Source organism: Triticum aestivum, chromosome 5D (assembly GCF_018294505.1).
Source record: "Triticum aestivum cultivar Chinese Spring chromosome 5D, IWGSC CS RefSeq v2.1, whole genome shotgun sequence".
Classification (NCBI taxonomy): domain Eukaryota; kingdom Viridiplantae; phylum Streptophyta; class Magnoliopsida; order Poales; family Poaceae; genus Triticum; species Triticum aestivum.
In genome coordinates this window covers 447011607-447083695 of record NC_057808.1, presented here as the reverse complement: position 1 = coordinate 447083695, position 72089 = coordinate 447011607, and the positions used below count along the sequence as shown (strand labels likewise).

General features: G+C 45.5%; 3 protein-coding genes across 3 annotated transcripts; 1 reads left to right on the top strand and 2 right to left on the bottom strand.

Moving 5' to 3' along the window:
- The first annotated feature begins 21686 nt into the window (after nt 1-21686).
- LOC123125429 (E3 ubiquitin-protein ligase WAV3-like) lies at nt 21687-24286 on the top strand. The gene has a single exon (XM_044545922.1). It carries the CDS (start codon nt 23317-23319, stop codon nt 24274-24276), a length of 960 nt encoding a protein of 319 aa, XP_044401857.1. The 5' UTR covers nt 21687-23316; the 3' UTR covers nt 24277-24286.
- Nucleotides 24287-28328: 4042 nt separating this feature from the next.
- On the bottom strand, nt 28329-31583 carry LOC123122594 (BTB/POZ domain-containing protein At2g46260). Its single transcript, XM_044542817.1, has 5 exons — nt 31293-31583; nt 29826-29944; nt 29683-29746; nt 28993-29272; nt 28329-28869 (listed from the first exon to the last, which is right to left on the bottom strand). The coding sequence occupies exons 1-5, from the start codon at nt 31441-31443 to the stop codon at nt 28647-28649; spliced, it is 837 nt and encodes a 278-aa protein (XP_044398752.1). The 5' UTR covers nt 31444-31583; the 3' UTR covers nt 28329-28646.
- Nucleotides 31584-36820: 5237 nt separating this feature from the next.
- Nucleotides 36821-40561, bottom strand: LOC123122593 (BTB/POZ domain-containing protein POB1). The gene is made up of 5 exons (XM_044542816.1): nt 40263-40561; nt 38775-38893; nt 38635-38698; nt 37847-38126; nt 36821-37733 (listed from the first exon to the last, which is right to left on the bottom strand). The coding sequence occupies exons 1-5, from the start codon at nt 40441-40443 to the stop codon at nt 37112-37114; spliced, it is 1266 nt and encodes a 421-aa protein (XP_044398751.1). The 5' UTR covers nt 40444-40561; the 3' UTR covers nt 36821-37111.
- Nucleotides 40562-72089: the final 31528 nt, after the last annotated feature.

The following is a 72089-nucleotide window of genomic DNA, read 5'->3' as shown; positions in this document are numbered from 1 at the left end:
CTCATGCACATATTTGAAATTGTGAACATTTTTTAAATTCGTGAACACTTTCGCAATTTTTTGAATTTATGAATTTATAAGTTAGAAATAGTTTTTGAATTTTCAGGATATTTTTCTATTCATGAACATTTTTGAATTCGCAAAACATCAAAATTTATGAATCCACAAACATTTTATGATTTATTAAATATTTTATTTGAAAATTCTCACTTTTCTAATTTTTAGAACTTTTTTTAAGCCCCAAATTATTTAAAGTAGAAAAAAAGAAAAACAGAAAAGAAAAATATTTAAAAACAGGCCGCCGAGACATGGGCCTGCCCAAACGGGCGTGCTGCGTCTTCTCTCAACGCGTAGAGCACGGTATAGAAGGTCTCTACTACATGGGCCGGCCCAGGCAAGGGATTCCTCTATGTTTTTTTTTATCATGACATTGGTGGGTAATATTTTGCAACATTAGGAACAATTTTCTTGATGTACCGCTAGAAGCAATAGGCCCTTTAGTATTACTAGCACTACATCTTTTCTCTAGCACTAGCAAGATGCGAGTGCATTGCACGAAACATCAAGATGCATTTTTTTATAAAACACCTGTTGTGATTGACCCATGCGGGAGTAATCCATGTGTAAAAACTAATGATATCTCGAGAAAGAGGAGAAATAAGGTGAGGAGGAGTGGGGCGTGGTGGCGATTGGTGGTCGGACTGAGCGGGGGCATGGGGATGGATGATGCCTGCATCGGCCACCATGCCAAATTGTTCCAGAGGCTTTCTTTTTTAATTGCTCAACAATGAGGTTGTGGGAGATAAGGATGAACGAGGGAAGGCCTTATCTGCAAATGTGGACAGAGGTGTGGGTATCTTTTTGTAAAATTGCCATACTTTACTTTTTATCCGTCAGATATAAATTGGACGGTCTATATTGCAAAATGGCAGGCACACCATCATCACCAACTCGGATTTTTATAAGAGTAGAGATACATATGTTTATATTTAAATGTTTTTATTTACTAACCATCATTTGTATGTATAGTAGTTTTAACACACAAATATTTGAACATAATTTTATTACTTATGTTTTATAAATATCTTAAATATTTTTATTACTTATGTTTTACCAAATATTTTACATATAATACACAAATTTATATTTAAATGTTTTTATTTACTAACCATCAGGTGTATGTATAATATTTTTAACACACAAATATTTGAACATAACTTTATTACTTGTGTCTTACAAATATCTTGAAAAAAATAGCGCGCCTAAAATGGGCCGCAATACATCACCCACTCACTAACAGGTGGGGTCATATACATGGATACGCGTACTATGAGTGTCTCTGCATGCTTGAGTCAAGTTAGGTGATCATAAAACCGATGCAAAAAAAGGTGACGACAAAACTGTATTTTGAAAATTTTAGCATCAAACTGACATGCGACGCAAGTTCTATACTTCCAGATGATATTACCACTATGAAATAAGTATGTTATAAAAATATATTCATAATGTATTTACTCGTATTGTAGGTGTTGACATTTCTCATAAACCTAGTCAAATTTATAAATAGAAATGTGCGGATGCCGGTGGATATTATGGACTGTGTCGGGGATATACCCCGCGGTATGACCCGGCCGGAAGTATGATCCGGCCGGACTTGGCATTTCACCGATAACCCGGCGGAGAACTAGCGACTCATGGATATGGCGGCTCATTGGTCAGACAGCTCATGAACCAGACGACTCATGGATGGCCCCGACGGCGGGTCAGATAGAAGACTTGGCCCAAGGCCCAGAAGGCCAGCTCATGGTATGGTGGGCCGGCTTAAGAGGAAAGCGTAAGGAATATTCCCTTACAAAGGAAGCAAGACTAGAACTCCACTTGTAATTGAGTAATCCTAATCCTACTAGGACTGGTCATGTAACCCGCCCCTTCAACTTATATAAGGAGGGGCAGGGCACCCCAAAGAGGGGAGAAAAAAGAAACAATCGTTAAGGCTAGACACAACAAAGGGGAGCCGGCTTATGCGGCGTCTCCCCCATGAGCATAATGAGACCTAGCCACAAACAGCATGTAGGGCTTTTACCGGATGATGTTTCCCGGGGCCCGAAGCTGTCTAAATCCTTGTCTTGTGTGTTGCGTCTCTCGTCCCGATCAACCCATCTCAAGTTACGACATAGATGCGTTGGCCTCGCGACTAAGTCCTCACACTAAGGACATCTGCCGTGACAATTCCACGACAGTTGGCGCCCATCGTGGGGCGTGCGCACGGTGGTGTTGAGTTCTTGAAGGGATCTCATCTAGGGTTTCGAGAAGTTCGCAAGTTTTCGGATGAGAAGGAGCCGGTTTGGAAATTCATCAATTCAGTGGGTTTCTGTTACGGACGCACGAGTCAAACAGCAGCAGTCACATGCGCTTTGTCGAATCGTTTTCTGTCATGGAGGCAATAGGAACTTTTTCCGCAGATTTAAAAACAAATCCGGCGACTTATGTTTCTGATTGGAACATGTAACACTGATCAGCCAAGTACCAAAGCCGAAGCATGCAGAATAATTGGAAAATTATGCCTGCATATCGTCTAAACGGCAGCATAAGGAGAGGAGTCAAGCAAGTCAATGCAAGTTTCGTAACAGGGGCACGTATACGTCCAAAGTCCCAAGCATGCATACTGGTACAGCCAAGCAGTGTACACACGCACGTCCTCCAGGGCAAGTCAAATCAAAGAGGGAAAGGAACAAGCCAAGTACATCCACTCAACGTGGAAATCAAAAAGAAGGAAAGGAAGAGGATAGCTATTATACCGGTTTGGACACTTGATTGGATGAGAGTTGGGAAGCCAAGTCAACTACGACCCGGACTCTGCTGTCGCAACTGCACATTGCTGGCCTGTTTTCCGACTGAGCCGGTCTCCGTTGGCAAGCGGCCACTCCGTCCTCAAGTCGGCCTCTGCTAGTGCCTCGCCTGTAAATTGCGTCAGCACGCTTCGCCAACTGCCGCGCTGACCCAACTCTGCCTCGGGTTCTACCCCCAAATCACCATAGTCTCCGTGATGACTCACATCTGTCGCTGCGACTCACCTATCGGGACACCTCCGCGGTCTCGGTCTCTGTTGTAGCTGCGGCTACGCCTCGACCCGCCCAGTTGGCCTTGGCCGTCGATCCGCCGCTTCACTTGTCCGCGGAGCCGCCGTGCCGTTCTAAGCAGCCGGTGTGTTTTTTGGCCACGGCCCACGGCCCTGCCTTCACAAGCCGCCGCAATGTTGTTTCACGACCGGCATTGTTCTGAGTCGCCGCGTGTCCATTGCAAGCTGGCCCACCGTCACTGCACGATACTATGAGGTGCTACCCTTCCTATATATTTTATTAGCACAATTTTTTTCCAAGAACAATTACTCTGGGCTCTGGTATTTTTTCGCAGGACCATTATTTATTACAAAGGTGTCGCAAAGGAGCGCGTGCCAATATTATTGCACTAGGGCTTGTCCGTGCCATACTGCTGGAGGGATACGTGAGCAAGTCGCCGCCCCCCGCTTCATCAACACACGGGACTGACTCGTCGTTCGTGCCCGCGGCCGGCTCACCCATGTCCGTGACGTTTTTCCAACACCGCTGGCGACTCACCCATCCGCACCGGTTTACAACGCCGCGACCAACTTGTCTGTCCAACAAAAAATACCAGGTGCTATCCTTTCTATGTATTTTATCAGCACATATTAAATCATTTGAGAAACAATTACTCTGGCCTGTAATATTTTTATGCAGGACGGCTATTAAAAAAAGGGTGGTATTACACCGCGGAGGCATGTTTGGTTGTGCCGCGCAGCTTCATGGACACGCGTATTGCGGTCCGGTTTACATCAACGCGTCGGCCGACTCGCCCGTCCGCACCACCTTACAACGACACGGACGACTCGCCCGTCCGCCCTCGCCGTCGGTTCATGCGTCTGCACCGGTTTACAACGCGGAGGACAACTTGCTCGTCCGCACCGGCTTACAACGCCGCGGCCGGCTCATCTGTCTGCTCCCGCGGCCGACTCGGCCATGATTGATTTCAGCTTCACCGTGATGATCATCAACTCCGCGGTGGATAATTTCTGGCCTGACATATCAGGTGAAATCAATCCAGTAAATTTTTATATATTGTTTTCTTTAAAAAAGAGCAATTACTCTGGCTTGCGATGTTTTTGATGTAGGACAATTGTTCACTACATCAACACGACGTGGTTGACTCGCCCATCCGCGCGGCTTACCGCGCCGGCGATTGACTCGCCCGACCACACCGGTTTACAACGTCGTGACCAACTCATCTGTCTGTACCACCTCTAATGCTACGGTTGTTTTTTACCGTCTGTCTCTCGCGGCCTGGTCTATATCAACATACAGGGCCACACCCGTCTGCGTGAGCTGATTATTGAGTATGAGCAAGTCACTGCTTGGGAAGCCCGGTTTTTCTTCTAACAAAATTGGAGGCAAATTATCATGTATTATCAGCCGCCGTCTGCACTGGATGGTTCAAATGGGCAGGCGCACAAGTCGCCGCCACTACAGTTTGGTTAACTTCAAATAGCCAGTTAGAAGGGACCATTGGCCGAGTTGCTGACACGGCTCATACAGGATCATTTATAACCCGCCGCAGTCACCTCAACCTTCTGTGGATTCACATCGCGCTATCAACACCAATGATATACACCTTATGCTATGGTCAATATGGAGAATCTCAAAGCCAACTCCTCGAGTCGTCTTGAGACTCGGGGGCTACAATGATATGACTCGGCAGCATTGGTCGGTTTCAATGCATTCAAGAACTCCGGGTCATTGGAGGAAAAAATAACCCGGTCCCGGAGGCTACCGCCATATTGGTGAAAATTTAAAGGCCGTCAGAAAATTTCCGGCTTAAAAAGAATGATTCCGGTTTAGATCCGGATCAAGAGACTTGACATCTCCCACAAAGCACTGAAACTCTTAATATCCGGTTTAAAATCCGGTTCAAATGAAATTTATCTGCCACAAAGCTTTGAAGCTTTCAAATCCGGTTCAAAATCCGGTTCAAGGTAAATTTGTCTATCACCAAGCTTTGAAACTCTCAATATCCGGTTTAAGAATTTCCGGTTCAAAAAGAATTTATCTCTCGCAAAGTTCGAGTTCTCAGGAAAAATTAAAGGGACCAAAGAGAGTCTGTTACAAAGCACAACTCAAACATAGGTACCCTGCTTTAATGACCATTGGGAGCTGATCGTATTCGAATTTTTTTTTGAAAAAAAACCCCTATATTAATTAATTAATAATGTTATTACAATCATTCATTACAAAATTCGCCACACAGGGCGGAACACTATTAAGAAGAATCCCATCAGATTTATTTATAAAGCTAAACTTCGCAATTTCGTGCGCCACCTTGGCCTGCCGATTAATTTTTGCAATTTTAAAATTCTTGAGTATCGTCAATATACTCAAGGCTTCTTTCTTCAGATCAACGAGCGGAGACCTGTCAAGATTCTCATTTGCAAGGAAAGAACGGACAAAAGCACAATCAGTCTCCAAAATAATGGATTGGTGAAGAGTATGTTGGAAATATGCCCTAGAGGCAATAACAAATTGGTTATTATTATATTTCCATGTTCATGATAATCGTTTATTATCCATGCTAGAATTGTATTGATAGGAAACTCAGATACATGTGTGGATACATAGACAACACCATGTCCCTAGTAAGCCTCTAGTTGACTAGCTCGTTGATCAATAGATGGTTACGGTTTCCTGACCATGGACATTGGATGTCGTTGATAACGGGATCACATCATTAGGAGAATGATGTGATGGACGAGACCCAATCCTAAGCCTAGCACAAGATCGTGTAGTTTGTTTGCTCAGAGCTTTTCTAATGTCAAGTATCAGTTCCTTAGACCATGAGATTGTGCAACTCCCGGATACCGTAGGAATGCTTTGGGTGTACCAAACGTCACAACGTAACTGGGTGGCTATAAAGGTGCACTACAGGTATCTCCGAAAGTGTCTGTTGGGTTGGCACGAATCGAGACTGGGATTTGTCACTCCGTGTAAACGGAGAGGTATCTCTGGGCCCACTCGGTAGGACATCATCATAATGTGCACTATGTGACCAAGGAGTTGATCACGGGATGATGTGAGTTACAGAACGAGTAAAGAGACTTGCCGGTAACGAGATTGAACAAGGTATCGGGATACCGACGATCGAATCTCGGGCAAGTAACATACCGATAGACAAAGGGAATTGTATACGGGATTGATTGAATCCCCGACATCGTGGTTCATCCGATGAGATCATCATGGAACATGTGGGAGCCAACATGGGTATCCAGATCCCGCTGTTGGTTATTGACCGGAGAACGTCTCGGTCATGTCTGCATGGTTCCCGAACCCGTAGGGTCTACACACTTAAGGTTCGATGACGCTAGGGTTATAGGGAAAGTTTGTACGTGGTTACCGAATGTTGTTCGGAGTCCCGGATGAGATCCCGGACGTCACGAGGAGTTCCGGAATGGTCCGGAGGTAAAGATTTATATATGGGAAGTCCTGTTTTGGTCACCGGAAAAGTTTCAGGTGATATCGGTAATGTACCGGGACCACCGGGAGGGTCCCGGGGGTCCAACAAGTGGGGCCACCAGCCCCAGAAGGCTGCGTGGGCCAAGTGTGGGAGGGGACCAGCCCCAAGTGGGCTGGTGCGCCCCCCCCCCCACCAAGGCCCAAGGCGCATGGGAGAGTGGGAGGGGGCAAACCCTAGGTCCAGATGGGCCTTAGGGCCCATCTAGTGGGGCGCCCCCCCCTCTCCTCCCCTTGGCCGCCCCCCTTGATGGGATCTAGGGCTGGCCGCCTCCTCTTGGGGTGGGAACCCTAGAGGGGGGCGCAGCCCCCTCCCCCCCTATATATAGTTGAGGTTTGGGCTGCCCAAGACACACGAGAACGTCTCTCTTTCGGCGCAGCCCTACCCCTCTCCCTCCTCCTCCTCTCCCGCGGTGCTTGGCGAAGCCCTGCGGGATTGCCACGCTCCTCCATCACCACCACGCCGTCGTGCTGCTGCTAGATGGAGTCTTCCCCAACCTCTCCCTCTCTCCTTGCTGGATCAAGGCGTGGGAGACGTCACCGGGCTGCATGTGTGTTGAACGCGGAGGCACCGTTCTTCAGTGCTTAGATCGGAACCAACCGCGATCTGAATTGCTACGAGTACGACTCCCTCATCCGCGTTCTTGCAACGCTTCCGCATCGCGATCTACAAGGGTATGTAGATGCACTCCCCTTCCCCTCGTTGCTAGATTACTCCATAGATTGATCTTGGTGATACGTAGAAAATTTTAAATTTCTGCTACGTTCCCCAACAGAGTAATACCTATATAAAGGCCTGCCAGACAAGCACGTAGCTCGGCTTCGTTCACGCTGCAACACTGACCCAGAAAGTCCCACGAAGAAATAATAACTTCACCAGATGAGTTCCTAACAACCACCGCCACACTGGCCGCACTAATACTCTCCACATAGCTGGCATCAACATTGATCTTGATATAATCATCTGGAGGAGGCTTCCATCCCACCTGTTCTTGTGATGTTGCGAAATCTGGTGTAGCACCTCCCATTTTCCCTTTACCTTTGTTACTAGTAACAACCTCAACAGAGTTGTGACTGGACGTAAAAGAAGACCAATAGTTTACCACAAAAATTGCAGATGCAGCAATGGATTCCTTCCCTTTCCCAAAAATTAAATCATTTCTCAGGTGCCATGCTCGCCAGAACAGAAACAAAACTTGCTCTCTCTGTTGCAAGCTCAAAAAATCCAATAAAATCAATAGCCAATCTGGTCCCGGGAATTTGAACCACTCTTCATCAGGAATATTCCACGATTCTCTCAAGGCCAGTCGCAGTGCACGAGCCTTAGGACAAATAACTAGGGCATGAAATGTGCTTTCCTCTTCTACTCCACAAATGGAGCACATACCTGAAGTAATCTGATGGTGCTTAACTCTATTGGTCTGGACCGCCAAGCTATCGGTCGCGGCCCTCCAAGCAAAAATCCTTATCTTTTGAGGGATATTAGCCTTCCAAATTAAATTCCAGAGTCTTCTTTCTCCGCATGGATAGCCACTAGATTGACCCAATTTATCTTGGCTATCCTTCAACTTAAGTGCTAAATTTAGCATAACCCTTTTGGTGTGACCCTGATCGTATTTGAATCAGAGTCGTTAAATATTCTCAAGATCATTAGGGGGCTTCCTGTTCAAACATAGGTCGTATTCGAACCAAAGAGAACATAGCTGTCGGTACCCTCTTGATCGGCACACTGCCGAGCTCGCTAAGGGGCTTCTTGATCGTATTCGAATCATAGCTCAACCCCTTTTGGGAACCGACTTTGATCGTATTCGAATCAGAGTCGTTAAAAAAACTCTCAAGATCATTAGGGGGCTTCCTGTTCAAACATAGGTCGTATTCGAACCAAAGAGAACATAGCTGTCGGTACCCTCTTGATTGGCGCAATGCCAAAGCCACTGGGGGCTACATGATCGTATTCGAATCCTAGCTTAACCCCTTTGGAATGGTTTACTGATCGTATTCGAATCAGAAGCCTCAATTTTTCTTTCTATTTGGCTTAAGTTTTTTGAAAGCGATCTTTGATTTTGTCTTAAGACCCTTTTTGTTCATATCTGAAGCATATATGTGGCTTCGATTAACCCGGCTTGACTTTGGATGATAAGTCGCCATCATATGACAATCATAAATATTTGGAAGTCTTGATTTCTAAAGATTGGGTTATCACCCTTACTGCACAGGTCATGTAAACCGGCAGTACAAATTCAATATCACAGTGGTTATATGTGAGATATTATGACCCGCCCTGCGGTAAACCGCCAAGAGATCTTGTGATCTACTTGTGTGCAGGATAAGACTATATTTGGGTGGTTACCCGCCCTGGCTTTTGACGTTAAGTCGCCAGGGCATATGTTGTTTAAACTCTGTGCAGGATTTACAGAGCTATGACGTACATAAATGATTAAGTTCAAGACCATCATCAAAGATTGAAATTGGTGTCTCAAAAGGGTTATCAATTCTTGATTTTCTCAAAGGCTATAAGCCGCGGGTTATAAAAATTCTGGATTACAATGGAGGCGTATTAAATTGCCATCGGCCAAGAGCCGCCGGGTATTTAAACTCCGGATTTACTTATCAACAGATGATGTATTCAAAGTCGCTTTGGCACAATGGCTATTATTTTATCAATGGATATGATTTATTCTACAATGGAAGGAATAGTCCCGAGTCGCTGCAGGCTTACGACCCGGCACTTGGGGGCTACATTATTCAAATTGATATTACATCGAATATGCAAGTCCCATGTTACTGCCAGCATGTACCATGGCACTTGGGGGCTAATGCAAAGTCATTTTTTGCTCAACTTATTGAAGACCCGACTCATCACATTCTAAATGAGCCGCCCTTGGGGGGCTACCAATTGCTCCTGTCGAAAATTCAAGGTGCAAAAGCCTTAATCCATTATATTGAAAGATCCACTACTCAGTTGGTAGAGTGCAAAGCTCTTAACCTTGTGGACGTGGGTTCAAGCCCCATGGTGGAGATTACATCATATGCTGTTATTATCAATGAATCATATACAAAGTCCCAGCTCGGTAATATCTTACTGACCCGGCCCTTGGGGGCTACACGTTGCTGGTTAAGTTTACATGATCATATTTACAAAGTCCCTGCTCATTATTGCATAATGACCCGGCCCTTGGGGGCTACACTGGTTGAAGTTTTCATGAGCATAAGGCAATTACAAGTCCCAGGTTGCTGCAAGCATGACAACCCGGCACTTGGGGGCTACAGGTGATATGCGTATAAGGGAGAAAAAATCTTCAAATTCTCAGTTTGGAGCAGACCAGATTAACCCGGTGTCTGCAACAATCATAACCCGACATCATTTATTTATAACCCGGCAATTTTGGCAATCATAAGCCGGCTGAATATCAGTTGAATATTTCAAGACCAATATTTTTGTTAAGTCAGAGCTTTGAAGGCTGACTCAAATGGATTATTTCTTATAATATTTCTTTACAAGAGCCAATGTCAGCAAATGGATTATGAAGCTGGCCTATTGACCCGGATATTCCAGGAGAAAATGTCAAGGACTTAAGGATGATCAGGTGCCGGCTTACAAGAATATTTAACCCGGAGCACAACTTGTCAAATTTGTTCTTGTGTTTATGTTGCAGGATCAGTTTAACATGGATAAATCCAAATTAAACTGGGGGCTAATGTCGGGGATATACCCCGTGGTATAACCCGGCCGGAAGTATGATCCGGCCGGACTTGGCATTTCACCGATGACCCGGCGGAGAACTAGCGACTCATGGGTGTGGCGGCTCATTGGTCAGACAGCTCATGAACCAGACGACTCATGGATGGCCCCGACGGCGGGTCAGATAGAAGACTTGGCCCAAGGCCCAGAAGGCCAGCTCATGGTATGGTGGGCCGGCTTAAGAGGAAAGCGTAAGGAATATTCCCTTACAAAGGAAGCAAGACTAGGACTCCACTTGTAATTGAGTAATCCTAATCCTACTAGGACTGGTCATGTAACCCGTCCCTTCAACTTATATAAGGAGGGGCAGGGCACCCCAAAGAGGGGAGAAAAAAGAAACAATCGTTAAGGCTAGACACAACAAAGGGGAGCCGGCTTATGCGGCGTCTCCCCCATGAGCATAATGAGACCTAGCCTCAAACAGTATGTAGGGCTTTTACCGGATGATGTTTCCCGGGGCCCGAAGCTGTCTAAATCCTTGTCTTGTGTGTTGCGTCTCTCGTCCCGATCAACCCCTCTCAAGCTACCACATAGATGTGTTGGCCTCGCGACTAAGTCCTCACACTAAGGACATCTGCCGTGACAATTCCACGACGGACTGTGAAGTTAATCCAGTCGCCTGAACTGAACAGATCGCTGCATGTGATGATGGTTAACGAAATTAAGTGTTTTTTTTTACATAGGGATGTTACTATTGCTCACATTAGTAGGAACCAGAACACTGTTAGTCATTATGTAGCTTTTTTTAGACAAAGTCACTATGGAGCAGACTTGGGAAGGGTTCGCAACAGCCTTTGTCTAGAAGGAGTGCAATTTGACCCCGGCGGCTCTACCAGGATCCCTAGTGCTGTACTGACGCCACCGTCGCATAGAACGACGACAACAACTGAAGCTATGAAAGGGTTAGTGTGGAATTACCGGGGGATTGGCGGTTCCTGAACGGTTCGTGACCTTTGTGTCCCTCAATCAAGTGCACGATCCTCAGTTTATCTTCCTATGTGAAACTAGACAGGCTAAAGATAGAGTTCGGCGTCTGCGCAACCGGCTTGGTCTGAAAGGTTTTGAGGGTGTCAGTAGTGAAGGGCTTAGTGGTGGGCTGGCTCTCTTTTGGGATGAGCACTTGCATGTCGAGATAAAAGAGACTACTCACAGATACATTGACGCACATATTGGTACTGCTCCGGGTAATGTGACATGGCGCTTAACTTGTGTTTATGGTGAACCCAGGGTGGAGAATAGACACCTTATGTGGGACAAATTGCGGGAGCTTAAAGAAAAGTCAGACCTACCATGGACCATTGTGGGTGACTTCAATGAGGCCGTCTGGCAGTTCGAGCACTTCTCTTTAACCCCCCGCGCTGAGAGACAGATGGAGTCCTTTCGTGAAGCTCTGGATGATTGCGCACTCACTGATCTCGGATTCAGTGGTGTTCCCTTCACTTATGATAACAAACGCGCCGGTAGGAAGAACGTAAGAGTACGACTCGATCGAGCAGTGGCGAATGATGCTTGGCGGGATATTTTTCCGGATGCCTCAGTGGAACATATTGTTACATCTTGCTCTGACCATTGTCTCCTTCTAGTCAGGCTGCAGGCTGAACAATTGAAACAGAACAAGAGAAGGTGCAGGCAGTATGAGCTCTTTTGGGAGAGAGCATCAGACCTACCCGAGGTCATTGAACAGGCATGGGCTGCTGCTGGCGATAAAAGTGATCTGGAGGCTATCCAAAGCTGTCTCGGAAATGTCATGAAATCATTGCAAAACTGGAGCAGCCGTAAATTTGGTAATATCTTAAAGCATTTACAGGAGGTACGCACTGAATTGGAAGGGATGTTAAATAGTGGAGCTGATAGCACAGAGGTACGCAGGGTGTCGGATAAATTGAATGAACTACTATACAAAGAAGAGATGTTATGGCTCCAAAGGTCCCGAATTAATTGGCTCAGGGAAGGTGATCGGAATACCAAATTTTTCCATCGGAAAGCCATATGGCGAGCCAAGAAAAATAAAATTTCAAAGCTGCAAGCAAATGGGAATTGGATATTTTCATCCGCCGAGCTGGAGTCTATGGCTACTGCTTACTTCCAAAACCTCTTTACCCGCGACCCCAACCTTAATCCGGAGGAAATAGTTGCACTCTTCGAGTCCAAGGTATCGGTGGAGATGAATGAAAGGTTGTGCAAGGAGTTCACTGCCAGTGAGATCTCAGATGCCTTGTTTGAAATTGGGCCCTTAAAGGCACCTGGCATGGATGGCTTTCCCGCCAGGTTCTATCAATGGAACTGGGGCATTATGAAAGAGGAAGTTATTTTGGCAGTGAAGCTTTTCTTTGCTACAGGGGAGATGCCGGCTAATATTAATCACACTGCCATTGTCCTTATACCCAAAGTGGATGTACCTACAACACTCAGAGACTTCAGACCGATTAGCCTTTGCACGGTGTTGTATAAAGTGATAGCCAAGTGCTTAGCAAATAGACTAAGGCCCATGCTGGGAGAGATTATATCCATCAACCAGAGTGCGTTCGTCCCCGGGAGGTTGATCACGGACAACGCACTAGTGGCTTTTGAGTGCTTCCACTTCATTGAGCAAAATAAAAATCCAGAGAAGAACTTTTGTGCGTATAAGATCGACCTCTCGAAGGCGTACGACCGTGTTGACTGGGGTTTCTTGGAGAATGCGATGAAAGGCCTAGGTTTCGATCACCGATGGATCAAGTGGATCATGTCATGTGTGACCTCGGTGAGTTACTCTGTCAAATTTAATGGAACCTTGCTGGATTCGTTCCTCCCCACCCGTGGTTTGCGCCAAGGAGACCCCCTCTCGCCCTTTTTGTTCCTATTTGTGGCAGATGGATTATCAACACTTCTCCAAAGAGAGATAAATAACAATCATACTGTGCCACTAAAAGTATGCCGCAATGCCCCTGGAATATCACATTTGCTCTTTGCCGATGACACACTCCTATTCTTCAAGGCAGAGGTGGATCAAGCTGTACGCGTGCAGCAAGTTATCAATTCTTATGCTCAAGGGACGGGTCAGCTTGTTAACTTTGATAAGTGCTCTCTCATGTTTGGAAAATCTTGCCCGGTTGATACTCAGGAAGGAATTAAAACGCTGTTGCAGGTTACCCAAGTGGAGTTCGAACCTAAGTACCTAGGCTTGCCCACGCCGGAGGGGAGAATGACTCGGGGTAAATTCCAAAGCATACAAGAGAAAATGGTGAAGAGAATTGTGCAATGGGGGGAGGGCTCTCAGGGAGGGAAAGAAGTGCTAATTAAGGCAGTCGCCCAAGCGCTTCCGACTTTTCTAATGGGCGTCTTTAAGCTCCCTGACGGCTTATGCGAGGATTTAACAAAAATGATACACAACTTCTGGTGGGGGCGGCACAGGGACAACGCCGTACTCACTGGGTGTCGTGGGACATTATGCTCAGGCCCAAGTCACATGGTGGCATCAGATTTCGGGACATGAAGCTTTTTAATCAAGTGTTGCTTGCCAAGCAGGCATGGAGGCTAATTGAGAACCCCCAAAGCTTATGTGCACAAGTGCTCAAGGCAAAGTACTACCCCAATGGGTTCCTGGTCGACACCGTCTTCACCGATAATGCCTCCTCAACATGGCAAGCAGTGGAGTATGGGCTGGAGCTATTAAAAAAAGGTATTATTTGGCGTATTGGTAATGGCTCGCAGGTCCGCATATGGCGAGATCCTTGGCTCCCTCGCGATCAGTCTCGACGGCCGATCACCCCGAAGCGTCGTTGTCGCCTAAAGTGGGTCTCTGAACTGCTCAACCTTGATGGTCCGTGGAATATAAATCTTCTCCGGCAGCATTTCTATCAGCCAGACATTGATTGCATCCTTCAGATCAAGGCTTCAAGCAGATTAGACTCCGACTTCCTTGCTTGGCACCCGGACAAACGTGGCTGCTTTTCGGTACGTAGCGCCTACTACCTTAGTCTGCAGGAACAGATGGCAAAGCAGGACAACGGCGCCTCAAGCGGCCAGCCGGACGGACGACGTTCGGTGTGGAACCTGATATGGAAAAACGGGGCACCAGCCAAAGTACGTATCTTTGCATGGCAAGCTGCCCAAGAGGCCCTAGCTACACAAGCTACCAAGACGCACAGACACATTGAACTGGACTCAACATGCTTGCTGTGTGGCCAGGCAAAGGAGGATGTGCACCATGCTAGGAGGATGTGCACCATGCTCTTGTCATATGTCCTCATGCAGCGGTGCTTTGGGAGGCTATGAGAGAGCATTAGGCACTACCGACCCCAGCCGACCTGCGCGACGCTGAGCCAGATTGGTTATTACGTCTGCTTGATAAACTGCCGGATGTACAGAAGCTTGCTTCCTTGATGATCATGTGGAGGATTTGGTATGCAAGAAATGAGATCACACATCATAAACCCCCAGTCCCGATCGAGGCCTCGCGCCGGTTCCTATCGAGTTATATCAATTCCCTACTTGCAATACAACAACATCCCGAGGTGGACTTGACAAAGGGCAAGCAGGTGATCGATTACTCGGGAAGCATGTCAAAGAAAACACATGAAATAATAGCCACACCTCAATGGAAGGCCCCTAATGTGAACTATGCTAAACTGAATGTTGGCGGTGCTTTTCTGAAGGAGGATGGTACAGCCGGGGCTGGGATGATTTTGCGTGATCATGAAGGCGCAGTCATCTTCGCCGCGACGCGGGTGCTCTTTAATTGTGGGAGCCCTCTAGAAGCGGAGATGGCAGCTATGGACGAGGGGCTTCGGCTTGCTCTCCATTGGTCCAGCTTGCCGTTGGTTGTTGAAACGGATTGCGCCGAATTGTTGAAGCTGGTGCAATCTAATGATATGGAGCGATCGAGGTATGCGAACCAGATTAGTGAGATCAGAAGGATTCTGACTCATGAAAGGAACATTAGTCTAGCTAAAATTAGCAGGTATGCAAATGTACGAGTCACACCCTTGCTTGTATGGGGCGCTCGCAACAGCGCACTGCCTGTTGGCTTCGAAACTCCCCAATCGAAATAGCTAGCATCGTCATATCTGAATGTAATCACTATGGTTGATGAATGAAAAGTTCCTTTCCCGCAAAAAAAAAAAAAAGCTGCCTTTGGCCGTGTGGAGGATCGCACAGCTGTGTGGGTGCGATCTGGGCCTGCGGATGTTCCTATGTTGTAGGTTCCTTGAGCAATGAAATCCCTTTCACCCTGAAAAAAAAACTGTGCAGGCCATATAGGTATGGAAAACATCCTACATTTCTGGAAAGAAATAATATATTTTGGGATGTCCCTGCATGCATGGAGCAAGTTACGTTATAGGAGATTTTCCTTCCATATACTCCGGCAGTTGGGCTAGGCACAGGCCGATTCAAATCCATCTAGCCAACGAAATCGACCGAACCCTAGTTAGCACATCGATGTCGCACACCAAGGTTCCGCCGCCGCCGGCGGCCCCGGCTGCCGCGTACTACCAAGACGACGAGCCGGTGGAGGAGAAGAAACCCCTGGCAAACAACGGCCGGGGGTTGGTCCTCAAGACTCACTGCGACTTCCTGGCCATCGGAAGGGGCGCGTTCAGGGACAGGTTCGCGGTGCTCGTCCATGCCAGGGCGCCCGCCAACGTGGCGCGCGCGCCGCTCGACCTCGTCACCGTGCTCGACGTCAGCGGCAGCATGAAGGGCCAAAGAGAATGGACTTTCGACACCCGGGTGTCTAGGCACCCGGTTATCACCAGTGTTCGTCCACAAAACAGCTGCTCGAGATCTGGACCAAGGCTCTGTACAAAGTTGTATTAGCAGGTCTAGTATGCGGGAGACAAAGAAAACTAAGCCTAGCTGCTCGCACTGTTCATTGTAGGGCTGAATCCACTGCGCCTTTCTACATCCGGATTGACACCCATCGGCCTGCTCGGTGATAAATCTAGAGGCCACTGAGGCTTTCAGCATGTCACATGCATCGATGTGACTACACATCTTTCGCTCATTGGGACCGTAATTTTTGACAGCGCGTGGCGTGTGGCCGTTTTAACAACAGGTGAGCAAGAATCTTTCTGCTGCAGGCCGAGCAGGCTTGTGCCTTGCAACCGTGTGCATGCAAGGGTTCATGCATGTGCCCAATACATACAGTATTTGGTAACATGTGAGGTACAGAATACAGATTACTTCTATCCGGATGGCTCAGATGTGCATGTGCCCGTTACATGGATGGTAATGTGCCGGGTACAGATTAATTCTTTTTTTTGGATAGGATACAGATTACTTTCGGCTTAGCTATGCATCTAATAGAAAGGCCCCATTACTGGACATGGAATTTCTTAGCACTCGGCTGAACAGTAAAAACAACAAATATTAGAAAAACAAAATTTCTGAAAATTTTAGTAAGAAACATTGACAAAAGTTTTCAACCCTTGCAAAATTTTATCGTGAAATAATTTGTAGAAGCACTGGCTAAAAAAACAAAATCGATGCTCTAAAAATGTCATTTCCAATATCAGTTTAGAGTGATGATTTTTTTTTGCCATAGCTTCTACAATTGTCATTTCACGACGAAATTTTTGCAAGCGTTGAAAACTTTTTCAATGTTTGTCACTAAAAAATTTATACTTCTAAAAAATATTTTTTTTATTTTTCAATACATGTACCAGGTACAATCAGCACATAGTAATTGGACTTGCTATATTCGGGGCGAGTGGTTCAAGAAAAAAAATCATTACATATTTACCGGAAATGAATGTGTGTGTCAAACATGGAACCCGATGAATGAACACGGACCACTCCCATTGTGCTCGCTCATATGTCGCGAACATAATCATCTCCTTCCTTGAGATCGGGATGAGCACACAACTTGTAATGGTGCCATGAGATTGATGTCTTACGGCGGTATAGTGAGTATCATCGCAGTCGTTAGAGTTGTTATTCATCATGCGTACGAAAGCCGCGTAGGACTCGGCACCCCTGGCTACTTCTCCTTCGGCCCCGTGCTTAAAATTACACCCCCGCGGACCCCACACATACATTAGGGCATACTTGTACGTTGTACATGAGGGCATACTTGTACGTGGTATATTCAGGCATACTTGTACCTGGTACATTTTGACGCCGGCGATGAAGAACATGTGGGTGGAGGGAATTGGCGGCAATGAAGGAAGCTCCCACCACTCGGTTAGGGTGACGAGTGATGGAAATGGGGATTTCCACCTCGAAATCAATCACAACTAACACAAAACAAAATTATATTTTCTGTTTATTTCAATTGCAAAGGTTCTACTTTTGAACAATCGACAACTATGTTTTAGAATAATCGATAAACTTTTCACGTGACAACACGGCAATTAGGTAGAACTAAACTAATAAGTACGGCAAAACACCAAATAAACTAGATTTTACAATAACGGACAACCATCACAGTTGCCAGAGCTGTTACTCATCATGTGTTTGATAGCCGTGCAGGACTCTGGCACCCCCAGCCGCTTCTCCCCCGACCCCGCACTTAAGGCCCATGCTTAAAAGCGTACGCCCCCCCCCCCCCCCCGACCCGACACATTCATTAATACAAACTTTATCTCCATCTATTTTCTCTATTGTCAGTTCCGTCATTCCAACACCCCGGCCGCCCTGCCCTTACTTGAACGGGATCCGGGACGCTTCTCATCGTCCGCCGATTCAGACCACTGCTCCATCCACTGCAAACGTACCATTCGCCCATACGGTAGTCACCATGCTCGACAAGTGCTCGCTGGATTGCCCATGCTAAATTTTGTTGTCCATTCCTCTTTGAAACAATGGATTCAGATATGAAGTAAATATAGAAGCACTATGTCGAGTCGTCCAACGACTCCTCCTGCAAGGAGGAGAGGACTACTCGGATGAGATGCACTATGCTGGGCAGTAATATTGGTAGTTACCCATAACTTGTACCTGTTACATTCACCCATCACAAACATATATGTACCTGGTACAATCAACAACACACATTAATTGGACTTGTACATTTGGTCACCCCAGGGATACTATCGTACCTGGTATATTAAGTACTGTATACTTGTAACTGATATATTCAAGCATACATGTACCTGGTACATTAAATGGTCAACTATGTACTTGTACGTAGTACACTGATGAATAATTGTACCTGGCACATTTAGGCGACCCCACAAAACAACACCCAACATAATAATAGTACTCACATCATCAATAAAAAATGGAAAAGATTTTTTTTCTACGAGCATCGAGCAACACATGCGTCCGCGGTACCTTCTTCGGACACTTCCCCGAGAACATTCACGAGCTTCTCGCATCCGTTCACGTCGAACACGGACAACTCCCATTGTGCACCCACATATGTCGCCAACACAAGCTTGTCTCCTTCCCTAACATCAGGATGAGAACCCAACTTGGAATGGTGCGATGAGATTGATGCTTTTGTAGCGATAGTGAGTACATTAACCCATCACAAACATACATGTACCTAGTTAGCGCACAATAATTGGACTTGGTACACTCGGCCGCCACAAGGCTACTCTTGTACCTGGTACATTAAGTGGACAATGCATACTTGTACCTGATACATTCAGGCATACTTGACCTGGTACATTAAGTAAACAACCGTTTGTACCTGGTAGATTGTATCATACATGTACCTGATACATTGAGTGCACAATCATATAATTGTACCTGATACATTTAGTCGTATATGTACCTGGTACATTGAATGGACAACTATATACTTGTACTTGGTATAATCAGGCATACTTGAACTTGGTACAATCAACCATAAAAATGAACGCGCCCAAGGGTGGCTGGGAGGCTGGCGTGTGGGCCCGTGCAGTGACGAAGCTAGCAGTGGATTACGCCTGGGGCCTAGCATGAGAGATGAACTTTCATGATTTTATGTACTTTCTAAGGAATTACAAAGGGTATTGTTTCCAGGTCTAGGGCTATAGCCATAGTTTCCCTAGGCCTGTCCCCGCCACTAAGCTCGTGGGCGGATGACGAGATGACGCTTAGGACTCCATATAGAGTAGCCAAAAACTTGTACTAACCTGCACTATGGAAGCCAACAGTGTACTAACCTGGACTATGGAAGCCAAAAACTCTTTGTACCATGCACATGATATCGCTTTTTTTGCAGTTCATCATACACCAATACCTAGTACTGCCGGGCGTAGGTATAGGTAGGCGGAGTGCACTTGGTCCACATAATATGTGAGGTACATTTGTTGGAAATATGCCCTAGAGGCAATAATAAATAGGTTATTATTATATTTCCTTGTTCATGATAATCGTTTATTATCCATGCTAGAATTGTATTGGTAGGAAACTCAGATACATGTGTGGATACATAGACAACACCATGTCCCTAGTAAGCCTCTAGTTGACTAGCTCGTTGATCAATAGATGGTTACGGTTTCCTGACCATGGACATTGGATGTCGTTGATAACGGGATCACATCATTAGAAGAATGATGTGATGGACAAGACCCAATCCTAAGCCTAGCACAAGATCGTGTAGTTCGTTTGCTCAGAGCTTTTCTAATGTCAAGTATCATTTCCTTAGACCATGAGATTGTGCAACTCCCGGATACCGTAAGAATGCTTTAGATGTACCAAATGTCACAACGTAACTGGGTGACTATAAAGGTGCACTACAGGTATCTCTGAAAGTGTCTGTTGGGTTGGCACGAATCGAGACTGGGATTTGTCACTCCATGTAAACGGAGAGGTATCTCTGGGCCCACTCGGTAGGACATCATCATATGTGCACAATGTGACCAAGGAGTTGATCACGGGATGATGTGAGTTACGGAACGAGTAAAGAGACTTGCCGGTAACGAGATTGAACAAGGTATCGAGATACCGACGATCGAATCTCGGGCAAGTAGCATACCGATAGACAAAGGGAATTGAATACGGGATTGATTGAATCCCCGACATCGTGGTTCATCCGATGAGATCATCGTGGAACATGTGGGAGCCAACATGGGTATCCAGATCCCGCTGTTGGTTATTGACCGGAGAATGTCTCGGTCATGTCTGCATGGTTCCCGAACCCGTAGGGTCTACACACTTAAGGTTCGATGACGCTAGGGTTATAGGGAAAGTTTGTACGTGGTTACCGAATGTTGTTCGGAGTCCCGGATGAGATCCCGGACATCACGAGGAGTTCCGGAATGGTCCGGAGGTAAAGATTTATATATGGGAAGTCCTGTTTTGGTCACCGGAAAAGTTTCGGGTGATATCGGTAATGTATCGGGACCACCGGGAGGGTCCCGGGGGTCCATCAAGTGGGGCCACCAGCCCCAGAAGGCTGCGTGGGCCAAGTGTGGGAGGGGACCAGCCCCAGGTGGGCTGGTGCGCCCCCCACCAAGGCCCAAGGCGCATGGGAGAGTGGGAGGGGGCAAACCCTAGGTCCAGATGGGCCTTAAGGCCCACCCTAGTGGCGCCCCCCCTCTCCCCCCTCTTGGCCGCCACCCTAGATGGGATTGGGGCTGCCGCCACCCCTGGGGAGGGAACCCTAGGTGGGGGCGCAGCCCTCCCTCTCCCCCTATATATAGTGGAGGCAAAGGGGCAGCCCAACACACGAGAACCTCTCTCTCTCTTCGCGCAGCCCTACCCCTCTCCCTCCTCCTCCTCTCCCGCGGTGCTTGGCGAAGCCCTGCGGGATGGCCACGCTCCTCCATCACCACCACGTCGTCGTGCTGCTGCTGGATGGAGTCTTCCCCAACCTCTCCCTCTCTCCTTGCTGGATCAAGGCATGGGAGACGTCACCGGGCTGCACGTGTGTTGAACGCGGAGGCGCCGTGGTTCGGCGCTTAGATCGGATTCAACCGCGATCTGAATCGCTACGAGTACGACTCCCTCATCCGCGTTCTTGCAACGCTTCCGCATCGCGATCTACAAGGGTATGTAGATGCACTCCCCTTCCCCTCGTTGCTAGATTACTCCATAGATTGATCTTGGTGATGCGTAGAAAATTTTGAATTTCTGCTACGTTTCCCAACAACATTTACTTCCAACATGTTCCGGGCACACCATGAGGTACATCTACTTGCAAGTTGTTCCGGGTACACCTTGAGGTACATCTTGCAAGGTATTCCAGGCACACCATTGGACCATGACAGTAGTTAAAACATGTTCTACTGGTAGCGTTTTTTCTAAGGGTCCGTGGCATTATGTGCCTATCATTCAGTGGCGAAGCCACGTTATGCCTGTGCTGTCGGTTGACAACACAGGATTTTCGTAGGTCGTTGAACCCCAGGTACGCATACCACGCTGGTGAACGAACAAAAAATGGAATTTGACTGCACGTCTACACTGACCCATCTATCATCCTTTTTTCTTCTCTTGTGAAACAGACCCATCTATCATCTACTATCTATTTGGGTAACAAGTGGTTGGGCCATATAGAAGTCCAAAATCACTTACCTGAACGAACCGGATCGGTTGATCCCGAAATCACGCGATCTCCTTCAACTTCTCCAACTACTGCATTCTCTTGAATGGCCGTGGACAACCGCCGCACTGCAATGTCTTCCCGTCCGTCGCCTCGCCCGGAGCTGGCGATCTCTGATCTGGCCGTGAGACGTGAGGAACCGCGACCTCTGGCCGTCCGGCGAGCCGCGAACAACCCACCCGCAACCGCACATGTATTATCTATCGTGTTGATCAATACTCCTATACTAGTCGGCACTCTGTATCCGATCCAACACCAGGGCAAGGCCTCCACTTTTCCATTTTTATTTGTAAGTTTTGTCTGCCAACACTGTGATATTCTTCCTTATGTATCACTTTTTTTCTGTAGCAATATTAGGGAGTAAGCTATTGTTTTTATTTATAAATAAGAATTGCATTCTTCATAATAAAATATATCAAGTCTGATCTGCAGAACTGAATAGGCGACAAATTTTTCTATCATTGTCTCAATAGTAACTTATGTTGAAACCGGTGTATTCCACTCTAGTACCATGCCATCATGTGTACAGATCAAAATATGCATGATCACAAAGGACTGCTACCATAAATATGTCCGCAATAAAGTATGGCATTTTCTGTTCTTGTTTCATTTTGTACAAAAAAAATCATTGGAAAAGCTTGACATCACAAGGTTTTCATCCTGGCCCCGCCACTGCTATCATTAACAAACATTGGTGCAGACATAAATAAATTGAAGGATCATGTAGAGTTGTTGTCCGCTTCCATGTTAATCTTTCCTATTTTGAATCGTGAACCTTGTACAGATGCGTCTTAACATATCTATTTTTATTATCTACTAAAAGAAAAATACACACCTAAAAAAGGAAAATACAGGTCAAATATAGAGAAATATTCTAGAAATTCCCACATTAATCAGAAACATCCGACTCTTAATGTGACAGATCAATTAAATATAACCGTTAGATCTATAATTACTTTTAAGCTTGGTGGACCCATATTTTTAGCACGTTTTTTTTTTTGCAGTATTTTTAGCACGTGGTGATTCATCAGAGATGTGAACTGTGGAAAGTTTATTTAAAAAAGACAATGTACCCTAGATAATACCCTTGGTCTCCGTACCAGAACCAAAGACGAACTCCAGGTTTTCTTTAGACTAACTCCACGTCAAAGCTTATGACCGCTTACTTTATGGGCCATGGCGTTTTTTCATTTGTTTATGCAAGACGTGATGGGGTGGGTAACTTGATGTAAAAAGAAAGTTAAACAATTTTGGGCATGGGGAACCCTGCCAGCTGCGTCACTGCACCGCCCTATGATGGCCCGCCTGGCCTCCTGCCAGGCCTACCGCGGTGACACCCTGCATGCATACTGTTTCCAAAAGCCTAGGGCCTGCCCTGTATGTCTCAGTGCTTAATTAACCTGACACCGCATGTGGTCTGCTGCTGGCTATGACACTGCACGAATCTTCAGATCGAGGAACGGCTTGGATAAGGGGGTGTCGGGGAACCCGGGTGCCATCGCACCTTTTCGAAGGGCCAAAAGCCGGCGCTGCTGAAACAGGCCATGGCCTTCGTCGTCGATCAACTCGGCCCCGCCGATCGCCTCTCCGTCGTGTCCTTCTCGGGTCGGGCGGCCCGCTTGACCTGCCTCGCGCGCATGTCGGACGCGGGCAAGGCCTCGGCGAAGCTCGCGGTGGACTCCCTTGTTGTTGAGTCGGGCACCAACATCGGCGAGGGCCTCCGTGTGGGCGCCCAGGTGCTCGTCGGCCGCCGGCACAAGAACTCCGTCGCCAGCATGATCCTTCTCTCCGACGGCCAGGACTCGCGCCTCAGGGCAAAGAGGTACATGGACCTTGTGCCGCCTTTGTTCGTGCTCGCTGGTAGCCGGCCCGGGCCGATCCACACGTTCGGCTTCGGCGCCAACCACGACGTCGCGGCATTGCACACCATCGCGCAGGCCACGGGCGGCACCTTCTCCTTCGTCGGGAACCAGGCGGCGATCCAGGACTCGTTCGCGCAGTGCATCGGCGGGCTCCTGTCGGTCGCCGTGCAGGAGGCGCGCATCGCCGTCACGTGCCTGCACCGAGGCGTGCACGTCCAGGAAGTCAAGTCGGGCTGCTACGGCAACCACGTGGACGCCGAGGGCCGCGCCGCCTCCATCGACGTCGGAGAGCTCTACGAGGACGAGGAGAGGCGCTTCTTGGTGCTGGTGTACGTGTCGAGAGCCCGACCTGCGGAGTCGGTCACCCGCCTGATCAAGGTGACCTGCGGCTACAAGGACGCCGCGACAGGGCAGGCCGCAAACGCCGCCGCACCCGCGGCGGTGATCCAGAGGCCGCTGGAGCTGACCGACATGTCGCCTCCGTGCATGGAGGTGGAGCGGGAGCGCGTCCGCCTTGCCACGGCCCAAGACATCGCGGCCGCACGGGAGGCAGCTGAAGGAGGGCAACACGCCGGCGCGGCGCGGATACTGGACTCCCGGCTAAAGGCGGTGGAGCGGTCGGCGCCTGGGATGGCGTGTTAGCAACCCTCCACGGGTGGGCCGTGGGCCGGCATGAGAGGGTCGGGCCTAGCATCCAGGCCATGGAGCCAGCGACTACAAATACTTGAAAGGGTGGATCGAGCAGGTCATCCAGTTGGATCACGACTGAAACGGCACGGCGGCTTCCTCTCCCACCTCTGGCTCTCCTCCTCAATCCCCTTGTTCTTGCTTGTTCATGTAATCTAGCTACCCAAATCCTTGTATCTGTAAGTGATTCGTGAGATCAGTAGAGAGACCCTAACATGGCGGGAGATGATCCCACGTGTGAGGCGATCAAGGAGGAGCTGCGCGACCTGAGCGCCCGCGTGGGGGACCGGCGGGAGTACCAGCAGACGGGGCGCGCATGCCTGATGGCTGGCATGAGCTCGCACGTGCAGCAGCGCGCCTCGGCGGTGGAGCTGCAGTCGGCGAAAAAGGCCCGGCCGTACCTGACTCCCATGATGGAGGAGATGGTGGAGACGTCGCGTGAGCAGAGCAGGAAGCGTGGCAGCAGCAGCACCGACGCCGGATCCAGCCAGCTTAATAAACAGATCAAGCAAGACCTGACAGAGGATTAATTTCTCTGCCAAACCTAGTCAAACAAGAGGCCGACTGATTTAATTATATATAGAAAAGGGGTGGTGCGCTGCAACAGAAGAAAAAAAATCATAATCTTCAACGACGATAACCATATTTTGTTCACATCTTATCGTATGATTTTAAAAACTTGTTCACAAATGCAAGAAAATGTTTTTTTTAATTTTATTCACAATTTGAAGCAATGTTCACATTTTCGAAAAAATGGCGTGGTTGTCAAAAAACTTGGCAACTCAAAGAATTATTCTGAATTTCAAGAAACGTTTTTTTAAACATACTATAATATTCCAATCCAGCCTGGCAGATAATTCTTCAAAATTCAAGCGGGTATATAGTCACAAAAACTCAGAAGCATTACTGTTTAACTACATACTTTCGATCATTCGTGAACATTTTTTATAAATATGGGAACATTTCTAAAAATCGTGAACATTTGTTACTATTTACAAACATTTTTCTAAAATTGTGAACATTTTTCTATATTGTGAACGGTTTTTAAGCATTTTCTTTTGAATCGGCGAACATTTCATTCAAAATTGGTGGATTTTTTTAAAAATTCACAAACATTTTTCGGATCAGCAAACTTTTTATGAATCAATAAACTTTTTTGTAATTCATGAACTATTTTTAAAATTTTATTAGAAAGTCACGTCCGCACATTAGTTATATTTGAAATTAACAAAAATAACAGAAAAGGGTAGATATGCCTGCCGTCGTCGTGTCCGCCTACGATGTCGCCGTCCTCGTCATCCATGATGAGGCTGATGTAGGGCGGCTGCGACGAGAGGTGGTCTCCCCCCCCCCCCCTCCCTTCCCCCGACACCTGCCAAGTTGGGGCGGGCGCCTCCTGTGGCTGCCATTGCGGGGCTGGATGTGATGGTGGTGGGGGTGGTGACCACGGCGCCCATGAGGCCGGCGGCACTGTCGGTGGTGGTGAGGGCGGGCTGCATAGCACTGTGGTCGTCCATGACCATGACTGCCCGTACAAGGCCGTGTTCCACTCCGAGGTGGACAACCGGTCCTCCATCACCTCCTCCTTCACGTCAAGCTCGGGGACATAGACATCGCCTGCGGCCGACAACGCCATCATCTCCTCTAGGCCCTCACACTCCTCCTGCTTGCGCTTGAACTCCCTCTTGGAGTCCTCCATCATGGCATGCACCAGCCACTTCCTCGTCTTCGGCGGTCATGGTTGGACGCGGCGGTGGTGGTGGGGACGGGGAGGGGAAGGGAGTCGGCGTCACGGCGCGTGCTTTGGGTGGGCTCGGTGCGTGCGCGCGCGGCTCACGGGGTGGGCTATGGTTCTTTTGCCGACGCATGTTGTGCTCGTCTTGAAACCAAGTGTCCACATCGTACCTGCGGTCGGCGAGGAGGTGGTGCAGGATACGAGCCTGCGGGCAGTTGATCTCTACGAGGCAGGTGTGGCCGGACGCCGGGATAGCGAGGATCGGCACCTGATTTGGGCTCAGATGCCACCCGTTGGGGAGGTGGGCATCGAACCACGACAGTGGGGTGCCGGTCTCCCAGTAGCGTCGGCATATCTTCACCTTCACGTACGGCCAGAAGCGTGGAGGGGCTGCTGGAGGGGAGATGGATAATGTTGGCGGCGAGGTGGAGTGCACGGCGGTGCTGCCCGACGATGCAGAGGACGATCCCGCCTTGTGGTCGTGCTTCGCCTTCCTGCCGAGCATCCACTTCCACATGCCCATTCCGGCGGCCGGCGGGGAGCGATGAGGGTCTCGAAATCTCAAAGTAATTTTTGTTATGATCGAGATACCTGGGTCCCCCCATTTCCCCTCGTTCCCTCCCGCGATGCGCCCGCACGGACCGGGGGGGACCCTAGCCGCCATAGCTCCAACCCCTCCTCCCCTCGCCGCCACCGAGGCGCGCCGCCGGGCAAAACCCGGTCGGCGACGGTGGCGGCGGGATCTCTTTCTCCCTGGGCAGGTGTCCTCTGGCATGGGCAGGAGGCCTCCGGCTTGTGGCGGCGGGGCGCGACCAAGGGCATCTGCGGTGGGAGCTGGCGCGTGCCTCGCGCCCGCTGGGGTCTCTGGTGCTGCGTGGTGGGCTGTCGGGGCGCGCCCGGGGCTGCCCTGGTGCCCGATTTGGCAGTCCCAGATCTGGCTGCCTCGCCTCGGGTGGCGTGGGGCCCTCGGGTAGGAGCTCTCCTGTCGGTGGCTACTGTCTCTGGTTAGGCTCTTAGTGGCCTTGGTTCGGCATGGTGGTAGGTGCTCGTGGTGGGTGCACAGGTGGTCAGCACCGGCGCGGCACGGCGGTGGTCTCTCTTCTCCTGGGTACGGGCCGATGGCGTGCGCTTGCTCATCGGGATGGCCTTGTCCTACGGTTTGTGCTCGGGCGGACCAGATCTGGGCCCGAGACAAATCGAAGTTGGTACTCCGGGTAGGTGAGGTCAAGTACGGTCCGGGAGGTGTTTGTCGGAGGTGATGGGACGACACAGCTGCTTTGGTTGGGCGACGGTGTGATCCGGGTGGATGACGTCTTCGACGGGCGATGCGGATCTGGGTCCTGGTGGTGGACGATGTATGACGGTGCACAGGTAACGGGGGTTGACCTGGTCCACGCCTTCACGATGTGCCCTTCTTGCTTGGTGCATTTGGGCCGTCGGTCCAGGGGTTGCTCTCGGGGCGTTGCTGTGTCATCATACGGATCGACGCCAATGACCGCGGACATGGTGACGTTCGAGCATGCTTGGCTGTGGCCGTCGATAGTCACTGGGTTGTCCCCCCCCCCTCCCCCCTCCCCCCCCGGTCCACTGGGAGTGGTTGGGGACACAGGCGTGGGCGCCTCCTACCGTGGAGGTGCCGACCCAAACCCGATGGCTGATGTCGGGCTAGGAGTGAAAGGTTGTCCCTTTCACTCTTACTACCGTGGTCGGGTGGTTGTGACGTGGATGGTCGGCGATGCTCAGGGGCATGGATGCCGTGGCGGCAGCCCCGAACGGCGGGCTTCACGATTGGCTTTCCGACAGGCTTCATGGTGGCGGTGGTGGCTCCATCTTTTGGTCGTGTGGGCGACTATGGATGTAGTGGCGGGAGGCTCAGGCCTGCTCTGGCAGTGCCCAAATCTGGGGTGGACAAGTTGACAGTCGAGGTGGTGCCTGGGACTCCTCTTGGTGGTGCTGACATGTGTCCGGGCGAAAGCTCCGCGCGCCGACGACTAATATGGAACAACTTTGTACTAAATCAACGACAAATAATATGAAACAACTTTGTACTAAATCAGCAACAACTAATATGGAACAACTTTGTACTAAATCAGCAACAACTAATATGATATGGAACGGAGGGAGTACTATTCAATATTCATTTGACATAGAAGGCAAAATATGTTGCAGAGCAACAGACTTTGTCAACATTGAACTATGCAGCAGCATTCAGTCCCGGGGTCACACATTGCTGAAGTTCCTGTTTCCAGGGAGCACAGATTGGCAAGAAAAATTGATCGGCTGCCAGGAAGTATGTACTAAAATGTCCAGAGATTATCATGAATAACCTAATATAGATTCTAAGGATTACACTCCGTCGATTTACAGAGGTATCAGCCAACTTCCGACAAAGACGTTAACAGTTCAGCGACTTTGCAGCATAGCAGGACAAACAAGCAAACATAACAGCTCATAACCGGCAACAACACGGTACACGAATCACACATAACTACCCTTAAGCAGTACTATGTATCTCACCAGCCTACAGCCCTACAGGGTCTATCACACACAAGATAATCAACTCTAGACTGAAGTTGATTATACAAGACGGCTAATCGAGTACAATGGTTCTGACCCTACTTCGCACTAGTGGTACTAGTGGAAGTAACTGTGAACTCAAGATCTTGCGTCTTTCTTCTGGATTTGGGTACTGCGAATCAGCCCACCTGAGCACAAAGTCATAGACGGCTTCTTCAGGTAAAACCCCGAGGTCATTCCTTGATAAGATGGCTACGATCCCTGCAAGAGGGATCCTCATCAGTTCGTCTTGTAACCTGAAATGCAACAAAACGAAATGGGGATCACTTAGTTGACATAATTATTTTGTTACAAGAATGTCGACATGCTTACTAACAAAGGAAAAGAAAGGGGTATCTCAATCCAATGGGATTACTCACTTTGTTGACAGGAAATCCTTGTATCTTTCAGCAAAGAATTTCTTGGCTGCCTCTGCCAGGGCAGGTGCCATTGAAATGGAGTATGGTAGATCTAGGCACAGCACTGCAGATTCTGGGGTCATAGGCAAGCTTGTGAGCTGCTGACCGCAAAGCTTAATGCAAGAAACGACCTCAAATTTGTCAGCGGCCATCAAGATATCAACCAGATGAGTGGGCTCAGTTGTTGGAGTCAACTTTCCACTATACATAAAGTACAAAAGCTCCATGAAGGCATTTTCCTCTGTTCCCAGTAAGAAATGAGAGCAAGAAGGAATTAGGATAAATGGAACAGTTTAATAAATCTCAAAAAGTAACATTAAATAAAGGATCACAAAGGAAAGGGGCTAGCTATTTTTATGCCTGCATGATCATTTAAGTATGACCATCGACTTTCAGTAATCAACTCGAAAAACTATAATACACAAAGAATCGAGAATCCATTTTGTAGGTGTGGTCTGTAGGTCGATGAGGATGACCAATTCATAATCAACCTAAAAATAAGTGTGCCAGCCCCCCCCCCCCCCCACCCCCAAGCACAAACACACAAGTAACCATTAAAAAATATACAGAAATCGACAATATAATCACAGTAGCAAACTAGAATCATCAATTATAAGATGAAGAATCTAAGAGTACATTGTACGCTCTTACCTGAATCAGCGATTCGAAGTGTTGCCTGTCCCTTGTCAGACTCTTTCATGCCGTTTGAGAAAAGCTAAGAAGCATTGAGTTTATCAGAAAGCTAAGTAAAGTGGCTATAGAAAAAATGCATTTCAGAATGTCATCAAAATTACCTTGAAAAAGAAAGGACTTTTTACAGCAAGAATCGCCGAATTGATATTCATGGTAGTAACTCGTAAAATTGGTGCAGCCATCACTATAGAAGAAGAATCGACACATTCTCCTTCATCACCTGCAAAATACCAATGTCAGATAAATACAGAGAAAGTGTGCAAAATTAGGGGAGTGGAAGGTTTTTAACGAAATTACTAGACGTTTTGCTGTTCAAATATTTGGAACAACATGTTCTCTATGTCGCACATTCATTTAATCAACCTTTAGAAAAGCGACAAAATGTTGAACATATAAAAAACTGGACGCATATTGAGCTGCATCAAGCATAATAAGCACACTCGTATGTCGGCGAGTGAAGTATTCACAAAAGTTACCACAGGGATCCTATTAGAATTTTGTTCAACTTGCACTCAAGTGACAAAAACCAGACTAAGTCTTGCAATGTTATCTTCTTTTATCTAATTAATCAGTATTCCATACCTCCCAACCAACTAGAAGCAGTAGCATGGTATCTCGCTAGGACTGGGTCGTAAATGTACATATGTTGCTCGTTTATGAAAAAATAGTCAACTAAGTACACTACATAGTTGACCAATGGACTGTGCTAGTACTGTACCAACATTACAGGTGCGTACGACAGTCCACAAGTGTTCGTACTAACTAAAAGTGATTATGAGCAGAATAATATCGACTGTAAATGTATCAATGCAAAAACAACAGAAATTGAGATGAAATGTGGAACAGAGAGTTCTAGAGACTTAGGGAGCTCCTCACTCCACACCTCCTAACTAAATATATTTCTTATTTGCAAAAAAAAAAAACTAAATATATTTCATCATATCCATGTATGCATTCCAGAAATAACAGTTTTGATGAATCTGTCCTTTTACTTGTGTTGGACCTTTGGATGCTACATTCAGAGATATAACAACTGCAGATTCAATGTAGCAATCAAGCAAATCACGTTTTTCTTGTGACAGATGTGAAATAATTGATCAGCTTATTCCTTCGATCCTAGTCTGAAGAATTGTGCTGCCTGGATCACACATACAGACACGGAAACACAAATCACACATAGCTACCCTTAACCAGTCCGCATTTCACCGGTCCTGCAGACCTATCACATACTACAAAATAAATTCTAAATCTTTTTAGTAATGGTATGATGCAGTCTGCTGAACACTACTGCTACATCCAAATATTTCGCCACAGATGTGCTGCATCCAGATTAGTCGCCTGGATTACATCGTAGTAGAGTACAGGCGTACAGCTCGAAATCCAAACCTTTTTTATTTATTTAAGAAAAACAACTCCTCTGTTTTGCTCCCCCTTTACCTACCCACAAATCCCTAACGAACAAACAGAGCTAAAAATCAGACGAATCCAGATCCGAGTTGCGTAGGGGTTTAATCTGCGCGCAAAGAAGGGGGGAAATGCGATCGGTCTGTCGGAGGTGCTGTGCTCACTTTTGTCGTCCTCGCGGCGGCGCTTGCGGGTGGCGGCGTCGTCGCTGCCGACGACCTCGACCCGCAGCTTCTTGTCGGAGAAGGCCTCCTTGTCAAAGGCGAACTCGAAGCTCTCGCCCACCACCGCCTCCTCCGCCCCCGCCCCCGCCATGCCGCTCACCTCTGGAAGCGCCGCCGCCGACGGCCGTAATCCGAGCGAGCTAGATGGGCTGGAGGCGTAGGGAGAAGGGAAAGGGACTGCTGTGTTTTGGGCTGAGACTGATAGGAGAGACGAGGGGAGGTGAGGTCTTTCTTTTCATTTCTCCGCCCATAAATGTTTTGCATTAAATCAAACCTCATCAAATCAAATTAAATCTTTTGCAAGCCCCGTATCGGTGGGGTAACATAATTGCATTAACTCAATCAAATTAAATCATTCTAGCTAACCTAAAAAAAATCATTCTAGCTACATGTCAGACACGGGCAATCAAATTAAATCGTTTACAGTAACTCAATCAAATCAAATTACTTCCTATATTAAAATATAATGGGAGTAAGGTATATGTCAGATAAGATTGGAGTTGAGCCATTAGAATAAGTGATGTCCCCGTTATAACACACATACAATTAACTAATTTTTTTACTAAAATGTCCGCCTTCATTTATCCATCAACAGTACAGTGAACACGCTCTCGCTAGCTAGTGAAGCAGAAGGTGAAAAACAGTTCGGCCCTCATGTCATCCTTATGTGGGCAACTCGAGGGCGACTAGGGTTTTCATCGTGTTGCCAATCCTTCCCTCACCGTTGAGGGCGAGTGGTAGTGATATCTTATTTGCTTCATTGCTCAGGTGAAGGACTTTTGGTGCGTCAAGGCGTCGCCAGGGACGCTATGGGTGTTGGTTGCATGTCCTGACAGAGACAGATGATACTAAATACTGACCAGGATGAACCCCCAGCCAACCACGTCAGTGGCCACGTTTGCGGGTGTTGCAAGCACCGTGTATGTCAATTCCCCCCCCCCCCCCCCCCCCCGGTCCCTCTCCCACTGATGAAAACCTACTATTAGTTCACATTTGGCGGTGTCGCCTACTCCCTAGGGCGTTAACTAGGGTAAGGGGTGCATACTTGTGGTGTCATGTCTTGTAGGTGTTGAACGACAACAAGGTTTATGAGGTGTCTCTGTTGTTGTGGTCACATGAGTCCATCGTGTTTGCTATCCTCTATCCTCGTGCTTGGTTGTATGTGTCTTTATGCCCACCGATGAGCCGTCACCCTTGACCTTGGGAGGGAGGGGCCCCAGCAGTAGTGTTGCGACGACTTGTGGAGAGGACCCCCAATAGACAAGGTGTGGCAGCCGCCACACCTTGATTTGGAGAAAAAAGTATTTTATGCCTATGGATAAATCGTTGCTCCTACAGGTTGTAGGGTCTATTTGGTTGGAGACCAGTGTAAGCCAAAGTGTGGCTAGCCACACAAGTATGGCTGAGAACTTTTGCAAAAGTTGGCAAAAAAATTGTCTCTATGACAAATGGGCCATAGAGGCAATAAAGTGGCAAGCCAAAGTGTGACAAAAACCAAACACATGCCAACTAAACTGTGGCTGCTAAATTTTGGCTCGTCAAACTGTGGCTGGGAACCAAACAGCCCCGTAATCTCTCGCTGCAAAAAAAGTAGTTAGCACAGGCTCACGCTCTCTAGTTCGCAGTCTATAGTGTTGGCCTTAGCCTGCAGCACCCAAACCGAGACCATCACACACAAACAGAGACGCAACTACTGGAGTAGTTCTTAAAGAAAAGAAACGAACGGAGACGCACGTCAGGTTCCACGAACGGAGCAACCTAGCTAGCGATCTAGCATGGCGGGCGGCGGCGTCTTTGATGGTTATAGGGGTATCCAAAGTACAAACCTGATGGTTGTTTGTTATCCCAACCATTCTTTCCAGCCCTGATACCGATCAGGAAAGGGGTAATTTCTAACAAAGTTTTTCTCTTGTTGATTCCTATTTCTAGGTGTAGTGCTTTTCTCCCCTATGCTGCCTACGGATACTAATAGAGTAGGATTGGCCTGTAATCCATACCATACCATATCCTGTAGGTGTAACCTTTCGCTGAATACTCAAATCTACAATTGAAGTATCTGAAGCCGCATCAATCGAGGATACACTACGGAAGGAATTGTTAGTTCGCCTCACCTTTCCGAAGCGTGGGTTTGTTTGCTTTACAAATTTGGTTCTCTTTATGCCAACCCCCTCTCTTTTTGTAAGACTGAGGTATAGGTAGGGCTAAAAAAAGCAAAAAAAAAGAGTCAAATCGCACCATCTCTATAATAAGTAAATGCTTTTTTTTCTCCTGAGGTTGTCGGAATTATTCGCAATAAAATATTGGTTACAATTGAGGAGGTCTTATCAATGAAATTTCCATTTACACGGGATCTAGGCATAATTCCCAACCCATTCTATATAGAATTGTTTTCATTCCTTCACAAAATAACATAAAAACAAACACATTCGATTCTTATAATTATAAATAGATTGATCCATATGCTCTACTCTAAATCCATATGCTTTAAATGGATAAGAGAGGTATGGATTTTCCGCTCAGCTCAAATTGTATCCTTTTCCTTCTGCTTGGACACGAAGAGATATGAAATATTTGACTAAGACTGGATTTCATTCCACTTTCCTATTTCTGAACAACAACTTATGTTATCAACTATTTCGTGTTTTCAAAGTTATTAATTGTCTCATACCCTATTTTTGATTTCGATAGTATGGTGTAGCGTATCTTATGCAAACGGAATTCTAAGGTTTTTTATTTTATTATGCAATAAGAAGAATTCTTCCATTTTCTTTTTCTTTAGTTGCGGGAAAACCCAAATTAAAACTTTTATTTTATAGCGAGCGCAATTTCTAGTAAAAAATCCTGTATCCTTCCACTTAGATCAAAAGGAATTTTTCCAATAGAACTATGGAACCCCCGAGTGGTTGCGGTTGTACCTGTACTGCAGGAATAAGAAAACCCGCTATTCACTCAGTTTATTTTCCATAATAAGTTATGTAGGAGAGATGGCCGAGCGGTTCAAGGCGTAGCATTGGAACTGCTATATAGACTTTTGTTTACCCAGGGTTCGAATCCCTCTCTTTCCGTTTTTCTTAATTCATCAACGTTAAGGATCACAATGTATCAAATCAAATAACATTTTTTCCAGCAATAATATAATATCTTATATTATCTTATTTTGATTTAATAGAAATTAGAAATTCTCTATAGCAAATTACTGTGGTATGTAAAATACACATAGAGGAAAAAAGAAAAAAGGATTATAATCCTAGGGTTAATCAATTTTAGCTAGTTGATGGGAAAATACAAATTAATGGTAATGGTCTTAGGGCGATTTAGTTGGGGGAAAGGGGAAGGGGAAGAAAATTCTATGAACCTTTCCTTTTTTCGTTAAGTTCAAGTTTGACGAGAGTAATATTCTACAACTAACAACTCATTTATTTTGAGACCGACCCACTTCCTATCTAGGATTTTATTTACTAGTCCTTTATATTCCAACTTGTCAATCGCCAAATGCTTTGGCAATTTCCCCGGGTCCGATGAAGCAATATAGGGGTATCCTTAACGAGAGACGGCACATCGGTAGCGGCTGCGACTGTGATCTAGCGAGAGACGGCGCATCGGTAGCGGCTAAAACCTACCGTGCATCACCATCACAAGATGGAGAGGAAGGGGAAGGGACTAGCAAAGTCAAAGAAAAAGAGAAGAGTTATACAATTTGTCTAAATTTTGGAACTCTAGCATTTTTTACAACTTTTTTTTTTGCATCGGCATTTTTTTACAACTTGTAGTGTGCAATTGTAATGACAATACATTTTTGTGTTGTGAACTACAGATTTGACAAAAATAATGTTGAGGTTCTCGGCATTGAAGGAATAACTATTTTTTTTGTCATGATTACATAAATAGTGATCCAGAACTTCGCATTTCACGTGATAGATTTACCCCCGACATTAAAGATGATGTTAGAATTGCTTATGTACAAGAAAAAAAATACTTACGAGTTCGCCCCACCTTAATTCTTTTCCGTCCTTCGCCACTGGGTGGAGTACATGTGCCTTAAAAATGACGGTTGGCCTCAGTCGTGATGCTAATCATTCATTTTTATGCTCCATCGTGTGTTGTGCTGTAAGCCGTTTCTCGGCATCCTGTTATCTTACAATTCTTGGTCGACTGATGGCTTCATTAATTCAAAATTGGGTCCGCCTCAAGCCTTCGCTCGAACTTTTTATTTGTACCCACTACCCTATCAAACTTATTTTCTCTTCTGGCCTCTGGAGTAGCATCGTCAAAGGAGCCCTTGGCGTCGCCAGGGTTAAGGCTCCCTGGTCGGCCAAAGAGAGCAACACGGGAGCTAGGGCTCACAGTGAGATGCAGCGACGCTAACCTAATTTGGGGCGACATGGTTTCAACAAATGTCAAGAATGACAGGTTAAACTCCAAGGCAAACATGCAACATAGAACACATCGCTCCAAGTAACGATTCCTCACACATCAGTCACCTCTTTGAGGACATCAAGCACATCTCCCGCCCCTGCCTGCACTCCATCGAAATTTGGCAACACCTTGCCGTTCGGTTTCAGGCTCAAAGATCAGCCTCCTTTGGAACCTAACTCTATCGTGACTCCCCGATGATGACTCCATCCGGGCATATGGCCCATAGTGCTGCTTACCATCCTTCGGAAGTGGAATGCATGGAGCATCAAAGTCTTACATGACATAAGCATCCACAATTATTCCTTTGTCATTGAGAAAATTATTTCTGGTTTTACATTATAAACTCACTGGTTTAAAAGAACCGAGTGAAAATGTTGCCGCCCCCTTGTGGCGTCATTACCTCTCCTATTTCATGCCCCCCCCCCCCCCCCCCCCCCCCAAAAAAAACATTAAAGAGTGGTGAGAATGACATTTCCATGTCACCTTTTTCACGTCAATTTATCCCCACCATATTTGCGATGATACTGTTAATTCAGCTTGGGCATGACATCGGGATCAACATTTTTTTCAAATCTTCTCAGCTTTATATCCTGATCCCTACCCAGCCCATTTTACAAACTACTCCACTGCATCTATGATTTGTGTACAGAAAGCATTCATGCCAGAGTAACTTGCACCAAATCTGGAAGCACAAACATAATATCCAGCTCTGTCAGCAACACTTTGAAGTTTCAACCATGTACTGAGATACCAAAAGGTGAACAGCAACTGAAGAATATATGCAAAAAACATGGATCTTGAAGGTGACTTTCAGCTGAAGCTTTGCTCCAGCTGCGGTTCATTGGCAAGTGGCAACCTACTGACAACAATAACATTCAGGTAAAGGAACTAGACACTCGACTAACTGAGCAAACATTCAAACATTTCACTGCCACAAAGTTTTCTTCATCAGCAAAGCACCCGATTTGTGAACATTGACCTGTACTACACAGCAGCATTTCGCCCCAGGGGCACATGTTGCCAAAGTTCATATTACCATAGAGCACGCAAACTATAGCATAACTTAGATTATAAGGATGATAGCATAACCTTCTGGGCATACATAACAGTTTTGCGACTGGTAAGAGTATGCAAGGTGGTGAAACCTCCAGCATGAAATTCTAGATATTTACATGAGACATTAATTCCAGTCACCAAAAGAGAGCAGAGCAAATGCTAGCAAATAACTAGAGTGCCCGCTTCAGGTTTCTTCCTGTTTCAGAATAGCAGGGGCTTCCCCTCTCGCTCACAGAAACAAAGAGGGACTTAAGCGAGGACCATAAAGCTTGCGGGCAGTACATGCATCACTCCGGCTGTGGTGTTATCTTCACGTGAACTTGCAGATGGAGTTCGTCATCAATGAAGTAAGGGCTGTCATCAGCGATGAACTCCGACCAAGGAACCCTGCATCCAACAGGTTGCTTACTATCGGTGGTGGTGCTGCTGATGTGCTTGGTGACAAACTGCAGCGACGGTCTTGTCTTTACCCCAATCTTATAATCTACTGTCCCCCTTACTGCCCCCTTGTCTTCCAGCATATTTACTGAAAGGCCGAAAATCTGGAGCTGCTCCGTCGCCATACAGCGTGCCGTGAGGTAGAAGCGACGCCCCGCACAATGGAACGGCGGCGAACGCATCGATCCTAACGGGAAGAGCCCGTAACACTTCTCACGCTTGATAGTAAAGTTAATTATACCAGACGGGTGATCAATTAGAATGGAATCGTTCATACTGAGGACTCGTGGGACTAGTGGAAGTAACCGTGAACTCAAAATCTTGTGTCTTTCTTCTGAATTAGAGTACTGTGAACAGGCCCACCTAAGCATGAACTCATAGACGGCTCCTTCAGATACAATCCCAAGGTGATTCCTTGATAAGATGGCCCGAATTCCAGCAAGAGGGACCCTCATCAGTTCATCTTGGAACCTGAAATGAGATGAAACCATGCAATGCCTTAAGATAGTAATTTTATAACAACAATGTCCAAATGTTTCCTCAAAAAGAAAAGGAGATATCTGAATCAAACGGGGATCACTTACTTTGTTGACAGGAATTCCTTGTAAGTTTCAGCAAAGAAGGTCTTGGCTGCCTCTTTGATGGCAGCTGCCAATGGAATGGTACATGGGAGATCTAGGCACCTCACTGCCGATTCTAGGGTCATAGGCAGGTCTATGAGCCCCTGACTACAAAGCTTCATGCAAGAAACAACCTCAAATTTGTCCGCGGCCATCAACATATCAACCAGAAGAGTGGACTCAGTTGTTGGTGTCAACTTTCCGGTATACATTAAGTGTAAAAGCGCCATGAAGGCCTTTTCTTCTGTTCCAAGTATGAAATGAAAGGAAAGGAGGCATAAGGTCTAATGAAACAGTTCAATAAATCTCAACCGTTATCAGTTAAATAAAAAAGTACTACCTCCATCTCAAAATGTAAGACGTTTTTTTAGGCTAGTTTAGCCTAAAAAAACATCTTACATTTTGAGACGGAGGAGTACAAAAGAAAAGCGATAGCTATCTTTTATGCATGGATGAGTATGTAGTATGACCAGTGTTCAAGAATCAGTTGGTTAAAACTATAGTGTGCAAATAATAAAACAAAATATCCAGTGTAGGGTCTATAGGGGAAAGGAGAGTAACAAATTCGTCATGAAAAAAAGTGTGGCAGGAAACCCCAAAGCAGTCCACCTCTCAACAAGAAGTAATCGTTTCTTAACTTCTACAAGTAGTCATCTTTTAAATTAAAAAATCGACAATATTAAAAAAATAACAATAGCAAACTAGAATCATCAGTTATAAGATGAAGATTGTACTACACTAAACACTGTTACCTGAATCAGCAATTGTAAGTGTTGCATGTCTCTGATCAGACTCTTTCATGCCATTTGAGAAAAGCTAAGAAGCATGAAGCTTATCAGAAAGCTAAGTCCACTGACTATATAACAAATCTATTTCAGGTCATCAGAATTACCTTGAGAAAGAAAGGACTTTTTGCAGCAAGAATCGCCGAACTAACATGTATGGTATTGACTCGTAAAACTGGTGTACCCATCACGGTACAGGAGGAGTCAATACCTTTTCCATCAGCGCCTGCAAAAGAAGGGGTCAGATAAATACAGAGAAATATGCAAAAATATTTGAAGCACCATGTTCTCTATGTGCACGAATTCATTCAGTCAACCTTCAGAAATAGAGCAAAATGCTGAACATCACGAAAACTTGATGCTAATTTGGTTGCGTAAGTCATAATAAGCATGATCCCGTGTCAGTGGGTATAGTAATCATCAACGTTGCCCCAGGGATGTTAGTAGGTTTTGTATAACTGCACCCGATGTAATAAAGTGAAAAACAAGACCCGTCTTATTTTATCTAATTATAAATAGTATCTCATACCTTCAAAAGTAACAAGTAGCAGTAGCATGTTATCTTGCCAGGATTGGCCTGTAAACAGGATGTTGCTCGGACGAAGAAACTGGCAACCAGGTCCTACCTATTTGATCAATGGACTGTGACATACTGTGTGCACCACAGTCCACATGTATTTGTACTACTTAAAGGTAAGTGATTATCGGCATATTAATATATACATTAAATGTTCAATGAAAAACAACTGAAATGCAGGCGAACCAAAAACAAAGCACAGAATAATGTTGAACTCAAATGCGGAACAGGGAGCCCCTCGGTCCACACATCCTCATTGCATTAAACAACCATTTCATGTTCCAAGTATACATTCAACAAGTCAATGACACATTTCATAGTATATAATCTGTTCTTGTATTTGTTCTTGGACCTCTTGGAGTTACATTTAGAGATATAACGATTGGCAGATTCGATGTTAGCCATCAAACAAATTTTCCCTCAGTTCATTTTTCTTCTGAAAGATGTGAACAAATTAAATTGATCACCATATATATATATATATATATATATATATATATATATATATATATATATATATATATATATATATATCACTTAATCCAAGGCTGAAGCATTGTGCTGCATACCGTCAGGGTACACTTGAATCACTTATAAGCAATTAAGCACCCTTAAACAGTATGCATCTCACCAGCCTACAGAACCATCACATACAAATTATTGTAAATCATTTTAGTCGCCCAGTGGCAATTCTCAATTTGAATGATACTCCCTCCGTCCAGAAATACTTGTCGGAGAAATGGATAAAAATGAATGTATCTAGAATTAAAATATGTCTAGATACATCCATTTCTTCGACGAGTATTTCCGGACGGAGGGAGTATGATGTAGTTTGAAAACCAGCGCTACTAAGGGTGCTGACTGCTACATCCAAACATATGGCTGCAGATCTGCTGCATTTTAATTCTAGGGTACAGCTCGAAGTAGAAGCTAAAAATAATAAAATCCCTACGAAGCAAACAGAACTGAAAACCCGAAATAGGCCAGAGGGCGCTGACACAGGAGGCCCTGTACTCACCATTTTCCTCCTCGCTGCCGACGACCTCTACCCGCAGCACCCGGTCGGAGAAGGCCTCGTTGTCGAAGGCGAAGTCGAAGCTCTCGCCCACCACCGCCTCCGCCTCAGCCTCAGTAGGCGCGTCGTCTCGGAGCCTCTTGCGACGCATCCATATGACTGGCTTCCACCTGCCCTGCGCCATCTCTACCCACCTCTGGAAGCGCCGGTGGCCGTAACCCTAGCTAGATCTCGCCGGAGGAAGAAGGGGAAAAATAGAAGCCAAGTCACACTGCAACCTAGCGTATCCCTCCAATCCAGATGGAGCAGATCCAACGGTGAAGATGAAACAGAGGCAAATGAATTGTACTATTAAGGATTTGGTCATTTTTTGTTTTAGAAGAATGATAATCCAAAAGGGCTTCTCCAATAAAAGATGTATTTTTGGAGATGTAAAAGTAAGTGTTGTATAACTTACATCACCAAAAAATGCTTTTTACATCTAAAAAAAATCTCAACTCCAACAAATAATGTATTTAGGTGATGTAAAACTCCTACTCCAACAGATGATGTATTTGATGATGTAAAACTAGTCGGCATTAGTGCCGGCGGCCGAGCGACGCGAGCCGGGAGGAGCACCCGCGGACCGAGCGGCAGCGGCAGGAGCGTCGGCGGCCGAGCGACGAGAGCCGGGAGGTCGAGTGTGGCGACGGGAGCTGTTTGGCCGATGACGCAACTGTGAAACGAGTGGCGGATTGGTGGCGGCGGGGCGACAGTCGTGCGACACGATAAGGTCGAGTCCGACGGTGGAAAATCGGCGACGGGTGAGAGGCTCAAATTTGGCGGCGACGAGGGCGGCAGGGGAAGCTCAAATCATGTTGCGGTCCAGCGACGATTCGGCAGCGAAAAGCGACCGATTCAGAGGCGCGCGACAGCGGAGCAGCGGCAGAACCGGCGGTGTAGTGGACGGATCTAGCAGCAGGGTGGTGGCGGCGTGGTGCGGTGGATGGGCAGTGCGGCGGTGGGATAGAGGACGCGGTCGCGAACAAAATGAAACGGTGGTTGGGCAGTTGGCGCGCGGCTGTAGTTTTACATCACCAGGGAGGTAAGATGCAAACTTGCATTTTAAGTGTTGTATTTTACATCACTTGAAGGAGGTAATGTTTTTTTTTTGCATCTACATCATGTGTTGGAGAAGCATTTTTGGGCCTTCCTGATGTAAAAGTTAGTTATTTCTGCATCAACATCTTCTATTAAAGATGCCCTTAGAGCATCTCCAATAGACGGTCCAAATGTAAAAATACCTAACTTTTGGACCGTCTGGGTCAAAAAACGCTGCTCCAATAAACGGTTTATATGTACAAAAATTGGACCGCGGCCTCCCGGTGATGTAAAATTGAAAACTCCGTGATGCAAATTTACATCACAAGATGCAACTGATGTAAAACCGCGGCCGCCCACAAAACGCCCAACCGCCACTTCATTCCCCTTCCGCCTCGCAACCGCCCGCCCGTGACCCGCCCGTCCGCCACCCCGCCGTCGCTCCCAGCTCGGCCGCCGCCCCACCGCAGCTCTCCCACGCCGTCCCGCCGTAGATCAAGACCCCCGTTGCCGATTCCACCCCGCCTGGGCCGCCGCCTGCCGCCGCGCCGCCCCATCGCGTCCGCCTCCACCCCGCCCCGTCCCCGTCCGCCTCCTCTCCGGCCGCCTCCGGTCCATCCTCCGCCCGGCCCCGCTCCGTCTGCCTCCGCCCGGCCCCACTCCGTCCGCCTCCTCTTCGGCCGCCTCCGCCACCGGTCCGTCTGCCGCCCCGCTCCGTCCGCCTCTGCCCCGCGCCGTGCATGCCACCGCCCCGCTCCCCGCTCGGCCACCGCCCGCTCCCCGATGGCGTCGAAGAAGATGTCGAAGGGCAAGTCGGGTTTCTTCGGCGTGAGGGCGAAGCCCTTCGGGAACTTCGGAGTGGATTTCTCCGACGCTGGGCGGCGTTGGTGGCTCGGCACGTATCCCTCCGTCGATGAGGCCACGCGTGCCTACGACGTGGCGGTGTGGCGTGCCGGACGGCCAAAGATGGACCTCAACTTCCTTGAGATCGAGACCCGGGAGGAGGCGGAGTGGCTCGTGCCACAGGGCATCCGGATGGAGGAGATGCCGGCGAAGAAGAAGAAGAGACCATCGGTGGTCGTCACTCCCGGTGAGAGCGACGAGGCGGCGATGGCTCAGTTTGCGCGGGAGCATCCCGAGTACGTCCAGGCCTGATACGTCTCCATCGTATCTACCTTTCCAAACACTTTTGCCCTTGTTTTGGACTCTAACTTGCATGATTTGAATGGAACTAACCCGGACTGATGCTGTTTTCAGCAGAATTGCCATGGTGTTATTTTTGTGCAGAAATAAAAGTTCTCGAAATGACCTGAAACTTCACGGAGAATATTTTTGGAATAAATAAAAAATACTGGCGAAAGAATCAACACGAGGGGCCCCACACCCTGTCCACGAGGGTGGAGGGCGCGCCCCCTGCCTCATGGGCCCCCTGAGGCTCCACCGACGTCAACTCCAACTCTATATATTCACGTTCGGGGAAAAAAATCAGAGAGAAGGATTCATCGCGTTTTACGATACGGAGCCACCGCCAAGCCCTAATCTCTCTCGGGAGAGCTGATCTGGAGTCCGTTTGGGGCTCCGGAGAGGGGAATCCATCGCCGTCGCCATCATCAACCATCCTCCATCACCAATTTCATGATGCTCACCGCCGTGCGTGAGTTCCATCATAGGCTTGCTGGACGGTGATGGGTTGGATGAGATTTACCATGTAATCGAATTAGTTTTGTTAGGGTTTGATCCCTAGTATCCATTATGTTCTGAGATTGATGTTGCTATGACTTTGCTATGCTTAATGCTTGTCACTAGGGCCCGAGTGCCATGATTTCATATCTGAACCTATTATTTTTTCATGAATATATGTGAGTTCTTGATCCTATCTTGCAAGTCAATAGTCACCTACTATGTGTCATGATCCGGCAACCCCGAGGTGACAATAATCGGGACCACTCTCGGTGATGACCGTAGTTTGAGGAGTTCATGTATTCACTAAGTGCTAATGCTTTGGTCCGGTACTCTATTAAAAGGAGGCCTTAATATCCCTTAGTTTCCAATAGGACCCTGCTGCCACGGGAGGGTAGGACAAAAGATGTCATGCAAGTTCTTTTCCATAAGCACGTATGACTATATTCGGAATACATGCCTACATTACATTGATGAACTGGAGCTAGTTCTGTTTCACCCTATGTTATAACTGTTGCATGAGGAATCGCATCCGACATAATTATCCATCACTGATCCATTGCCTACGAGCGTTTCACATATTGATCTTTGCTTAGTTACTTTTCCGTTGCCATTGTTAGAATTACTACAAAACTGTTACTGTTACCTTTGCCACCGTTACCGTTACTTCCATACCACTTTGCTACTAAATACATTGCTGCAGATATTAAGTTTTCCAGGTTTGGTTGAATTGACAACTCAACTGCTAATACTTGAGAATATTCTTTGGCTCCCCTTGTGTCGAATCAATAAATTTGGGTTGAATACTCTACCCTCGAAAACTGTTGCGATCCCCTATACTTGTGGGTTATGAAGACTATTTTCTGGCGCCGTTGCCGGGGAGCATAGCTCTATTCTTTGAGTCACTAGGGATTTATATCTCCTGATCACTATGAGGGACTTGAAAGACGAAAGAACCAAGATTTATCCCTCAACTACGAGGGGAGGTAAAAATATGCCATCTAGCTCTGCACTTGATTCACCTTCTGTTATGAGTAAACTTGCGACACCTACTCCTGTTATTGATTCTCATATGTCGCATGTTATTGATGATGCCACTTCTGCTATGCATGATACTTATGGTGAAACTACTTCTATGCTTGATAATACTGTGCCATTAGGTGAATTTCTTGATGAACAACTTGCTAGGGTTAGAGAGAATGAAATTATTGAAACTGATAATATTGATGAAAGTGATGATGAAGATTCTCCCCCTAGATATGAATTGCCTGATGTACCTGAGGGTTATGTTATGGATGAAGAAACTGCTGGAGACTTTTTTTCTTGCAAAGATAGATATGATCTTAAGAAACTGTTAGTTAAGCTGAAAGAAAAGTCTTTGAATGCTAGAATGAAATATGATCCTGCTTTTGCTACTTCACCTATCTGTATTTCTGATAAGGATTATGATTTCTCTGTCGATCCTGAGTTGATTACTTTGGTTGAATCTGATCCTTTTTATGGCTATGAATCTGAAACTGTTGTGGCACATCTTACTAAATTAAATGATAGCCACCCTATTTACTCATGAGGAAAAAATTTGTTACTACTATATCCTTAAGTTACTTCCGTTCTCATTAAAGGGTGATGCTAAAACATGGTTTAATTCTCTTACTCCTGGTTGTGTGCGTAGTCCCCAGGATATGATTTATTACTTCTCTGCTAAATATTTTCCCGCTCATAAGAAACAAGCCGCCTTAAGGGAAATATATAATTTCGTGCAAATTGAAGAAGATTCTCCCACAAGATTGGGGGAGGCTTCTCCGATTACTTAATGCTTTGCCTGATCATCCTCTCAAGAAAAATGAAATACTTGATATCTTTTATAATGGACTAACCGATGCTTCCAGAGACCACCTGGATAGTTGTGCTGGTTGTGTTTTCAGGGAAAGAACTGTTGAGCAAGCTGAATTGTTGTTGAATAATATGTTAAATAATGATAATAATTGGACACTTCCTGAACCAACTCCTAAGCCAACTCCGAAGAAAAGGGGTATTCTATTTCTCAGTCCTGAAGATATTTAAGAGGCAAAGAAATCTATGAAAGAAAAGGGTATTAAAGCTGAAGATGTCAAGAATTTACCACCTATTGAAGAAATACATGGTCTTGATAACCCGACACAGGTAGTAAAGGTAAATTCTCTCTATAGATTTGATGAAGGTGATATTCCTCGTTATAAGTCTGCTGGCCAATGCTTAGATGAGTTTGATAATTTTATTGTTAAACAAGAAAACTTCAATGCTTATGTTGGTAGACAATTGAAACGTAATGCTTATATGATTGAACACTTGAGTGATTATATGTCTAGAGTTAAAGGTGAACTTAAACTTATTAGTAAACATGCTTCTATGGTTACCACTCAAGTAGAACAAGTGCTTAAAGCTCAAAATGATTTGCTCAATGAATTAAATAATAAGAAAAATGATAATGTTGTTAGAGTTGTGACTAGAGGGGGTAGAATGACTCAGGAACCTTTGTATCCTGAGGGCCACCCTAAGAGAATTGAGCAAGATTCTCAGAGAACTAATGTTGATGCACCTAGTTCTTCTAAGAAGAAGAAAAGAAAAATGATAGGACTTTGCATGCTTCTAGTGAACCTGTTGTTGACACACCTGAGAATCCCAATGATATTTCTATTTCTGATGCTGAAACACAATCTGGTAATGAACATGAACCTAGTGATAATATTAATGATGATGTTCATGTTGATGCTCAACCTAGCAATAACAATGATGTAGAGATTGAACCTGCTGTTGATCTTGATAACCCACAATCAAAGAATCAACGTTATGATAAGTGAGACTTTGTTGCTAGGAAGCACGGTAAAGAAAGAGAACCATGGGTTCAGAAACCCATGCCTTTTCCTCCTAAACCATCCAAGAAAAAGGATGATGAGGATTTTGAGCGCTTTGCTGAAATGATTGGACCTATCTTTTTGCGTATGCATTTGACTGATATGCTTAAAATGAATCCTTATGCTAAGTATATGAAAGATATTGTTACAAATAAAAGAAAGATACCGGAAGCTGAAATTTCCACCATGCTTGCTAATTATACTTTTAAGGGTGGAATACCAAAGAAACCTGGAGATCCAGGAGTACCAACTATACCATGCTCCATTAAAAGAAACTATGTTAAAACGGCTTTATGTGATCTTGGAGCCGGTGTTAGTGTTATGCCTCTCTCTTTATATCGTAGACTTGATTTGAATAAGTTGACACCTACTGAAATATCTCTGCAAATGGCCGATAAATCAACTGCTATACCAGTCTGTATTTGTGAGGATGTGCGTGTTATGGTTGCAAACGTTACTATTTTAACGGACTTTGTTATTCTTGATATTCCCGAGGACGATAGTATGTCGATTATCCTTGGTAGACCCTTTTTGAATACTGCAGGGGCTATTATTGATTGCAACAAAGGCAATGTCACTTTTCATGTTAATGGTAATGAGCATACGGTACACTTTCCGAGGAAACAACCTCAAGTCCACAATATCAATTCTATTGGAAAAATTCCAACGATTACTATTGGAGGTTTTGAATTTCCTCTTCCTACTGTCAAGAAGAAATATGATATTCTTATTATTGGGGACGTGCATATCCCCGTTGAGGTAACCTAGTGTTATTCAAAAATTCTCCGGTTTCATGTGATTCGGAAAGAGTTTGTTAACAAGAGTTGATCAACCTTGTTAGTGGATTCCTTTTGATGAGCATGAGATGGATGAAGTTAGAAAGCACAACTCTCTGTACCCTCCTTTTACTTACTGTCATTTAGATTAAATAAAGCAAAAATAGTATTTTCTGTCTGTTTTCTGAATTATCCTTGCAATAAAAAAATACCCCAAAAATAAACGTTCTCCAAATGTCCGGAAAATGAAATATGATTTTTTGTAGAATATTTAAGAATATCTGGCACTGAGAACACACCAGGGGGACCCACCATATGGCCACGAGGATCCAGGGCGCGCCCCCTGCCTCGTGGGCCCCACGTGGACCCCCTCCACTTATTCCTGCACCCACTCACTTCGTCTTCCTCCAGAAAAAATCCTCCCTTAGCTCAAACCTGTGTTCTAGCTCATCTTGCTGCCATTTTTGATCTCCTTGCTCAAAGCTTCATTCACAAAACTGCTTTGGGGGATTGTTCTTCGGTATGTGACTCCTCCAATGGTCCAATTAGTTTTTGTTCTAGTGCTTTATTTATTCCAAATTTTTGCTGCTTAGGTGACTCTGTTCTTGAGCTTGCATGTCAAATTTATATGGTCCCAAGTTGTTCTAATGCATGATATAGTCTCTAGGCACTTGTGGGAGTAGTTGCTATCAATCTTGTTGAGTTTGGTTCACTTTTATTTCGAGTCACTAAAAATTCCAGAAATTTTTCAGAGGAAGAAATATGTTTAGGAAAATGTACCAAGGTGGTTCCTCAAGGAAGCAAGGCCCAAGGCTCGCGATACGTGAGCCGGACAATGAACTACCAAGGGAAGCTCAAGTTTGGCCTTGTGAATGGCCGTCAGAGGAGTTTATGGTCCGGGCAGGCATCAAGGAAGAATTTGATGCGTATGTGCGTAATGATGATCTTGAGGGCTTCGTGTCAGATAAGTGCCCGCAATACCACTACCTAACTGATTCCTTTGTGAGAAGGTTTAAATTTACATCCTCACGCAATTCTCACACTGTTTTATTTGATATTTATGATAAATCATATACCATGGATTTAGAAGATTTTAATAATGCTTGTAAACTCCTGCAGTGGGGCAATGTTAGTGAACCTCGCAAATCTGAATATAAAGACTTTCTTGCTAGTATCACTGTGGGGGAATCTAGAGAAATCACACAAGCTACCATAGGGAGCATTCATTTTCCTTCCATACATTATTTTGCTCTCTTTATAGGTAGATGCATTAATGGTAAAGATGAAGCTTGTCACATGTGCGTTCCAGATCTTTGTGTCCTCAAAAGTGCGGTATTAGGTGATAAACAATATAACTTGGGGGCTATTGTTGCACGAAGGTTGCATCATAACAGTACAAGTAGAGATTTGTTTGGTGGAATTTATGCAACTCGTGTAGCTAATTATCTTGATGTACCCATACGTAGAAATGATTTGGAGTTACCCCTGCTTATCTAGATTATAACGCTATGGTCCGCCATCAGTTTGTTGAGAGGAATGAACAGTTCCTCCAGTACCGACTAATCTTCGACGCACTGTCCATGTTGCTCTCCCTGCTCCTACTTTCTTTGACTTTCAGGCAAAAAGGAGATATGTTATAACCAGGGAGGAGGCGAAAGAGTATGAGAGGAGGACGGAGGCAGATCGCCTCTAAGCTGCAGCTCGTCAGGCAATAGCCGCTGCATCTCAGCACGACCCCAGTTACAACTTCGGATATCCGCCAGGCCAGCCGTGGCCATAGACCAACTTAGGCCAAAAGCCTAAGCTTGGGGGAGTACGTATTTCCCACCGACATTACATTCATGTTTACACACTCATGCTAGCTGTCGGTGCTCATACTTTTTCATTTTACTATCCATGCTAGCTTATTTTCTATTCTAAGCCTTCTTCTTGTGTGTTTGAAAAACCTTAAGAAAAACCGAAAAAAATAGTTGTAGCTTTTAGCTAGTTTACTTTTCATGCCTGTAGTAGTAGTAATTAAAAGAAAACCCAAAAAGATTTCTCGTTCTTCTTTTGCTTGTTTGGAGCTTTCCCATGTAAATAGTTTTATATCTTTTCTTTGGGGGTCGTGAGGAGAAGACCTTGATAAAAATGTTGAGTGGCTCTCATATGCATAATTACTGATTTAACCAAGAGCCCATATTACCTTGTCTTCTCCTTTGTATTAAATGCTTGCAGATTCCAGCTTAGTCCAATGCACGTGCACTATTATTATTATCCACACCGTTCGGTCGTGCGAGTGAAAGGCAATAATGACGATATATGATGGACTGATTGAGATGAGAGAAGCTGGTATGAACTCGACCTATCTTGTTTTTGTAAATATGATTAGTTCATCGTTCCTGATTCAGCCTATTATGAATGAAACATGTTTGCAATGACAATTAGAGATTATAGTTGCTCATGCCATGCTTAATTAGCTAGGAGTTTATAATGGTTTACCTTGCGTGCCAACATGCTATTAAAATGGTTGTGATGTGGTATGATAGGGTGGTATCCTCCTTTGAACGATTCGAGTGGCTTGACTTGGCACATGTTCACACATGTAGTTGAAACAAAATCAACATAGCCTCCACGATATTTATGTTCATGGTGAATTATATCCTACTCATGCTTGCACTCAGTGTTGATTCATTTTAATGCATGTTCATGACTGTTGTCGCTCTCTAGTTGGTCGCTTCCCAGTCTATTTCTAGCCTTCACTTGTACTAAGTGGGAATACTGCTTGTGCATCCACTTCCATAAACCACAAATTTATTCCATATGAGTCCACCATACCTTCCTATATGCGGTATCTACCTGCCGTTCCAAGTAAATTTGTATGTGCCAAACTCTAAACCTTCAAATGAAATTCTGTTTTGTATGCTCGAATAGCTCATGTATCAACTAGGGCTGTCTATATCTTCCATGCTAGGTGGGTTATTCTCACGAGGAGTGGACTCCGCTCCTCATTCACGAGAAAATGGCCGGTAACCGGGATGCCCAGTCCCATGCTCAAACCAAATCAAAATAATTGCAAACAAAACTCCCCCAGGACTGTTGTTAGTTGGAGGCACCCGTTGTTTCAGGCAAGCCATGGATTGATGCTTGTTGGTGGTGGGGGCGTATAAACTTTACCATTCTGTTTGGGAACCGCCTATAATGTGTGTAGCATGAAAGATATCGAGATCTCTTGGTTGTTATGTTGACAATGAAAGTATGCCACTCAAAATATTATTTATCTCTATTTCAAAACTCGAGCTCTGGCACCTCTACAAATCCATGCGTCCCTCTGCGAAGGGCCTATCTATTTACTTTTATGTTGAGTCATCATCCTCTTATTAAAAAGCACCAGTTGGAGAGCACTGCTACCTCTTGAGCATGCGTTGGTTTTCCCTTGAAGAGGAAAGGGTGATGCATCAAAGTAGCGTAAGTATTTCCCTCAGTTTTGAGAACCAAGGTATCAATCCAGTAGGAGGTTACACGCAAATCGCCTAGTACCTGCACAAACAATCAAGAACCTTGCAACCAACGCGATAAAGGGGTTGTCAATCCCTTCACGGCCACTTGCAAAAGTGAGATTTGATAAAGATAATAAGATAAATATTTTTGGTATTTTGTTGTATAGATTAGAAAATAAAGATTGAAAAATAAATAATAAGCTAGAATTATAGATCGGAAACTTATATGATGTAAAGTAGACCCGGGGGCCATAGGTTTCACTAGTGGCTTCTCTCAAGATAGCAAATTCTACGGTGGGTGAACAAATTACTATCGAGCAATTGATAGAAAAGCGCATAGTTATGAGAATATCTAGGCATGATCATGTATATAGGCATCACGTCCGTATCAAGTAGACCGAAACGATTCTGCATCTACAACTATTACTCCACACATCGACCGCTATCCAGCATGCATCTAGAGTATTAAGTTCATAAGAACAGAGTAACGCATTAGGCAAGATGACATGATGTAGAGGGATAAACTTAAGCAATATGATATAAACCCCATCCTTTTATCCTCGATGGCAACAATACAATACGTGCCTTGCTACCCCTACTGTCACTGGGAAAGGACGCCGCAAGATTGAACTCAAAGCTAAGCACTTCTCCCATTGCAAGAAAGATCAATCTATTAGGCCAAACCAAACCGATAATTCGAAGAGACTTGCAAAGATATCAAATCATGCATATAAGAATTCAGAGAAGAATCAAATATTATTCATAGATAATCTTTATCATAAACCCATTATTCATCGGATCTCGGCAAACACACCGCAAAAAGTTTTACATCGAATAGATCTCCAAGAAAATCGAGGAGAACTTTGTATTGAGATACAAAGAGAGAGAAGAAGCCATCTAGCTAATAACTATGGACCCGAAGGTCTTTGGTAAACTACTCACACATCATCGGAGAGGCCATGGTGTTGATGTAGAAGCCCTCCGTGATCGATTCCCCCTCCGGCAGAGCGCCGGAAAAGGCCCCAAGATGGGATCTCACGGGTACAGAAGGTTGCGGCGGTGGAAAATAGGTTTCGTGGCTCCCCTGGATGTTTTCAGGGTATAAGAGTATATATAGGCGAAGGAAGTAGGTCGGTGGAGCTATGAGGGGCCCACGAGGGTGGGGGGCGCGCCCTCCTACCTCGTGGCTTCCTCGCTGCTTTCTTGACGTCCACTCCAAGTCTCCTGGATTGCGTTTCTTCCAAAAACGATCCTCGCAAAGGTTTCATTCCGTTTGGATTCCGTTTGATATTCCTTTTCTGCGAAACACTGAAATAGGCAAAAAAACAGCAATTTGCACTTGGCCTTCGGTTAATAGGTTAGTCCCAAAAATAATATAAAAGTGCATAATAAAGCCCATTAAACATCCAAAACAGATAATATAATAGCGTGGAACAATAAAAAATTATAGATATGTTGGAGACGTATCAAGCATCCCCAAGCTTAATTCCTGCTCGTCCTCGAGTAGGTAAATGATAAAAACAGAATTTCTGATGTGGAATGCTACCCAACATAATTTTCAATGTAATTTTATTTATTGTGGCATGAATGTTCAGATCCGAAAGATTCAAGATAAATGTTTAATATTGACATCAAAATAATAATACTTCAAGCGTACTAACTAAGCAATTCTGTCTTCTCAAAATAACATGGCCAAAGAAAGTTTATCCCTACAAAATCATATAGTTTGGTCATGCTCCATTTTCGTCACACAAAAATGCTCTCATCATGCACAACCCCGATGACAAGCCAAGCAATTGTTTCATACTTTAGTATTTCTCAAACTTTTTCAACTTTCACGCAATACATGAGCGTGAGCCATGGACATAGCACTATGGGTGGAGTAGAATATAATGATGGGGGTTGTGTGGAGAAAAAAAAAGAGAAAGTCTCACATTGACGCGGCTAATCAACGGGCTAGGGAGATGCCCATCAATTGATGTCAATGCAAGGAGTAGGGATTGCCATGCAACGGATGCACTAGAGCTATAAATGTATGAAAGCTCAACAAAAGAAACTAAGTGGGTGTGCATCCAACTTGCTTGCTCATGAAGACCAAGGGCATTTGAGGAAGCCCATTGTTGGAATATACAAGCCAAGTTCTATAATGAAAAATTCCCACTAGTATATGAAAGTGACAAAATAAGTGACTCTCTATCATAAAGATCATGGTGCTACTTTGAAGCACAAGTGTGGAAAAAGGATAGTAGCATTGTCCCTTCTTTTCTTCTTCTTTTTATTTGGCCTTCCCTTTTATTTGGCCTTCCTTTTTTTTTCTTTTTTTGGGACAATGCTCTATTAATGATGATCATCACACTTCTATTTATTTACAACGCAATGATTACAACTCAATACTAGAACAAAATATGACTCTATATGAGTGCCTCCGGCGGTGTACCGGGATGGGCAATGAACAAGAGTGACATGTATGAAAAATTATGCATGGTGGCCTTGCCACAAATACGATGTCAACTACATGATCATGCAAGGCAATATGACAATGATGAAACGCGTCATAATAAATGAGCCGGCGGAAAGTTGCATGGCAATATATCTCGGAATGGCTATGGAAATGCCATAATAGGTAGGTATGGTGGCTGTTTTGAGAAAAGATATAAGGAGGTTTATGTGTGATAGAACGTATCATATCACGGGGTTTGGATGCACCAGCGAAGTTTGCACCAACTCTCAAGGTGAGAAAGGGCAATGCACGGTACCGAAGAGGCTAGCAATGATGGAAAGGTGAGAGTGCGTATAATCCATGGACTCAACATTAGTCATAAAGAACTCACATACTTATTGCAAAAATCTACAATTCATCAAAACCAAGCATTATGCGCATGCTCCTAGGGGGATAGATTGGTAGGAAAAGACCATCGCTCGTCCTCGACCGCCACTCATAAGGATGACAATCAAAGAACACCTCATTTTTCAAATTTGTCACACAATGGTTACCATACGTGCATGCTACGGGACTTGCAAACTTCAACACAAGTATTTCTCAAATTCACAATTACTCAAAGCACAACTCTAATATCACCATCTTCATATCTCAAAACAATCATCAAGTACCAAACTTCTCATAGTATTCAATGCGCTTTATATGAAAGTTTTTATTATACCCATGTTGGATGCCTATCATATTAGGACTAATTTTATGGCCAAAGCAAATTACCATGCTGTTCTAAAGGACTCTCAATATAAGTGAAGCATGAGAGATCAATAATTTCTATAAAATAAACCACCACCGTGCTCTAAAAGATATAAGTGAAGCACTAGAGCAAAATTATCTAGCTCAAAAGATATAAGTGAAGCACATAGAGTATTCTAATAAATTCCGATTCATGTGTGTCTCTCCAAAAGGTGTGTACAACAAGGATGATTGTGGTAAACTAAAAAGCAAAGACTCAAATCATACAAGACGCTCCAAGCAAAACGCATATCATGTGGTGAATAAAAATATAGCCTCAAGTAAAGTTACCGATAGACGAAGACGAAAGAGGGGATGCCTTCTGGGGCATCCCCAAGCTTAGGCTTTTGGTTGTCCTTGAATTTTACCTTGGGGTGCCTTGGGCATCCCCAAGCTTAGGCTCTTGCACTCCTTATTCCAAAATCCATCAAATCTTTACCCAAAAACTCGAAAACTTCACAACACAAAACTCAACAGAAAATCTCATGAGCTCCGTTAGTATAAGAAAACAAATCACCACATTAAGGTACTGTAATGAACTCATTCTTTATTTATATTGGTGTTAAACCTACTGTATTCCAACTTCTCTATGGTTCATACCCCCCGATACTAGCCATAGATTCATCAAAATAAGCAAACAACACACGAAAAACAGAATCTGTCAAAAACAGAACAGTCTGTAGTTATCTGTATCAAACGCAAACTTCTATAGCTCAGAAAAATCTGCCAAAATAGGAAGACCTAGATAATTTGATTATTGATCTACTGCAATTGGAATCAGTATTTTATCACTTTCTGGTGATTTTGAACAATTGTTTTTGTGATCAGAAAGTTTCTGTCTTTTTCAGCAAGATCAAATAATTATCATCCAAGAAGATCCTATAGGTCTTACTTGGCACAAACACTAATTAAAACATAAAACCACATCTAACCAGAGGCTAGATGAATTATTTATTACTAAACAAGAACAAAAAGCAAAACAAAAATAAAATTGGGTTGCCTCCCAACCAGCGCTATCGTTTAACGCCCCTAGCTAGGCACAAAAACAAGAATAGATCTAGGTATTGTCATCTTTGGTGTGCCATCCATAAGTGGCTCTCATAATGGATTCATAAGGTAATTTAATTTTCTTCCTAGGAAAGTGCTCCATGCCCTTCCTTAACGGAAATTGGAATCTAATATTTCCTTATTTCATATCAATAATTGCACCAATCGTTCTAAGGAAAGGTCTACCAAGAATAATAGGACATGTAGGATTGCAATCTATATCAAGAACAATGAAATCCACAGGCACATAATTCCTATTTGCAACAATAATAACATCATTAATCCTTCCCATAGGTTTCTTAATGGTGGAATCCGCAAGATGCAAGTTTAAAGAACAATCATCAAATTCACGGAAACCTAACACATCACACAAAGTTTTTGGAATCGTGGAAACACTAGCACCCAAATCACACAAAGCATAGCATTCATGATCTCTAATCTTAATTTTAATAGTAGGTTCCCACTCATCATAAAGTTTTCTAGGGATAGAGATTTCTAATTCAAGTTTTTCTTCATAAGATTGCATTAAAGCATCAACGATGTGTTTAGTAAAGGCTTTATTTTGATCATAAGCAGCAGAGAATTTAACACGGATTGCAACAAGGAAATACAATCTATCAAAGAACAATTATCATAATTAAATTCCTTGAAATCCAAAATAGTGGGTTCATTGCTATGTAAAGTTTTGACCTCTTCAATCCCACTTTTGCCAACTTTTGCATCAAGATCTAAAAACTCCGAATCATTGGGACGCCTTTTAACTAAAGTTGACTCATCTCCAGTTCCATCATTATCAAGATTCATATTAGAAAACAAAGATTTAATAGGAGACACATCAATCACTTTTAGATCTTCGTCCTTATTATCATGAAAACTAGAAGAACACGCTTTCACAAAGCAATCTTTTTTAGCACGCATCCTAGCGGTTCTTTCTTTGCACTCATCAATGGAAATTCTCATGTCTTTGAGAGACTCATTGATATCATGCTTAGGTGGAATAGATCTAAGTTTCAAAGAATCAACATCAAGAGAAATTCTATCCACGTTCCTAACCAATTCATCAATCTTAGGCAATTTTTCTTCAAGCAAAGCATTGAAATTCTTTTGAGAAATCATAAATTCTTTAACACTAGTCTCAGAATCAGAGGGCATCTTATAAAAATTTCCATAAGAGTTGTTGTAGGAATTACCATAATTATTAGAGGAATTACTAGGGAACGACCTAGAATTAAAGTTTCCTCTATACGCGTTGTTACCAAAATTGTTCCTACCAACAAAATTCACATCCATAGATTCATTATTATTCTCAATCAATGTGGACAAAGGCATATCATTAGGATCAGAAGAAACACTCTTATTAGCAAACAATTTCATAAGTTCATCCATCTTTCCACTCAAAACATTAATCTCTTCAATCACATGAACCTTTTTACTAGTAGATCTTTCAGTGTGCCATTGAGAATAATTAACCATAATATTATCTAGGAGTTTAGTAGCTTCTCCTAAAGTGATTTCCATAAAAGTGCCTCCTGCGGCCAAATCTAAAAGATTTCTAGAAGCAAAATTCAATCCGGCATAATTTTTTTATATAATCATCCATAAATTCAAACCATGTGTAGGGTAATTACGTATCATTAATTTCATCCTCTCCCAAGCTCGTGCGACATGCTCGTGATCAAGTTGCTTAAAATTCATAATATCATTTCTAAGAGAGATGATCTTAGCGGGAGGAAAATACTTAGAGATAAAAGCATCTGTGCACTTATTCCACGAATCAATACTATTTTTAGGTAAAGAAGAAAACCAAGTTTTAGCACGATCTCTAAGTGAAAACGGAAATAGCTTCAATTTAACAATATCATTATCCACATCTTTCTTCTTTTGCATATTGCATAAATCAATGAAGTTGTTTAGATGAGTAGCGGCATCTTCACTAGGAAGGCCAGAAAATTGATCTTTCATGACAAGATTCAACAAAGAAGCATTAATCTCACAAGATTCAGCATCGGTAATAGGAGCAATCGGAGTGCTAATAAAATCATTGTTGTTGGTATTGAAAAAGTTACACAATTTAGTATTGTCTTGAGCTATCGTGACAAACAATCCAACACACAAGCACACAAGAAGCAAGCGAAAAGAGAAGAACGGAAAAAGGGCGAATAAAACGGCAAGGGTGAAGTGGGGGAGAGGAAAACGAGAGGCAAATGGCAAATAATGTAATGCGAGGGATAAGAGTTTGTGATGGGTACTTGGTATGTCTTGACTTGTGCGTAGATCTCCCCGGCAACGGCGCTAGAAATCCGCACGTTGGCGGGAGATCAAATCTTGACTTGACTTGGCGTAAACCTCCCCGGCAACGGCGCCAGAAATCCTTCTTGCTACCTCTTGAGCATGCGTTGGTTTTCCCTTGAAGAGGAAAGGGTGATGCAGCAAAGTAGCGTAAGTATTTCCCTCAGTTTTTGAGAACCAAGGTATCAATCCAGTAGGAGGTTACACGCAAATCGCCTAGTACGTGCACAAACAATCAAGAACCTTGCAACCAACGCGATAAAGGGGTTGTCAATCCCTTCATGGCCACTTGCAAAAGTGAGATCTGATAAAGATAATAAGATAAATATTTTTGGTATTTTTGTTGTATAGATTGGAAAATAAAGATTGCAAAAATAAATAATAAGCTAGAATTATAGATCGGAAACCTATATGATGTAAAGTAGACCCAGGGGCCATAGGTTTCACTAGTGGCTTCTCTCAAGATAGCAAATTCTACGGTGGGTGAACAAATTACCGTCGAGCAATTGATAGAAAAGCGCATAGTTATGATAATATCTAGGCATGATCATGTATATAGGCATCACGTCCGTATCAAGTAGACCGAAACGATTCTGCATCTATTACTATTACTCCACACATCGACCGCTATCAAGCATGCATCTAGAGTATTAAGTTCATAAGAACAAAGTAACGCATTAGGCAAGATGACATGATGTTGAGGGATAAACTCAAGCAATATGATATAAACCCCATCCTTTTATCCTCGATGGCAACAATACAATACGTGCCTTCCTGCCCCTACTGTCACTGGGAAAGGACACCGCAAGATTGAACCCAAAGCTAAGCACTTCTCCCATTGCAAGAAAGATCAATCTAGTAGGCCAAACCAAACTGATAATTCGAAGAGACTTGTAAAGATATCAAATCATGCATATAAGAATTCAGATAAGAATCAAATATTGTTCATAGATAATCTTGATCATAAACCCACAATTCATCGGATCTCGACAAACACACCGCAAAAAGTATTACATCGAATAGATCTCCAAGAAAATCGAGGAGAACTTTGTATTGAGATCCAAAGAGAGAGAAGAAGCCATCTAGCTAATAACTATGGACCCGAAGGTCTGTGGTAAACTACTCACACATCATCGGAGAGGCCATGGTGTTGATGTAGAAGCCCTCCGTGATTGATTCCCTCTCCGGCGGAGCGCCGGAAAAAGCCCCAAGATGGGATCTCACGGGTACAGAAGGTTGCGGCGGTGGAAAATAGGTTTCGTGGCTCCCCTGGATGTTTTCAGGGTATAAGAGTATATATAGGTGAAGGAAGTAGGTCGATGGAGCTACGAGGGGCCCACGAGGGTGGGGGGCGCGCCCACCCCCCTGGGGCGCGGCCTCCTGCCTCGTGGCTTCCTCGCTGCTTTCTTGACGTCCAGTCCAAGTCTCCTGGATTGCGTTTGTTCCAAAAACGATCCTCGCGAAGGTTTCATTCTGTTTGGATTCCGTTTGATATTCCTTTTCCGCGAAACACTGAAATAGGAAAAAAAACATCAATTTGGACTGGGCCTTCGGTTAATAGGTTAGTCCCAGAAATAATATAAAAGTGCATAATAAAGCCCATTAAACATCCAAAACAGATAATATAATAGCGTGGAACAATAAAAAATTATAGATACGTTGGAGACGTATCAAGCACCGCTGTCATTTGCATGCATTACTATTAATTTACATTGAGTATAACTATGACTGGATCTCTTTTACCATGAATTACAATGTCTAGTCAGTCCATGATCTTCAGAGGTGCTCTGCATTTATGTTTTGCGGTTTCAGAAAGGGCTAGCGAGATACCATCTTGTTATATCATATTATGATTGTTTTGACAAAGTGTTGTCATCTGAGATTTATTATTATTGCTCGCTAGTTGATTATGTCATTGATATGAGTAAACATGAGACCTAAGTGTTATTGTGAATATGGTTAGTTCATAATCTTTGCTGAAAACTTGAATGCTGGCTTTACATATTTACAACAACAAGAGCAAACAGAGGTTGTAAAAGTTTTTCTTTATCACTTTCAGTTTGTCAACTGAATTGCTTGAGGACAAGGAAAGGTTTAAGCTTGGGGGAGTTGATACGTCTCCATTGTATCTACTTCTCCAAACACTTTTGCCCTTGTTTTGGACTCTAACTTGCATGATTTGAATGGAACTAACCCAGACTGACGTTGTTTTCACCAGAATTGCCATGGAGTTATTTTTGTGCAGAAATAAAAGTTCTCGGAATGACCTGAAACTTCACGGAGAATATTTTTGGAATAAATAAAAAATACTGGCGAAAGAATCAACACCAGGGGGCCCACACCCTGTCCACGAGGGTGGAGGGCGCGCCCACCCCCTGGGGTGCGCGCCCTGCCTCGTGGCCCCCCTGAGGCTCCACCAGCGTCAACTGCAATTCTATATATTCACGTTCGGGGAGAAAAAATTAGAGAGAAGGATTCATCGCGTTTTACGATACGGAGCCGCTGCCAAGCCCTAATCTCTCTCGGGAGGGCTGATCTGGAGTCCGTTTGGGGCTCCGGAGAGGGGAATCCGTCGCCGTCGTCATCATCAACCATCCTCCATCACCAATTTCATGATGCTCACCGCCGTGCGTGAGTAATTCCATCGTAGTCTTGCTGGACGGTGATGGGTTGGATGATATTTACCATGTAATCGAGTTAGTTTTGTTAGGGTTTGATCCCTAGTATCCATTATGTTCTGAGATTGATGTTGCTATGACTTTGCTATGCTTAATGCTTGTCACTAGGGCCCGAGTGCCATGATTTCAGATCTGAACCTATTATGTTTTCATGAATATATGTGAGTTCTTGATCCTATCTTGCAAGTCAATAGTCACCTACTATGTTTCATGATCCGGCAACCCCGAAGTGACAATAATCGGGACCACTCCCGGTGATGACCGTAGTTTGAGGAGTTCATGTATTCACTAAGTGCTAATGCTTTGGTCCGGTACTCTATTGAAAGGAGGCCTTAATATCCCTTAGTTTCCAATAGGACCCCGCTGCCATGGGAGGGTAGGACAAAAGATGTCATGCAAGTTCTTTTCCATAAGCAGGTATGACTATATTCGGAATACATGCCTACATTACATTAACGAACTGGAGCTAGTTCTGTGTCACCCTATGTTATAACTGTTGCATTTGGAATCACATCCGACATAGTTATCCATCACTGATCCATTGCCTACGAGCTTTTCACATATTGATCTTTGCTTAGTTACTTTTCCGTTGCCATTGTTACAATTACTACAAAACTGTTACTGTTACCTTTGCCACCGTTACTGTTACTTCCATACTACTTTGCTACTAAATACTTTGCTGCAGATATTAAGTTTTCCAGGTGTGGTTGAATTGACAACTCAACTGCTAATACTTGAGAATATTCTTTGGCTCCCCTTGTGTTGAATCAATAAATTTGGGTTGAATACTCTACCCTCGAAAACTGTTGCGATCCCCTATACTTGTGGGTTATCAAGGCCGAGCAGGAGTTCTACTGGAAGCGTGATGCTGAGGAGAAGAAGAAGAAGGAGGAGGTGAAGAAGGAGGATGAGGCCGGCCCCTCGACGGTGATCCCCATCGAGTCATCGTCGGAGGAGGACGAGGATTTCTGGGGCTCTCGGATGACTCCGAAGAGTCGTACTGGATGCCCTCGGACGACGAGTAGTTCTACTAGTTTAAATTTATGTCATCTATGTTCGAACTGTGTTGAATTTCATGTTTGAACTATGTTGAGATGAAGTAGTAGTTGGTCGTTTTCAAAATACATCTTCGTTTTGGATCATCTGTTGGAGTTGTTCTTTTTTTTACATCTCCGATTTGGACCATCTGTTAGAGTTGAGCATTTTTCGGAGCTTCAAAACGCACCATTTGGCGGTCCATATTTTACATCTCCAGTTTTGGACCGCCAAAATTTAGACCATCTATTGAAGATGCTCTTAGATCTCAATGGACAGGCTGGACATGGAGCGGTCAGTATAATAAATAACAAACTTACAATGAATATCATAGTTTGGAAGTAACGTATTTCTTCCTTCAACTGAACGTCGCGGGCCGGAGATTGAAAATGCATTGTGCCAACATTAAAGGAAATGGACACCTCAGACGCCCTCGTCATATGAGGATTTAAGGGCCTGTTTGGCAATCGCCCAGGGGCACTAAGAGCAACTCCAATGGGGCGACCCATTTCGTCCGCTGGCGTCCGTTTGGGTCAGCGTGGACACAAAAGGCGGCCCAACGCGCCGACCCAAACGGGCGCGCGTCCGCTTGGCGTCCGCCTGGCGTCCGTCTGGCGACCCATTCCCGGCCCAATTTTGAGCTGGATTTGCGTCGGCGCGGACACGAGACGGACGCGCGCGCGCCTACTCCTCTTCCCGGGCCCGCCGGTTGGTGGCAGCCACCACCATTTTCCCAAAAACCCTCCCGCCCTACACCCTCCACGACGACAACGACCTCGACGCCGCCGCCGGCCTCGCGTCCATCGCCTCGCCCGGCGCCGCCGCCGCCTCCGGGAAAGGCAAGCCTCGTGCCCCGTGCAAGACCGCTGCCGCGCCGAAGTGAAAGAAGGCGCTGACGCCCGAACAGCGGGCAAGGGAGTCGGCCAAGAGGAAGGGCCGGAGGCACGCCACAGACGCGAGGGATGAGGCCGCCGTGCACGCCGCCGTCACCTCCGCCGCGCAGCAGGAGGTCACCAACGCCCGCGTCACGGCGGCAACGAAGGAGGCGCTCTACATGCTAGGGTTAAACCCTAGCCAGCACGGCCTCGTCAATGCCGCCATCGCCGCGGCCAGCACCGGCTCATCGGCGTTCCCTCGGATGGTGCTGCCCGACTCGCCCCGTGCTTCGGCTTGCACCCTGATGCCCGGCTTCCACGTGTACCCACAGGCCTCCCGCCTCTCCGAGGAGTGCTCGCCCAACGTGAGCGTGGTGGCGCCTTCCACGCCCGCGCCCGCGCTCATCGACCTCAATGCCACATCGGTGGCTCGTCATCCGGAGGCGCGAGGAAACGCGGGCGGCAGATGCCAGCCGGCGTGCTCCCCGACGGCCGCAACCTGTTCGAGGGAATGCTGTCCGCCGGCGACGAGGACTACATGCAGAACCTCATCTTCGAGGGCGGTGCGCCGGCCGCTGGCTACGATCCCGATGAGACACAAAGCCAGGACGGCCGTGGGGCATTCACGCCGGCCGCCGGCTATGATCCCGATCAGGCGGCCTTCATGCGTGATCAGGTCGGCATGGACCTGTACGGCTTTCAAACTTTTGGATTCGTGTCCACCGGGAGTTTCATGAGCGCAAGAAGTTTCTGCCTTACCAAATGTGAGCACGCGCGGGTGGGTGTCCATTTCGAAGAGATGGAGGGTGATCCAACAAGAGTGCAACAAGTTTTGTGCCACTCTTGAGAGCGTCAAGGCCCACCCCATGAGCGGCATCGGCATGCAAGAAATGGCATGCTAGCAAGCCACCCTCTTTTGTGTCATCAAGTTCATGCTTGCGTGTTCATTTGCATACCATTTGCCAATATGCTTGCATGGAAACATTTTGTAGGCATTTCAAGCTTTGGAGGCATTCATGGTCCAACACAATGGCAAGTGCTTCAACCTCTCCCATTGCTTTCAGGTCATCAAGGATGAGGAGAAGTTCAAGGCGCAATATGCCGCCCTCAAGTCGCGTGGGGGGAAGCAAGCCGTGGAGGAGGTTGGGGATGGCGAGCCGGCACGGCCTCGGGGGAAGACCAACTCCAAGAAGGAGGATAAGCGGGATGCGGCATCCAACGCCTTGATCGCAAGCGTGGAGGGAATGATGAACAAGAAGGACTCAAGGGAGGAGGAGCGCTGGCGTTTCAAAGAAGAGCAAATGAATGCCTTCATGGAGATCCAAAGGAGGAGGCTTGAGATGGACGCGGAGAAACAAGCCAAGATGCTTGAGCTGGAGGCGGAGAAGAGAGCCAAGATGCTAGAGATCGAGGCCGCCAACGCCAAGATCAAGGCGAAAGAAGTGGCTCTCGCAAGCATGATGTCCGGGGTGGAGATCATGAAGGTGGATCTCAACACCGTGTCGCCAAGGAAGAGGCCGTGGTTCGAGAAGATGCAGGCCGACATGCTCAAGTTCACCGACGAGTGATCTCGTGGCCGCGAGCGCTTTCCTTTTTTGTATGTCGGCTCGTGTGCTGGCATGACCCGCGATGGCGCGGTCTAACTCAAGTCCCACCCCTTTTTTGTGTGCTGGCATGTGTGCCGGCCGCTGACGAGTGCGCCAGTGCAAACTATGCAGTGATATTTTTAAGCCGACAATGTATGCCGGTGCTGGCATGGAGCCGGCATGAGACATGGCCGCTGGCATGATCTATGCGCCGCGAGCCTTTTTTAAAAATTGAGTGCGGACATGAAAATGGGTCGGCGCGTTGGGCGGCCGACCGACCCAAATACAAAACAGGGAGGACGTCGGGCGGGAGGCCGACCCAAACAGACAAAAAACGGACATATGCGCCGTCCATTTGGGTCGGCCTGTTGGAGTTGCTCTAAATCCTCGAATCCAGCTTCCCAATCCCAAATCTCACTTCACGGATGAAAATGAGAATCAATAAAAGCGTTCGGTGCCTTCCTCCATCTCCCCGCTGAAAGTGCAACTATCCCTGGGTGGTTTTGGTAATTCCTAACAACCTATAGCTCATTGAGCTAATGCTATTCCAAGATAAATATTTCAGGAAAGCTCAATGTTTGGCATGGCATGGATTAGAAAGTGGACCCTTCAAAATGCTAAGGACAAATGATTGGCTCAAGCTCAAAGCACAAGACTCTACATTTTCTATTTTAGTGATCCAAGATCACATTGAGTCTATAGGAAAAGCCAATACTATTAAGAAGGGATGAGGTGTTGCTTAATGAGATTCTTGCTCAAAATGCTTAGTGATATGCTCCAAAACCCTCCACTACTTTCTCATATCCACATATGTTCTAAACCAAAAAGTCCAACTCGGCCCCACCGAAATTTCACATCCGGAGCCACCGAGTTTAGTTCACATAGCCACTGCCAGAAACCCTAATCAATTCGGTCTCACCGATAGGGATCTCGGTCTCACCGAGATGGGGTTGCAAACTCTCTGTTTCCCTTCATAACATTTCAGTCAAACAGAGATGAGCGATCGGTCCCACCGAGATTGCAATGCAAACTCTCTGTTTCCTTTTCGTAACGTTTCGGTCCAACCGAGATGAGCGAATCGGTCCCACCGAGTTTGCCTGACCAACTCTCTATTTGGCTATTACCAAAATCGGTCTCACCGAGTTTGTGTAATCTGTCTCACCGAGATTACGTTATTTCCTAACCCTAATGACATCGGTCCCACCGAGAATCCTAACGTTCACATTTTGAACTAAATCGGTCCGACCGAGTTTAATGATTCGGTCCCACCGAGTTTGGTGATTTGTGTGTAACGGTTAGATTTTGTGTGGAGGCTATATATACCCCTCCACCCACTCTTCATTCGTGGAGAGAGCCATCAGAACATGCCTACACTTCCAATACATATTTTCTGAGAGAGAACCACCTACACTTGTGTTGAGTTCAAGATATTTCATTCCAACCACATAAATCTTGATCTCTAGCCTTCCCCAAGTTGCTTTCCACTCAAATCTTCTTTCCACCAAATCCAATCCTATGAGAGAGAGTTGAGTGTTGGGGAGACTATCATTTGAAGCACAAGAGCAAGGAGGTCATCATCAACACACCATTTGTTACTTCTTGGAGAGTGGTGTCTCCTAGATTGGCTAGGTGTCACTTGGGAGCCTCAGACAAGATTGTGTAGTTGAACCAAGGAGTTTGTAAGGGCAAGGAGATCGCCTACTTCGTGAAGATCTACCCTAGTGAGGCAAGTCCTTCGTGGGCGATGGCCATGGTGGGATAGACAAGGTTGCTTCTTCGTGGACCCTTCGTGGGTGGAGCCCTCCGTGGACTCGCGCAACCGTTACCCTTCGTGGGTTGAAGTCTCCATCAACGTGGATGTACGATAGCACCACCTATCGGAACCACGGATAAAAAATCTCCGTGTCAACATTGCGTTTGCTCCCTCAAACTCATCCCTTTACCTTCATATGCAATTGTTTTACATTCCGATGCTATACTCTTAGAATTGCATGTGTAGGTTGATTGCTTGATTTGTGCTAAGTTGCTAAAATCTTCCAAGAACTAAAATTGGGAAAAGGCTAGATTATTATTTGATCAGGTAGTCTAATCACCCCGCCTCTAGACATACTTCCGATCCTACAAGTGGTATCAGAGCTTTGGTCTCCATTTGCTTTGATTTCCATAGCTTTTGGTGGTCATAACCTTGGTTTCACAACCTAGGAGAGTATGGCGTCTAGCGAGGGAAATTACCACCGTAGAGGTCCTTACTTTGATGGCACTAATTTTGCTAGTTGGAAGCATAAGATGAAAATGCATATTCTTGGACATAACCCCGCCGTTTGGGCTATTGTGTGTATTGGCTTGCAAGGTGAATTCTCTGATGGGAGAGAACCGAACCGTGAAGCTACCGCGGAAGAGTTGAAGATGCTACAATACAATGCTCAAGCTTGTGATATTCTCTTCAACGGATTGTGCCCCGAAGAATTCAACAAAATCAGCCGTCTTGAGAATGCAAAGGAAATTTGGGATACTTTGATTGATATGCACGAAGGTACCGACTCCGTCAAGGAATCCAAATTGGATGTGCTTCAAACTCAACTTGACAAGTTCAAAATGAAGGATGGTGAAGGTGTCGCTGAAATGTACTCTAGGCTTGCTCTCATCACAAATGAGATTGCCGGCTTAGGAAGTGAAGAGATGACCGACAAATTCATCATCAAGAAGATCCTAAGAGCCTTGGATGGAAAATATGATACCGTGTGCACATTGATCCAAATGATGCCCAATTACAAAGATCTCAGGCCAACGGAAGTCATTGGAAGAATTTTTGCTCATGAGATGTCACTCAAGGATGAGGAAGAGCTTCACAACAAGTCAAGTGGTGCTTACAAAGCCTCATGTGATACTCCCACATCTTCAAGTGAGAAACAAACCTTCAATGAAGAATTGAGCCTAATGGTAAAGAACTTCAACAAGTTCTACAAGAGTAGAAGCAAAGAAAGAAATTCCAAGTCAAGGTCCTACAATGACAAAAGATCTTCTAGTCGTGAGCGTAATTGCTACAATTGTGGAAGACCCGGACACTACTCCAATGAGTGTACGCCCCCCTACAAAAGAAGAGAAGATTCTCCCAAAGAAGGAGTAGAAGAGAAGAATCACCACCAAGAGAAAGGAGGAGTAGAGATGATCGTTATGAACAAAGACCCTCTCGGAGAAGCAAGGATTCAGAAAGAAAGGAAAAGTCATCAAGGAGCTACACAAAAAGAAGACATCAAGCTCATGTTGGTGAATGGGTATCCGGCTCCGACTCCGACAATCACTCCGAGAGAAGTTATCACTCCGACTCCGAATATACTCAAGATGAAGGTGTTGCCGGTCTAGCACTTGTGTCAACCAACTCCTATGACATATTTGACTCACCAAATGAAGGAATTGGAAGATGCTTCATGGACAAAGGTCCAAAGGTAACACATCCCGAGTATGTTGATTTCAATAGTGATGAAGATGATTTGCTAGGTGATGATGATTTACTTGTTGACAACTCTAGTGATGAAAACTGTGATGAAACGTCAATTAATCATGCTAATCAAGATAAAACGAATGATGATGATAAGAAGGAGATTGAGCGTCTAACTCAAGAACTAAACACTCTTAAGTTAGCTCATGAAACTACCTTGGAAAATCATCGAGAACTTTTAAAGACTCATGATAAGCTACGCTTTGAAAAGCTCAACCTTGAGCAAGAGCATGAGTTTTTAAAGGCAATCAATGATGATCTTCGCAAGAAAAGTTCTTCTTACATTGCCAAGCGTTTACTCTTGTCTACTTACATGCCACAAGTTAAATCTAGCAACAAGAACAAGAAAGATTCTTCATCTAGTAGTAACAACAATCATGCTAAATCCAATGTTGATGCTTCTAGTAGTTCTCTTGATTCCACTAATGATTCTCTTAGCCAAGTTACACTTGAGCAAGAAAATAGCTTATTGAAGGGAATCATAGAGAAAGGTGTTTACAAGAGTCTTTCCGGAAGTAAGCAATTTGAGGAAATTGTGCACAAGCAAGGAAGAGACCGGAAGAATCAAGGTGTTGGTTTTGAACGGAAGTTCGATGCCAATGGAGTTGAGTGGGAAGAAGATCAATACCCCAAGACGAAGTTTGTTCCTCAACAAGAGAAGTATGACCCTACTTCTTTCAAAGGAACACAAGCTCAAGATGATCTTCCACCACAAGACCACAAGCAAAAAGGCAAGGATAAGCTTCAAAAGGAAATTGATGCATTTGAAGAAGCACGTAAGGCCTTGGTCAAGTGGGTTCCCAAGACTACATCAAGTTCCACTTCATCAAGTACAACTACGACTCCAAGGGTTCCCATCAAGATGGTGTGGATCCAGAAGAAGAAGAACTAGAGAGTTCTTGAGAGTGACTCCGCCAACATACTTCACTCCTATCATTCTGGCAAGGACAAGTGCAAACAACTTCCATATCTTGCACTAGTTCAAGGAGTCACAAACCCTCTTGTTGGTAAGACAAGGGACAAGGTAACCTAATGACTTCATGGACATCATCTTGTGTATGCGTCACTCTATGTCTATGGATATCCTTGTTTGTTCCTTGTGGGACTAACCCGTGTAGGTATTGAAAGTGCAACTCACTCCAAAGGATTGCTCCAAATGATCTACATCAACATTGAGCATCTACATCTTCAACACCTACATGAAGTCATCATCGACAAAACCCAAGGTTAGTTCATCCCTCTTAGGGGGGATATCACATCTAGGGGGAGCTTTACTCTAATCAATTGAGCTAAAGCAACTCTAATGGTGTGAGCACAACAATGCTTTATGTAAAAGTGGTAACCCCACTCGTGCTTAAACGATGAGTATGACTTATGATCAAATGTTCTCATTTGACTCCTAAGTCAATATACTCATATATAGATGACCTAGTCATCGCCAAATTGCTTGATAGATGCTAGAGTGTTTGTGCATGCTTTGTCACATATTTCATTTGCCATTTTAATTGTGTGAGCATGTTGGATGCATATTTTACTCATTCGAGGACATCCATTTGTTGCTATGATAATTTGGCTCTTTCTCTTTTGCCAAATGGATGGACAAGAATGCCTAAGAACACCCTCTAGCTATCTATGCTTTTCTCGTCTCAAACTCTATTCATGCTACATCACAAAGTTTGATCAAGTCAGATTCAAACCACTCTGTGTGAGGAGCACTCGGAGATCCCGATTCGTCATAGACTTATACCTCCAAAACCTCTTTGTGCATCTCGGTCTGACCGATTCATCCTTTTCGGTCCTACCGAGTCACCAAGTTGATCTAGGGTTTTCAATCTCGGTGCAACCTATTAGAACTTTTCGGTCACACCGAGTTGCAGTAACTGCTTGCAGTTTTGCATCTCGGTGCCACCGAGTCGTTCCACTCGGTCACACCGACAGGGTCAGGTTATATATACCGCTGGGTCAAAATTTGGAAATTTCTCTGAACCCCTTCGCCCGTGCGTAACCTACTCTGCCTCCTCTGGTCTCCGGATTGTCCTCTCGTTGCCAGCGACCTCCCGCCGCTGGTCTCCGCCGCCGTCAACGGAAATCTTCTCCGCCGTTGCCGCTGTAGCAAGTTCGTCGCCGCACTAGGGTACAGACTTGATCATTGTGCTAATCTTTAACTCTGATTCTTAGCACATTGCTTTGCCATGTTTCTTGCCATAATTGAAATCATCCTGTCCAGCGAAAACGTCCCGTAGATTAGTTTTGATTTGAAAATTTAGGGTTAGGTCTCCACCGAATTCATCTCGGACCGACCGAGTTGTAGAAATCGGTCTCACCGATTTTGGCTTAGGCCAGAGCACACGCATTTTCGGTCTGACCGAAAATTGCAAATCGGTGTGACCGAGTTTGATTCTCTGTGAAACCCTAGCAGTCTCGGTACCACCGAACTGTGACTCGGTCTGACCGAGTTCACTAGTTCAGGTTCCAAAAGCTGCTTCGGTATCACCGAGTTTACAAATCGGTAGATCCGAAATGCTTTCTGTGAAGAACTAAAACTAAGTTTTTAAGTCATTTGTTTTGCAAAAACTCCTGTACTTTGTGATGCTCATCTACTCTACCTCATCTATAACCTATTCACAGGGTCTGCTGACACTGTACTTGCAAGATGTCTGACCAAAGTGACAGCCAGAACAAGTCAGAGGAACAGGTTCAGTTAAGTGAGGGCACTAGTCCCTCTAGCAGCTATGATGAAGGCAGCAGGAGCACTCCAAGCAATCTGCCAAAGGCTGCTGCCAGAACAAGGAAGAAGAGGACTTCTGACTCTGAAGATGAAGATTATGTGGCTGTTGAAGATGAAGCCACTTCAAAGAAGAAAGTGCTGAAGAAAGAGTATGGCTCAGCTACTGCAACTAAGCCAGGTCTAAAAACTAAGATGCCAGCAAGAAGACAGCCCATGTCTAAGCCAAGGAAAGTTGCCACAGGAGAAACAATGGAGTTCACTCTTGAACCCAAGGAAACTGGAGATGGTAAGAAGAGGAAAGAAAGGGTCAAGAAGACCATTGCCAGAGTTATTGGTAAACCTTCAATGATGAGAGATTCTGAAGAAGAGGAAGAGGATGCAGCACCAGCACCCAAAGCTCAAAAGCTTATGGGAGATGCAATTAAGGCAGGGGCTGCTCCATCTAAGCCCAAAACTGCTCCTAAGACTGCTGCTCCAGCTCCAAAGCCAAAACCCAAGAGGAGCACCAGGAACATCCCTGCTGAGGAGAAGAACAAGGCCCCAGTGCCTCAAGCTGCTGAAGAAGAAGAGGAAGATGATTCTGTTGTTTTGAGGAAGTTGAAGCCCAAGATCCCTGATCACAATGATGCACACCCAGTTGCAGAGAATATGAAAATCAGGAAGGATTCAGGATTGAGGCTATGGAGAGAGTCTGATCCATATGCCACCAGGAGAAGGACTGTTGTGGACTACAGATTCCACACTAAGGAACAACAGGACTTCTATGAGACTGTTTTACTTGACAAGAAGCCCATAGTGTGTGACATGAGATGGGTTGATTGGAAATTCATTAAGGAAAATGAGGATCACTTCCCTAGTGTATATGACAGCTTCAAGGCATGTGGAGTTGATGAGTTTGTGGCTCAGAAGTTCACCAAGTGGAATGATGAGCTCATTATGCAATTTTACTCCACTGCACACTTCTATCCAGATGGAAGGATTGTGTGGATGTCTGAGGGTACTAGGTACCAGTCTACAGTTGAAGAATGGGCCAAAGTCATAAATGCTCCTGAGGAACATGAGGATGACTTGGATGTCTATGCCAAGAAGAAGAAAGACCACAACTCTATGGCCAATATGTACAAAGAGATCCCTGATGCTGCTTTGGACACACATAAGTTTGGATCTGTACACTATTTGTTGTCTGGTCTGTCAACAATCAATTGGATTCTGAGGCACACACTTCTACCCAAGTCAGGTGATCACAAGATGATCAGAGGACATGCTATCAACTTGCTGCACATATTTGATGTCCCACAAAAGTTCAAGGCTATGAGCCTGATTGTGGAAACAATCAAGAGGACTGCAGCTGATCAGAAGAGAAGTTGTGGATACACTATAGGAATCAGCTATTTTGCCGTCTGCCACGGCGGACGACAAAGGCATGAACGGCGGACGGCAAAGGCCTTTGCCGTCAGCCGCGGACGGCAAAAGGCTCCGACAAAGTAGGCTACGGTAAAGAGCTACTTTGCCGTCTGCTTTCGGCGGCTGACGGCAAAGGGACCTTTGCCATCAACAGCAGACGGCAAAGCAACTGGATAGGGTTAGCTCCGTTAGCCGCTAACGGGAGGCTTTGCCGTCAGCCTCCTACAATCACATACGGCAAAGAAGTTTGTCTGTTTATTAAAATAAATAAACAGTCCAAGTGCAGAGGCTATAAATAAACACAACATTATCCATCCGCACTTTGTTCCAAGAATCGATGACGAACGGACAAATTTCACAATACAAAATTACAATATTTACACAGAATACATCATCCACACTTTGTTCCAAGAATAAATCATCCACGAACGGACAAATTTCACAAATTTCACAATACGAACACGACATTATCCATCCACACTTTGTTCCAAGAACGAACGGACTCCTCTGTGCCCGTGGTCGCTAGAGAAATAGCAGCCGCGCCCTCTCACTTCTCCTCGAGGCCGGGGCCGAGGTTCGAGGCCGGCGGAGGCCGGCGGGGCTGACGGAGCCAGGGCCGACGGAGCCGGGGCCAATGGAGGCCGGCAGGGGAGACGGGGCGCGGAGGCCGCCGCGGTCGACGAGCGACGAGACGCGGAGGCACGCGGGGGCGACGGGCGACGGGGCCGGGGCCGGCGGACAAGAAGGCGGCCAGTGAGGTCGGGGCTGGCAGGCGAGATGGCGGCCAACAAGGTGGTGGAGGGCACCGGCGGGCCGATGGAGGCCGGCGGGGGCGACGGGTGAAGTGGCCGGGGCCGGCGGTGAAGGGGGAAGTGGACGCGGCCGGTGGAAGAGGTGGTGGCCGGCGAGGCTGGATCCGGCAGGCGAGGTGTTGGCCGGCAAGGCCGGGGGTCAAGGCGGTGGCGGGCGCCGGCCGGCCGGTGTGCCGATTTGGATCGAGAGGGAGAAAAAGGAGAGAGAGATGTGGTGGGGTGAGGTGGGGATAAGGGACAGAGAGAGAGAGAGACGTGGTGGGGTGAGGTGGGACGTGGTGGGTGCGTGCATGGGTGTGCGTCATGGGTGCGTGCGTGGGTGTGCGTCCGATGGGGTGTGGGTGGGGATGCCATGTCATCGATCCGCATGATCGATCCAGGTGTTGTGCTTCTTCTTTGCCGTCCGCCCCGGCTTTGCCGTCTGCTATTTGATCTTTGCCGTCCGCTAGCAGACGACAAAGGTTGGACATTGCCGTCCGCTAGCAGACGGCAACGAAGTTGACCTAGCCACGCCGTGCCCCATGGGGCCCACTAGGCTCTTTGCCGTCTGCCTTTTCCCTCTTTGTCGTCAGCCAGCAGACGGCAAAGAGCCGACTGATGGCAAACAGTCTCTTTGCCATCTGCCAGCTCTTTGCCGTCCGCTATCCCAAGGCAGACGGCAAAGAGCCTCTTTGCCATCAGCTAGCAGACGGCAAAGAGCTGGCAGATGGCAAAGTAGCAGATTCCAGTAGTGATATGC

Excerpts from the sequence above, each read along its gene's own strand:
- LOC123125429 (XM_044545922.1), top strand. The coding sequence starts at position 23,317 with ATGGCCTTCGTCGTCGATCAACTCGGCCCCGCCGATCGCCTCTCCGTC.
- LOC123122594 (XM_044542817.1), bottom strand. The coding sequence starts at position 31,443 with ATGGCGGGGGCGGGGGCGGAGGAGGCGGTGGTGGGCGAGAGCTTCGAG. Across the intron at positions 29,273-29,682 it reads ACTTCGAATCGCTGATTCAG|AGGAAAATGCCTTCATGGAG; the intron begins GTAAGAGCGTAC and ends TACTGGGAACAG. Across the intron at positions 28,870-28,992 it reads AAGGATTTCCTGTCAACAAA|GTTACAAGACGAACTGATGA; the intron begins GTGAGTAATCCC and ends GTTGCATTTCAG.
- LOC123122593 (XM_044542816.1), bottom strand. The coding sequence starts at position 40,443 with ATGGCGCAGGGCAGGTGGAAGCCAGTCATATGGATGCGTCGCAAGAGG. Across the intron at positions 38,894-40,262 it reads CGGCAGCGAGGAGGAAAATG|GCGCTGATGGAAAAGGTATT; the intron begins GTGAGTACAGGG and ends CTTCTTTTGCAG. Across the intron at positions 38,699-38,774 it reads AAAGTCCTTTCTTTCTCAAG|CTTTTCTCAAATGGCATGAA; the intron begins GTAATTCTGATG and ends CATGCTTCTTAG.